The following is a 72,089-nucleotide window of genomic DNA, read 5'->3' as shown; positions in this document are numbered from 1 at the left end:
GAACTTAACGGCGACTTAACGACCGTTACAAAAAAGGGTATTTGGTGAATGTTTTCAGAAACTCAGGAGTATATGGTGAATATCTAAAATATTGAGGGTATATGGTGATCAATTTCGTAATTTGTCGGGGGTATATGGTGAAAAAACCGTTAAAATAATAAACTCATCTTTACTAACTTTAAGGGAAAAAAAATAAGGCCAACATACATGAGAGTTCTAGATATAGTCAGGCAATTTAACTTTTTGTATTGTTTCGCGCTATCTCGTGCATATAAGACTACAAAACGTCTTGGGTGGATCGGGTTTACAATAATTTATTGTGCATTTATATTGACTTTATCACACAAAAAATGACTATATTAGGAAAAAGGATTTTTCACTAGGTACTCCTAAGGTTTTATGAAATTCATGAGGTACCCCTGCGATTTCAAAAATTTATTGGGTATTAAATTTGCATATAATGTATCATACACCCTCAATAGCTTACTAGTGTTTGTTTTGTCAACTTAAATGACCTGAAATCACATAAACTCCAACCTAATTCCTATATTAACCCACACTGTGCCAAAAATGTCCTTCCATAGTGATATAAATCGCCTTTTTCTAGGTCAAAATAACTTTGATAAATACCGAATATCTCTTAGACAATTTTGTCTGCTTTTAAAATACTTCGTTGGGCATATTGTGAAATAATAGGGGAATTATGATAAGGGATCAACTGACTTTGGGTTCATTTAAGATAATAAAATCAACACTAAAAAGTTATTAAGGGTGTTTGCTACATTATATGCAAATTTAAGAGGTATCCAATGAAATTTTGAAACCACAAGGGTATCTCGTGAATTTCATAAAATCTTAGGAGCATCTGGTGAAAAAATTGTAGAAAAATACAAACCATATCATACAAAATATGACTATATAAAAACTGAATGGTTGTTTGGTATATATGAAAATTTAATTCCTATGAGAAGTGTTATTTCCTAGGAAGTTATTTCTTTTATGGAATTCCGAAGAAATTGACTAATGTGTTTGGTTGACATCAAGAACTTTGTATTTCCATGAATTGATGTGGGAATTTTGAATAACCAAGGGGGGACTAGGTGAATAAATCTCGCCTTCTATGAGAATTTTAATTTCTTAGGAGTTCTCATTGCCTCTATTTTCCCCACTTCTTGTCAACCAAACAACTATTCAGTTCAGAAAATCATTGAAATTTTTATTGCCTACATAATTTTCTTTTATACCACACAACTACTGATTATATTAAACGAAAACTGACTATATTGAATGAAAATTAATTATATTAGGAAAAATTAATTATAATAATCCAACCTTTAGGTCGTTCGCTCAAATTTCCAACCTTTTGATTAATATTTAATAATCCTACCTTTTATCTGTACTTGCTCATATTGAACTTTGAAATCGATAATCTATTATAGTTGTAAAATAATTTTTTTCCCATATTTCTCTCCTCTTCTCTAACCTGTCCCTCCATGTCTATCTTCCTCCCCCTCACCACCCCTCAGTTTCACCAGTCACCAATAACCCCACCACCCTCTTCCCACCCTCTGTGAACAACCCCCAATCCCTCAACCTGAGAGCATCCCACCCCACCCCATTTGAGCAATCCGTACAATGCCGTTTGCGAGCACCCCTCCCTTTCCCTACCCCATGTGAGCACCCGATCTGATGCCAGTGATAATACAAACATCAACCTTGATCCCACCTTACCTGAATCTCACCTTGATCACATCTCCTTTTCTATCGCCGTTTCTAAGCTTTATGTTTGGTGAATGGGTTGTGGAGAATAATGTTTTTGTTATGTTTTTGAGTTTTGAATTAATGATGGTTGGTTAAATTGAACGTGAGTCTGATTTGGTGTTGGTTTTGAAGATTGAAATGATGAATTTAAGGAAATTAGTCATTTGGGTTATTGCTAAAACTTGAAAATGATAAGAAATGATTTGAGCTGACATTTGTGGTTGGATGTTGATAATACTTAATGTATAGGTTAAGGTATGATTTGGGCCATAAAAAAGATTTGAACTCGGCGTTAAATTTTGAGGTTTTTGTGATCTTTAGCTCTCGAGTACTTTTGTAGTTTAAGATAGTGGATTTGGTACAATTTCGAACTATGATCTTGAAATTTTCTTACTCGAATGAGGCAAATGTAGGATTAGAGAGAAAATGAGAGAAACGGGAAGGGGTGGCAAGGCGTTGTGCAGGGGGGACGTGGTTGTTTACATGTGGGAGGGGGTGATAAGACATTGCCCACATGGGATGGGAGAGGGAGTCATAGGATGTTGTGCGCATAGGGTTAGGGGAGGGGTTGCAGGGTATTGTGCACAATGGGGTCGCGGATGGGGTGATATGGGGTTTCTTGGTATAATGAGAATGTGGGGGGGGGGGTTGGAGTCAGAGATGGTGGAACTGATGGTGGACATGTGTTGTTGTTTATAGTAGGGGTGTTCATGGGTGGTCAACCATCCGGAAACAATATTTTTAACCGGAAGTTTCGGTTCGCTCTTTTTGCGAATCGTAACCGTTTACACCAGTTACCGCCTAAGCGGTTAACTGTTTTTCGGTACGATTTTTCGGTTAACCATTAACCGTTATTTAAGTTATATTATTATATTTTACTTAATGTACATATATATTTTCATTTTTTTTGTGCATATATTTCAATATTATATATACTCTAATATAAAATGTATTATAAAGTGGATAATAAATCAATTGAAAAACATAACTAACACTAAGAATTCACTTCATTTCCTAACTATAATGTTTATGTTAGTACTGGAGTTTCCATATAATTACATACTTCCTCTAATTGTTGTAACTTAGCAACAAATATTAGAATTAATGTAATTGTTTGAAAATATTTCACAACAATTAAATAGAGAAAAAAAAATATTTCGTTTAACCGTTCACTCAAAAATCATAACCTTAACCGTACCGTTTAACCGTTAATTTTACTGGTTCGATAACCATACCGTTAAAACGTTTTTTTGTCATTATGGTAACCACCCATTTAGACCGATTTTCGGTATTTTGGTACGGTATTTCGGTTTCATTTTTCATGAACACCCCTAGTTTATAGTGGGGGTGGTGGTGTTGGCCATGGTGGTGTTTTTGGTGGTGGTGGTATGGTTGGTGGTTAAATTTGTTTTAGTTAGGTTAATTAGAATATGAATTGATTATTCAAATTAGAATGAATTAGAATTTAACACGTGTGCAATTAACCTTTGTCACTAACCTTTTTCAACAGCTTACACCACAATATGAATAGACTCATAGTAGTAAAAATTTGGTAATTGTATTCAGAGGGGTGAATTAGTGAAAAGTAGGAGAGAGAATAAAGGGGGATCATTCACTAGTGGAAAAATAAGGAAGGGCTGCGCTAAAAAAGGCCCTCAGGGCTGCGCTTTTTGACAGCAACCCTTTCAATAGCAGCCCTTCACTTTTTAAGTAGGGTTGCGCTTGAAAAAAAAAATGACATTTTTTTACTCATATATATTAATCTCACATTTTCTGAGTTTTAACATTTGCTAAACTTTAAAGTAAACCATCCAAATCCAGAAGAGAAGAAATTACAGAAGAGAAGAAATTATAGATCTACAATGCAACTAAACCCAAATATACAGAAGAGAAGAAATTATAGATCTACAATGCAACTAAATCCAAAACAAAAAAAAAGAACGAAACGAAAATGAAAAAAAAGGAACAAAAACTAATAAACAGAAGAGAAGAAATTATAAATCTGAAAATACAAGAACATTAATCAAAACAAAGATAAAGAAATTATAGATCTGAAAAGTCAAAAATTGCCTCCAAACATTGACCTGATAATGTTTAAATACATAAAACAAAACCCTAATACATAATTAAGGAAATAATAAAATTCGGAAATACTTAAAACCACTATTTCGAGCCTTAAACGAACTCGGATGACTTAAAAAGCCTATACGTCACAGCATAGCGGTGTGTTTGACTCGTTGGCCCGTTCCGCTTCCGAAAAGGTATCACAATAGGCAATCGAATTCCGTCGGCATGATTAGTGCAAATCATTTCAGTCTTTTTGTCGCGTTTCTGAGAGTTTTTGAGAGAGAAGAGAGGTTGAGAGAGAAGAGAGGATGAGAGAGAAGGAGGAAAGGGAGGAGGGACGTGAGAGAGGAGAGAGAAGGAGGAAAAGGGAGGAGGGACGTGAGAGAGGAGAGAGAATGAGGGGTATAATATATTTGAAGCCCGCTTAATATTTGAAACCCGCGAATTTTTTAGGGAAATTCTACATGGCGGCCTTGTACTTTGAGTTTTTCTACTTGGTGGTAGGCCAAAATTTTTTTTACATCAAGCGACCTTCAACTTTAACTAATTATATTCAGTGACCTTAATTAACTTAAAACCTATCTAACCATATATTTTAAGTAAATTTACTAACTTACCCTCTAGTTAATTATCCTAAGACCCAAAAAAAAAACCTCTCCCATTGATTGAAAAATCACGTTTTCATTCTCAAACTGAAAATCTCTCTCTCCTCCACTCTTCTCCCTACCAATCCATCCTCTACCTAAAAATCACGTCTGATGGCTTGCAGCATGATCGTGTTTCAAGAGATTGGAATTATTATCTTCAATTTGTCCTTAATTTATCTAATTGAACAATTTAAAAAGAATCCCCAAATTTAACCTAGAATTTCCAATTCTCACATAACAGCGTCTTACACAAAAATTGTGTTTTACGATTGAGTCGAAGGTGAAGGGAAATGGAAAAGGTGAAGAGAAATTGGGTCGATTCTTCCACAAAAATCGTGCTTTTCAGGTTCTGAATTTCATTTTTTTTCACTCATTTCAGCTATATTTTTAGTATCATAATCATTTAGGTAGATGTAAGTGTTTATTTTTTAGACTGTCAATTAGTTTTTGGCTGATAAAATGGATGATTGTTTGGATTTGGAATGTGGTCTGAATTAACAATATGGATGATTATTTGGATTTGGAATGTAGTTTGGATTTGGAATGTAGTTTGGATTTGGAATGTGGTCTGAATTAACAATATGCTCTGTCTCTCCTCAATTTTTTTTGATAAGGGAAAAGCACGTCTACAAGCTGAATTTGGCTTGTTAATGGGTATAGATTAGATTCTGTTGAGAAAGAGAATATTTTGTTGAAGTATGAGATCCAAGTGATAGAGAAGCAAACAAAGCTTAGCTAACTGTTTAAGGAGGAACGAAAATGTATTTTGCTGAATTCTGTAAGTTAACAATATACTCTTTTGCAGTCAGGTTCTCCATCACAGCTCATCTTCCTAATTACAGCTCTCTTACCCTTTATGAACTCTTACTTCACTAGCACAGTAGCACTTACTTCCTTGCCAATCTTAGGAATGACTAGAGCCATTTCGTAATGCTTGACCTGAGTGCCCCGAAATGCATTGACAAAAGTCTAGCTTTTCATAAACCAGACAAAAGTCTAGCTTCTAAAATAACAGAATTGATGCCTGCCATGTACCCAGATTTCTTGAGCTCAATGTTTCAATAGGCTTGTCCTTTGTTCTTTTAGAAGCTAATCTGTTTTATAGACTACCTATTTAGTGGCCAAATCGTATGGGCTCATAGACAAAATACAATTGGATAGTGAACTTCTACAATTGCATAGAAGATGTTTTTATTAGATCTTCGACTTAAAAGTTAAAACGCATTGACTAACCACCTTCTTTGCAACAAACTACTTTGACGCTTTTTTTGATCCATTATACCCAAATGTGAGAACTCCGATACTAGTAGTGATGCTGCACTGAAAAAGGCGAGATATAGCAAATATGAACACTGACTTCAAGAGACATTCTGCTAGTCTCTTAACTGAAAGAACCAGTTCACAAAAAAAATCAACTGTAGAAGAAGTGAAATCCTGAATATCTTTATTTCTATGCATTACGATAGATAACATAGTTTATATGTAGAAATCACGGGATATGGACCTCACTATTGGGATTTCATTATTTTTCTTCTAGTACATCTTAAAAACCTGTTGTACATGCCTAAACTCTCCTGATAGATAATAAATATAGTGCTATTAAAGAAAGACTCTGAAGTGTCATCATCACCACATTATTTACTGTCAGTATTGATTCTTTTTTGTTGTTTTTTGCTTTTCAATAATTCTTCTATGTACTGAGTTAACCTTGTTTGAAAATTGTAAATTCAGACTCTTCAGATCACATGTGTATTGAGAATTGTAACATAAGTATGTAAACTACTGGCTGCATCAATAGCAGGAGCAGTTGTCATTTTTGCCCTGGTGTTGTTTTGTTCTCTGATGAGAGGCCACAGTGGCTTTGCGGATATGCAGAGAGATGACAAGCCTCTTCTGACAATGAGTGGAAGTGGCTTTTCTGCTAGTAATCACAGTTAGTGTTACTCTTTTCACTCTTTCAATGATACTTTTTTAATTGATCTGAAAGGAAGTACATATTACTGATCTCTCAAAAAATACAATCTGTTAGGTTCTTCAAGTAGTGCTGATATTAGGGATGTTAGAAGAAATACAGCTTCCAACAACTCAGCTCAAGTTCATGAGGGACACGGCAGTTCTTTGGTTTTTATTTCAGAACATGGTCCTGATGCTGGAAATGCTGAAGGACTGCATGCTGAGAAACTTACTGCTGGAAAGTCAAATACCCAACACATTTCTGTATGTATACAATACACAACATATTTCTTGGAAAACACACAAAATAAAAATATTTCCTTGATTGCCATACACTTACCCAAATGTTAACTAATGATAGGTTCTGACTACACTTACCCAAATGTTGCTACAATGTTTATATATGCCTATTAGCTCAATATGGGAGAGCATTGCGTGGCAACACGCAAAGATGTAGGTTCAACTCCTACATAGGCAAATTTCAGGCATGACTATAATCTAACCATCTTGTAGACAAGATACAGACTAACAACACATCACCACCAGCAACCAAAATTCTTCAACTTGCTACATCCACATATTCAAAATTGAAACTGTTGAACTAAACCAATATGTGGGTGCAAACAAAAAGAGCAGCAACTTCAACTCATCAGATTAAGTCATCATTCATCGATAACTAAAGACCCACATTATTCATCGACAACTAAAGACAAACATTATTTCCAAGAAAATAAAAGTTAATCATTCATCATTCTAATTCAATATTAGCAACTACAAATTAAGTCTTGTTGATTTTCTCACTGGTTGTGATGATGATGCTTGTTGTTTCTTCTTGCTCATAGTGTTTGTTCCTTGTGATTGCACTGATTCAGGGGTAGGTTGAGTTGCAGATTGTGTCACCTTCTTCTTCTTAGTACCAGATGTGGAAGCATCTCCCTGTAAAGCAATCCTCTTTTTCTCCTTGGCAGTAAGTCCTCCTTTGCATGTCAACCTGTTGTGACCAAACTCATGACAGTTGGTGCATCTAATAGTTGTGGACCTTTTTTCCTTTTCTTCCTCACCAATTTCCCTTCTCCTGTTTCTTGGGGGCCTACCTACACCCCTTCTCAATGTTGGTGGCAAAATCTTTGGCTCGTCACTCTCTGGCCAATTATCTTGATCTGGAATTGACTTAATGGTCTGACCATAAGTCTACTTGTAGACTCCCCCATAGTACCAGGTGCTAGTGTACATGTATGGATCTTCTTGAGCATATAATAATGCTCTTATTGCATGCTTACAAGGCAAGCCTGATATTTGCCACAAACCACAAATGCAAGTTCTCTTGTTCAAACTCACTGGCAACATGGACTTCCCATCTCCGATCTCAAACTCCCCTGGACCACTCTCATATGCTTTGCACATTCTTGAGTCTAACACCAACTTCTGGATTCTTCTAACTATGTTCGGGCAAGGTTCATTGTCGTTCCAATCACCCCTTTTGCAAGATTGCAGTACTCTCTTCAAATGCCAAACAAAGAATCTCCAACTCTCCTTATCTTCAGCACTGACTATGGCCCAAGCAAAAGGGAAAAGCTCATTATTGGCATCAATGGCAACTGCAGATAGCAAGACTCCCCCGAAGTTACCCTTCAAATGAGCTCCATCCACTCCAACCAAGCTCCTACACCCTGTAGCCAATCCATCAATTGCTCCCTTCAAGCTAATGAATATACTAGAGAATATTAGAGCCCTAAGTGGTCCTTGTCTAGTTTTCCATGCACAGTTGGCTATAAAACCAGGGTTTGTGCTCCTAACCACCTCACAGTACTTGGGCAACCAAGCATAAGACTCATCATGGCCACCATTAATTTCCCTCAAAGCCATAGTTCTCATCTTGTAGAGTGTGCTAGTAGCCATTTGAACTCCATACCTCTGCCAAAGAAGCTCATTCAAAGTCCTCCCAGGAATGTCATTATTTGCCCTAATGTCATCCATTAACTTCTCAGCTGCCCAAGCCACATTGACCAATGGATTCCTATCATCTAAGCCACTGCAGGTGTGCTCACAGTTCTTGATACTCTTGATGGCCCAAGTCTTACCATCAGGGAGTATGCTACTATGCAGCCTCCAATAGCAGTTGAAGTCCTGACAAGTTACAGTTAATCTCCTAGGTGTTGACCTCTCAACAACTATCCCGAACCCACATTGAATGCAGTAGTCCCTTAATACCCCCTTAAAATGTTGTTTGTCACTAAACAACATCCAAGCTTTCAATACAATGTTGCCCCATTCTTCATCCTCTAAAATACTCTCCATTCTCGTAAATTCTCTTGAAGTATGACTCGTCATTGTCCACATCATTTTGCCAGAATTCATCTTCATACGGATCATAGCTATCATCAATTATTATATGTTCATCATCACCATAATTCTCCTCATCATCTGTCTCTAGAGAGTCATGCTCATAATCATCTAAAGGGTCTCCTTTTCCTTTCTTCTTATTCCTGCCACCATCAGTCATCACCAAGGTCTGATCATCATTATCATTTTCCAAATCATCTAAACTTTCCGCTTCATGGGGTTCTGTGAGGTGAGGAGTAGGTTGGATGACAATTCCCTTCCTAATAGCTGTCGTTTTAGGTATCTTTTTCAAAAAAAATGGTTGAAGTATTGGACTTATTTGACTGTGGAGGGATGATAGGTCGAAGGATAAGTGGCGCATTTGAGAAAGATGTTATTTGAGATATCACATGTGGTTCTGATTGACCAACAGTTTGTCTTGTACTGGTTTGCTTATTCCTCCAAGGTTGAAGTTTCTTTGTTTTTTTGCTCAAAGCTTTTTTTAGTTTAGGGTGTTCATCCAAATAATTTTGGATATCTTCCCAAGTTTCATCAGTGGCATGGTTTATCCTGTCCATATCATCATTGTTCACAATAGGCAAGGGATTAGAGGAAGGAATTGGATCAGGGGAAGGAACTGGATTACTATGATCAGTGTTTGTTTCCCGAAGACATTCTTACCCTTTCCTAACCCTTGATCAAACTTCAATTTCCTAGCAGCTTGAACACAATCACTTAGCTTATCTAGGTAATCAACATATATATATATATATATATATATATATATATATATATATATTATATAATAATATATATATATATATATATATATATATATATCACTTTACTTTTACTAAATCTCTGCAACATTGTCATCAAATCATTATCATTATGAATTTTGACCCCGTCTTGCTTATAATAGTAGTAAAAGGTAGGAAATTCAGGCATCTTATAGTTTTTCTTCCTAAACTCATCCTCATAATCATTTATTAGATCAATCCACATCACTTTATCAATATCGTCAATCATCAAATCAACCGTGTTACCCATACAACCTAATTTCAGCATAATTTCATCCATTCTGCAAAACACAATAGCAACATTAGCAAATAGCATATTTATTTTAATTACACCAGAAATTAGTTTTTTTTTTTTTTTTTTTTTTCAAGTGTATTGTAGCATCTCCAAGATGAAATTGTTGAAACTAAAAAGTAAAAACAACAAATAACGTAATTGAGAGAAACCAAATAACAACTTGCTTACATTCATACTCTCATAAGTTTTTCTTATATAACTGCAACCTTAAATAGAAAAATATATAACTAAAAAGGCTAAGAATCAGGAACACAATACCCCATGATCTTAACAACTAAGTCTAACCCATTACTACATGACTCCTACTATATCCCACGAAAGACTTCAAAAACTAACAAACTACAAAGTCTCCGGCCAACTACCCTAAATTATAGCAACTACATTATAAAATCAGCCTAGCAAACGTTTGAATCATTAACTAACAGAAATTATTATCCAGCATCACTTTTTATTAGCAGCATGCACAATCATCCAGCATTCACAATCACCTTTGCTATGTAGCACAAAAACGGAAAAATATCCAAAACAGGGGAACCCAATATTGTATCGAAAGATAACAAAAAACTCAATTGAACTTCAAGGATTGATTGATAATGATGCTATAGAGTTAGTAGCAGGCAGTACCGAATTTAATGATTGATTGATAATGATGCAATAGAGTTAGTAGCAGGCAATAACGAATTGATAATGATTCAAGTAGCAGGCAGTACCGAATTTACGACAACAAGGCGCAAAACGTTAGTAGCAGGCAATACCGAATTTACGACAACAAAGAATTTCATATTGATATAGTAGCAGGCAGCGAGTTTACCTCAATTGTAACCTAGGATTGATTGATAATGATGCTATAGAGTTTGCATTAAAAAAAAAAAAAAGGAGAGAACAGAGGGATCACGGCAAAGAGAGAATTTCAGTTTGAGAATGAAAACGTGATTTTTTAATCAATGGGAGAGGGTTTTTTTTGGGTCTTAGGATAATTAACTAGAGGCTAAGTTAGTAAATTTACTTAAAATATATGGTTAGCTAGGTTTTAAGTTAATTAAGGTCACTGAATATAATTAGTTAAAGTTGAAGGTCACTTGATATAAAATTTTTTTTGGCCTACCACCAAATAGAAAAACTCAAAATACAAGGCCGCCACGTAAAATTTCCCAATTTTTTATTTCAAATTTTTTTAAGAAGGGCTGCGCTTTTCTTCAAAAGCGCAGCCCTACATAACAGAAGGGTTGCGCCTTTGAAGAAAAGCGCAGCCCTTCTGTTATGTAGGGCTGCGCTTTTGGAAAAAAGCGCAGCCCTTCACTAGTAGGTCCGCACTTATAGATAAAGCGCAGCCCTTCTTTTTCTTTCCCCTAGTGATTTTTTGTGAGGGGTTTATAGGCGCCACTTTCGTGCGATATTTTTTTTGCCTTTGAGGAGAGAGAATGAATAGGGCCCACCTTTTTGCACTTTCCATCTGATAACTAAGCATACAATGATCATCTCATCTTACAACACAAATTTTAAACTTTTAGTCATCGATTAAAATTTCAAAGTTTCCCATCATTTCAAAGTTAATCACATCTACTTTTTACACCTCCCTCTATATATATAAGGAGAGGAATCCACAAGAAATTTATTGTTTCAATGCACAAAAATATCAGCCCACAGGCTTAAGTTAAATATGAAATTAATCATCAGCACCCATTGTACACAGTTCATCTTCTTGCAACCCAAAAAAAATACAGCAACAATAGTAGCATCCTCATCCGAGCAAAAACTAGCCAAAAGATGAAGCAGATGCATTCTTTGCAATAGATCAACTACTTGATGAAGAGGGCCGGGGTTAGTAGCACCTACAACTACTGAAGAAGAAATGTGGGTCAATACATTTGTTAGAAAAAAATTTGGAAATCTAAAAAACAATCAAAGAGGTTACATCAGTTTTCAGCTTCTTGGCATGATGGAAAATGCTGGGAAGTTACCATAGGGGAAATTTTGAATGAGTTGATTGAGCAAGTTAACCTATCATTTATAAACTTTGATTCCCAATTTCATTAGGTACACATGGATTCATTTACAACATGTAATGGTATAAGCTCTCAAGGTCAAAGGAGGGAACAACTACAAGAATCCATATGTGGGGAAGGCTAGGTTGGAAAGGTTGGGGTTACTAAAGGAGAATGTTGAAGTTGATCAAGAAATCATTAATGGGGCTATTGCATATCTTAATGTAGTCACAACTGATTTTTCAGAAGTAATGGAAGAATACATAGAAGTTGATGCAGATTAAAAGAAGCATGAAGATCACTCCCTCTTTTAACCACTTTTGATTAAGGTTAAGCTAAATTGTGTAAACCTGTTTTTGTTCAGTTACCTAGATTTTAAGCCTTCAAGTTAAACATTCCTTTTTGTTAGGTTAACTATAGTGGTTAGAAGGTCCTTTTTATAGTTATGTGATGACAATCACTAGTTACATTCATTTCGTTGATCCTAATTGTAAAAATGAACTTAATGGAAGGTATCTTATGTGTATGTTTGTCAATTATTAATGAGACTCAATGGTTGGGAAAAAAATGTTGTGTTATTATCCTATTGAATGCATGCTTAATAGAAGGTCCTTTATGATGTTTGTTACCTCAAAGTTGACAACAAGGAGTAATGTTAATGGTGTAGCACCAACATAGGTCCATTGTTGCAAACACAACAATTCAAACATCAAAATCAATTATATGTTGAGTCCTTTCATCACTTGGACATCACCACATACAGGATTCAAACCAAAAAAAAGGGATAGAGACACCCATGTTTGTTACTTCTCCCTATGGTCATTGAGGTTTTATTCTTACATGCACGCACACACACACACAACATTATCCAGGAATGGCTTCTCAAGCTCAAAGGGACTCATACATATCCAACACATACAAGTCAAGGACATATGCAAAAGTAATAGCAAGAAATCAAACCTCAGGCATATCAAACCCCAACATCACATATGATGAACAATATCAATCCTTCAATCCAATCCAACCCAACAGTCACAACATCCAACCCAACAGTCACAACATCCAATCCAACAGCAACAAAAAATAATCCAACAACAACCCAAATGAATCTAATATCCAACAAATTTCATCCTCTAATCCAATCCAACAATCACACAAAATAATCAAACACCATCTAAAAATCCAACAGCCACACAAAAATCCAACATCATCACAAATAATAATCCAACAACAACAAAAATGTATCCAATACCATCACAAATAACCAACAGCCACACAAAATAATCCAACATCATCACAAATAATAATAAAACAGCAACAACCAGCCATCCATCAACAACAAAAAAATTATCCAACAGCAACTCAAACGAATCCCACATTCAATACAATCCATCCTCCAATCTAATCCAACAACCATAACAAAAATCATAATCATAAACCATCAAAATGTATAATCCCAGAGCAACATAAACATAATCCCACATACAAATTCAACAAAATGCGACCCATCATACACACCCACATAAACATAATTCCCACAACAACAAAAAAATGAATACCCCACATGCAAATGTTAAAAAGAACAATTCACAAGGAAAACGAAAAAAAAGATATGCGAAAGTTAGAGATTAACCTTAAAATTATTTGGGTTCCTCTGCCAAAGTAAATCAGATAGTCTCTGATTTGTTGGGGACTCATCATCAGATGTTAAAATAAAAACATGATCATGACCTCCATAAGCATCAGAATCAGAATTAGGCATATATCCCAAAATTTGAATGGAGGAATCCTCACTTGAAGGAGAAATTTTCACTTCTTCCTTCTCCTTAACTGGTGAAGAAGGTTCAACAATTTTCACCTCAACCCCTCTTGTTTTGCACAAGTACGAACACTTAGAAAACCGACATGCGTCAATTTTTGGGACTCAAGTTTCAGTTCCTTGGCTTTCCCCCCCAGATCTACGCTCCCTAAACTCAAACTTCAACTAACCCACCGCAGGCAAACCACATACCACAGTCCACTCAAACTTCTTGGCCTCATTGATGTTGTCAATGGCTACCCCTAAATCCACAACCGCTTCGAGACTCAACCATTGTGTAGCCTCGCCACTTTCGTACAAGCAAGTGAAGTGTGCGAAATGCGATGCTTCAAAAAGTTGAAAACACAGATTCATGAAAATTTTCCTATCCAGATCTTTTTCCATTGCAAGAAGTTCTAAGGGGCTCAAGGTTAACCATTTTGACCGGAGAATTATGAGAAACAAGGACAATGTGATATGGAGAGAGAGAATTCACCGCTTGAGGGAGAAGAGAAGAGTACAGTAGATTTAGGGTTTGACATTTTCGGGAAATTGGGGATAATTTAAGGGGGGGGGGGGGGAATTTAGGGTTCTGATATGAGAAGTTGGGGGAAGTTATTGCAGATCATAAATGGGGGTGTTTGAAGCTTTTTAATTTTGAATTTTGGGAAGGGGGATAGATTAGATGTTTAATTTTGGTGGGAATTATTAAGGGGTTGGTTCATTTAGGTTAGTAATGTAATGTGGGTTAGGGAGTGGTAGTGATATTTTAGGGTTTTTTTGTAATGACATTGTTGTAATTATGTTGAAATTTCATAACTAAAATTAGTAAGTTTTAAAATGTTGCATTTTTTGTGTTACGTCCCAAAATGACAAATGTTGCATTTTTTTTGTTATGGAGGAAGTTAGGGTTGTGAAAAACTGACACAACCCGTATACTGAACTCGAACCTGACCTGAAATAAGCGGATTTGGATTGAGATTTTGACCCATTTAAGTAAATCGGTTGACACGACTTACCCATTTAATTAAATGGGTTAGGTTAAGGTTGACATTTTCAACCCGAAATTAACCTGCTTTGACCTGTTTAACTCATTAAAATATAAATTTCCTAAAAAGTAGTGTTAAAGTTGGTGAAAATTTTAAAAATACTAATCATAAGACACAAATACCGAAAAAAAAATCTAATCATGCATACTTTTATGTGAATTTATGGTTGAAAACTAATAAATTTTAATAAAAATTTAATAGTAATAGATATGTAAATGGATTAAACGGGTTATATGGGGCAAAAAAATGTTGAGCTTTTCAACTCATTTAATAAACGGGTTGAGTTTGAATTGAGACATATTCAACCCATTTATTATTAATCCGAATACGATCTGACCTAATATGTTAATCAGCCATAAAAGATGTACATATCGTTGTTTTAGGTAAGACTAGTAGACTAGTAGACTAGTAGTAAGTCTAGTAATTAGGCAAAGCGCAAAGCTCATACTCAGCCCTCAAGTGATCAAGTCAGGTGTTCGCAACTCGCAAGTAATTGGAGTCCACTCGGCCACTCCTCAACCTCAATACCTCATCAATTGATCATCTAGTCCAGTAAACTTTGGTATCAAAACGAAGACAAAATCGATAACCTTTAAATCAAAAATCGGCAGAAACAAAATCAGGCGCAAGAAATCAATTAAGGTGGAAGATGCGCCGAAAATGTTGTGGAAAGAGATTACGAGTAGAGATGAAGGTAGATTACGACCTAATTCTTTCTCCCGTCGCCTTCGATCTCGTCGTATTTCCTCTCTTCAGCTTTCCAACTTCAAAGAATTCGTTTCTCCGCATCGCGGCGCCATTAATTCTCTCCAGGTCCCTCTCAATTTACTTTTTCAATTCTTAATTTTTCGAGCTATGTGTATTTTACTTTTAGTCGGATTATTATTCGCTAAACTAGACTTGTAATGCCGTAATCTACGAATATGTGTATTAAAGATGAAATTTACAATTTTTCTACTTGTTATTGATCTTCAAAACCTTAAAATTGTTCGTAATTTGGGAAGAAAATAAGTGTTTAGTGTTCATCTTATCGTTGTTCTTGTTTGTCCATCATTTGGTAGGATGTTGTCTGACAATCCGACATTGTACGGTGCATTTTGAGTTCATATTAGTTTCAATATTAAAGGTCTAATGAGTTTCGTTAAATAAGCTCATAAGTTTCATTAAGTTTGATAGAATTTTTGAGGCGCATGCGGAATCCTACTGTACTCACAAATATAATTTTACCATTTCATAAATTGCAAAGTATTTGATTACATCAAAAGAAAGCTGTAGAACAATATATGTTACTTAAATAAGCTCATAAGTTTCAACAAGTTTGATAGAATTTTCGAGGCGCATGCGGAATCCTACTGTACTCACAAATATAATTTTAATTTTACCATTTCACAAATGGCAAAGTATCTATATACATATATTAAAAGGCATGCATAAACAAGAAACTGTGCCACGTAGTGCTCTCCCTAGGGAGTTTTAGTTCATGTAATGTAATCCATGTACAATAAATTTTTTTATAAATTGCATAGTATAAGGGTTTGATCCCGAGACTTCAAGTACATATACTAAAGTCTTAACCACTAGATTAAATTGTATTTAGTGTTATTATCATAAAGTATTATTAATAAATGAAATTTTTTCTTATCCGGGACATACCCCGGGCCTAATAAGTAGTTTGATTACATCAAAAGGTCTAGAACAATATAATTTACTTAAGTAAGCTCATAAGTTGCTATAATTGTAGTGTACTCAGAAATATAATTTTACCATTTCAGAAATTGCAAAGTATTTGATTACATCAAAAGGTTTGGAACAATATATTTTACTTAAATAAGTTCGTAAGTTTCTATAAGTTTGATAGAATTTTTGGGGCATATATGGAATCGTAGTGTACTCACAAATGTAGTTTTACCATTTCAGAAATTGCAAAGTATTTGATTACATTAAAAGGTCTAGAACAATATATCTTACTGGGAGATTTATTCCTCACCTACACAACTTATACTTTGTGTGGGCACTCTTATTGAGGAACACTTAGCTCCACTCGTGTATTTACAGGAGCTCTTAGCTCTATACAACCCTAATTTTGGTGTGAGCTCTTGGCTCACTTCTCTAAATTTGGTCAAGTTTTGTGTAGGAGTTCTCCATGCTCGAGAACAAATGTTTTCACTCAATTTATACTATTCCAAGCTTTATTTAAGCTTTGTTTTCTCCAAACTTCTAGAATAGTCCATTACTATTCTGCCATGGATATTATACAACAAATTCTAAAATTTTTCTTTATACTTGAAGATCTATACTAATAATTTATCTTCTCAATATTTTACTTCCCTTCAAGTTTGTTCTAGATTATTCTAAAAATATCATTAGTCTAAAATGCTTCAACAATGTTCTCACCCTTTATAAAATTACTTCAAAATGTTAATATATGTTAAGATAAGTTTGGTTCAAATAAGTTTGGATAAGTTGAGGAAACAAGGTGGAGAAAATGCAACCATAGTTTGATATGCTATTAACTTTGTAAGCTGCTATTAGATTAACTCTGGGAATATTCATATTTTTTCTTTGCTTAATAGGATCAAATATGACTATGGATTTTTCTTTTTTCAATAATCTTTTTACCCTAAAAAAAACTTTATATGAAAGTCTCATATTCATACTTGTTTTTCCTTATTTGAAGTTATTGAACCTTAGTTGGACTAACATAAGTTTTGAATCTAACTTGGATAGCCCTTTGCTAAACTTATTGTCTCGTATCAGAGCTTATATATCCTTATTTGAACTTATTATCATGAAATCCGAATTGTTAAGGTGAAAAGAACAAAGCCTACATGTATTATGTCCCCCATTTTCCGTTGTTTGTCCTGCTTCACTTTTCACGGATATTAGGTTAATTTAATAGGCAGTGCATAATTTTCATAAAGATATAATTGATAATCAGAGCATTCATTTTGAAACATCCTAAAAAGTCAAAGCAGAATGAATGTTATGAAATGAACAGGAGCATGTTTTCTTACTTCACACAAGGAAGAATTTTGTTTGGATATTGATCTTGCCTTATTGAGAGAGCTTTGTGTCACATGTTTTCATAGAAAATCAGGTTGATTTAACAGAGGGGCGATATTTGCTTTCCGGTGCTTCAGATGCATCTGCTGCTGTTTTCGACGTTCAACGTGTCTCAGGGTTTGAGGATGGAGGCCTCGTTGCAAAGCACAAGTGCCTTTTTGTTATTGATAAACAGCACCAACAAGGACACAAATATGCCATATCCTCAGCCACATGGTATCCAATTGACACTGGGCTGTTTGTTACTGGTTCCTATGATCATCACATCAATGTTTGGGATACGAACACTACTCAGGTACTTGTCTTTGGTACACTTTCCTACCCAGTTGTTTAGTTTTTTCATTTATGCTATAGTAATTGAAGATTACTAATTTAGACTGTTGCCAGATAGGTGGTTATGAATTTTAAGATGCCTGGAAAAGTTTACAAGACTGCCATGAGTCCTATTGCTACCTCCCATATGTTGATAGCGTCTGGAACTGAAGATGTTCAAGTTCGTCTTTGTGATATTGCTTCAGGGGCATTTTCTCATACGTTGTCTGGCCATCGTGGTATGCTTATAACTCACAAGAATCAAATATATGTCTGAATTATTGAGTATTATTATGTGGTGTCGAGCATAATACATCATCTAGTCATCATGGTCCAAGGAAAGGTGTCTTTCTGTTTTCTGGTTGTCCTTCCATGGACTGGATAAATATGCATAGATGAGTTTTTCTGTGTATAGTGTATACAGCCAAAGATCCATATATTTTGGACTTTAACACTGAAAGGGGGGGGGGGGAACTAGTTTTTGCCCAGATGGAGATCTGTTTTCAGTTTGAGATTAACAAAACGATAAAAATTAGTTCTTGTGAAGTACCATACAAATGGTAAACACTCTAAGCTTCGGTTATTGATGTCATGTTGGCTGAACTTTAAGAGGTTTAACCACAAAAGTCAAATGTGGCATATATAGCAATTATTATGTCTTGCAGTGGAAGATATAATCTTGCACACTGATAAATGAAATGTAATTTAGCTCATTATTCTGAGTCTGCTTCTCTATTTTGGGTTAGTTAATTGACCATATTTGGAGGAAAGTTGCCTTTATAGAGATCTCATTTGGAATCATCACTCTGATGGCAGATGGTGTAATGGCAGTTGAATGGTCTACATCAAGCGAGTGGGTTTTGATGACAGGTGGCTGTGATGGTGCCATACGTTACTGGGATATCAGACGTGCTGGATGTTTTCTGGTTTTGGATCAGTCCAAATCTCAACTTGGCAGACGCCCACCGTTGTTAGAACGTTCAGTTGCTGACAAGGTTTCATTTATACCATTTTCTGCCTTTTCTTTAGCCCTGGATTATGTAAATATCATCCTTAAAAGTTCTTTTGTGTCAGACTCGAGACAAAAGGTGCTTGACAGTCTTTATGGGTGATAATTGCTTTTAAGTTCTACAGTCTTTATGGATAATTGCCTTTAAGTTCTTATTCAGTGTGCTGAGGATGGCATCAAGCATGTCAAGAAGTATCAGTTTGTAGATGATGCAGACTAGACAGCTGAGGCTGTCAGTAACAATGCTACATTCTGAATTCATATCAATATGATTTATTGTCCTGCTTCAGGACACTCGAAGTCATATCACTAGTATAGCGCAGGGACACTGGAACTGATGATGTCTAGGATGGGGGGATAAATCATTTTTTTTCTTTCATAATTTTTTGAACCAGGATGTCTTTGTTAATCGTAAATCTAAATCATGTGTTACATTTCACCTGTTGTCTAAACTCTAAACACAATTGTGTCAACTCTAGGCAGCAACATCTAAGGCAACAGGGCAGAGTTCATCTGCAAAGAATAGGGGACAGCAGAAGAAAGTTTCTCTTGGTAATGATACAAAGCTTTTTGCTGTGTCTAGAATGCCTTCTCAACTAAAGGGGGGATATTCAAAGCAAAGGCGCCATCCTGGCATGATGTCAAGTCAAGATCATGCAACTGCGCACTATGGTGCTGTCACAGGCTTAAAAGCAACTGAAGATGGCATGTACCTTCTCAGTGCAGGTAGTAATGCTCTGTGTTTGAGGGAACAACTTGTGATTGTTTATCGTTCCACTGGAAGAAAATGTGTCCTAGATGCAAGAAAAGTCAGTGGTTAAGAACATAGTTTAAAATTTTGTCATTTATAATTTCATTTTCAGGTTCTGATTCAAGATTAAGATTGTGGGATATTGAATCTGGCTGTAACACACTAGTGAATTTTGAAACTGTGCGATTGCAAAACAGCAAAGGGATACAGATGGCTGTGGCTCAGGATTCGTCTCTTGTGTTTGTTCCTTGCATGACATCTGTGAAAGTAAGGTTTCTCTTGTGTATTCGATAGACCTCCCCATCAAGGTTAAGATTTGCAGTCTTACGATTTTGTGTATCTTCAGGCATTCGATCTTTGGTCTGGCAATACATCTCTGACTTTTCGTGCCCACTATGAATGTGTAAATTGTTGCTGGTTTAATGATCAAGATCAGGTAAGACACTGTTTCTTTATTATGCTGGCAAAACTCTTCATATATGATGCCTTCTGCCTAGTTGATGCAGTGAAGCTGAGAGTAGATAGAAATAAGGCCTATGTGATGTCACATGATCAATCTCGAGATGCTCTGATGTTTCATGGAGGATGTTGTATTATGGAGAATACTTGGTGGAAATGAACTCTAATACTAGAATATACTCCCTCCTCCATAGTATAGTGCTTGCATTCCTTTTGGGTGTCCCAAAATATTGTGCCTATTTTTTTTTTATCATTTTATTTGGACTAAATTACCTTTCATTTCTACATAAACTTTTCAAAATACCCGTACTTTTCTTTCAAATTATGTGCCCCTATTTATTGTTTTACTCCATTCTAAGGAACATTTATTGCTTTTTGATTTTATTTAAAGGAAAAAGAAAATAAAATACTAGTTCCAAGACAAAAGTGCCAAAAGTCCACTTCCTTAATATATTTTTTTGAAAATCCTACTACCACTTCAATTTTCCTTAATTCCCGTGAAAAATCACAAGTGAGCACTATATTATTGGACGGAGGGAGTATTTGTTTGGCCCGAGCCTTCCTTTTTCATATTTGCGTGATACCTTTCAATTTATTCAATTTTTTGTGGTGAACTTATGTGAAGGAAAATAGATTGTAGCATCTGAAATCTCAGCTAGTTTTTTATTCCAATTCAGAAATTACGAATTTTTTTTGGGGTTGGTACGCAACAGGTCTCTTGTTGGGGTCTTATGACTCTTATATCAGGAATGTCAGCGAGGGTTTTAACTTTTAAGCACGGAGTTGGGGGGTACGCTAGGGATTGAGGACTGAGGAATCGAACATGGGTGGTGAGTGTGAAGGCAAATGCTCTACCACCTCAACCAACCCAACTCAAAAGATTAGCAATTCAAATTTCGGGTTTCATATTACTTGTCATTTCAAAATACCAACTTGTTGCTTTACAAGAATAATGGCAATCAATATTTTTAATTGATCACTCTAATTATCAAATTCTCAGTTTATGTGCATTAAACAAAGGGATTAGGTGATGTATTATACATAATTTTGTTCCTTCTATTTAAATATTATGATTTTCTTATACATGTTGTATTCAGGAGTTGTATACAGGTGGAAATGATAGGCAGATTCTTGTCTGGTCTTCATCTGAATTATGTCCTGATGATATGGTAATCTTGTGGTCACTTTTTTTTCCATCTATGGCAATTATTTATGATTTGGGATTGTTCTACTTCAAAAGACAGATTTTATGTCAAAATAACAAACAAAGAAGCAAGTTGGTGTGCTCCGGCTGCCGCATGTTCAAGAAACATTAACTGGAGATTTTTTTTTTTTTTTTTTTAAAAAGAAACTCTAATAGTAGTTGAGTTGTAGAACTGTCCCTCCAACAACTCTTTAGGCTTTCTTTGCACTTGAAACAGTCAATGAGTTGGAAAATCAGGAAGTAGTAACGCTGGTTATTGTAATCCAACAGGATAATAGGACCGCGAAAGGAAAACTTCCCCTTAAAGATGAAGATAATTGGAGTGATTAAACGATCATTTGCGACGAAGAGGTTATTTATTTTCCCTTCCTAATACGATGTTTTCAGATAGTCTCCTGGCATTGGGCTACAGATGATATTTCTGAGTTGGTCGCTACTAGCCCTTAAGATTTGTTATTTCATGATATTCCGTTGTGTCTTAATGGACTCCAGGAATTATTCTTCAAAGGTGTGGTAAACTACAAATGTATCTCAAGTTTGACATCTCGCATCTGTGTTATGTAGTATCACATTTGTTGCTGGACTGATATACTTGATGTCATGACAAAATTATAGGCTGATGAATCATTGATCTCGAGTGTTGATAATTCAAATGTAATGGTCATTGGCATATAATTTAATGTATCTACATAAGGTGAAAATAAATCCTGGTCATCTTAGGAAATTTCTGGTCATGTATTCAAATAATGTGTGATAATTCAAAGTCATGTGATCAACCCTTTTCAAATTCCTGGATTCGACATTGTAGGATCATGATATGGTCACTCATGATTGATCATTGTTCATTCCTAGGAATTCTAAAAAGGACCATGAAAAACATAGAGTGAATGAGATTAAAATGGTGATTTTCATGGTATTTTTGGTATGTATATCATTCTAAAAAAAATAGGGATAAACAACATGAGATAAAACTTAAAAGGAGTATTTGAATATATAGGCTTTGTTTTGTTTAACTTATTTTAATTTATTTCAGAAAAGATAAGATAAGATAAAATAATTGATTAACTTATTTTTACTTATTTCATATAATATAAGATAAAATAAAATAAGTTGAATCAAACGGATCTCGAGTTCTCGACGTCAACTCAAAGAATAATGATTCTGATACTCTAACGAAAAATACACCGTCAACTCAAAGAATAATGATTCTGATACTCTAATGAAAAATACGCCGTTATCTCAAAGGATAATGATTTATGATTCTAACACTCCAACAAAAAATAATGTTAGATTGGTGGTTGAGCGATTTGGTTTAACAATAATCTTGCTAGGTAGAGAGATTGGAGTGGAAATTAAATGATTGAGACTTTGAGCGACAAGAGGTAAAGGGTAGGTAAGAGAAGATAAGCTTTATCAATTAATGCTTGCTAAAAGAGGGAGTTTTTAGAGAATTTTCTTACTTTCTAAAATAAACTTGTTTATATAGCACCTAAAACTTAAGACGGGAGGGATTACGACCTCATTGATGCTAATATGCTATCATGCGAGTGATTTTGACTATTTCCTTACATTTTCACAAAAAATATCTACTAATTTGTCACTATACTATGCAAACAATCTATATTACAATAGTAGTTTGTGACTTTTAGCAATTATTTTTCCATTTTTACACAATCATGCTTAATAATCTTGACATGTAATACTTCCTCTCTTTTCTAAATATTTGCAACCTTGACTTCCACCCTTTTCTAAATATTTGCAACCTTGACTCTCATAACTTTTCTTTTCTTTTTTCTAATACTTGCAATCTTGACATGTCATACTAATCTTGGTAAATTGTTTTTGCAAATATAGTGAAGAACAAATATAATCATGTAATGTGTTATTAGATTAGCTTCGCTGTATTTTTTCACTCAAGTTTTATCATAACGTTATACACATAAATTTCCTTTGTGTTTTTCTTTAATTTGGCAGCAAAGATGTAGAAAGTAAGTAATTCTTCTGTTGTAAATTAAGGCTCCGTTTGGTAGGTAGTAAAACGTTTTTCCGAAAAACTGTTTTTCTCCATTTTTAGGTTTACATTGTTTGGTTGGCAAAAGAGTGTAAAATCATTTTTCCTTTGGGTAAAATTACTCTCCCAATGATGGAAAACCATTTTCCTTTCAAAATGAATGGAAAATTGTTTTCCTTATCTCTCTTGTACACTTTTCTCACTACCTCCTTAATTTCCCTTTCACTTTCCTTTCATTTCATCATTTTCCTTACCTGAAACCAAACAACGGAAAACTAATTTTGAAATGGTGTTTTCCATTGTAAATTGTTTTCCATGAAAATCATTTTACATTGAAAATGTTTTACGCCCTATCAAACGTAGCCTAAGTGAAAACACTCCTCTCTTTTACGTGAGAGTTTTTTTAAAGAAGGGCTTCACTTCTCTTAAAACAGATAAGATCGAATAAGATAAGATAAGATCAGATCAAATTAGATAAGATAAAATAAATTGAAGCAAACCGAATCTTAACATGGATAGACATGAGACAAACCATTAATTCAAATATCTAGTTAGAGAAGTCCATCTACTAAATTTCTTTCCTATGGGCTATGGGCATATCTGCAACTATTCCTGCCGTACTCCGACTGGCAGCTCTAGCTAACAGATACGCCTACTAAATCTCAAACTTCAACTCTTATTCAACGTTTATATTTTCAATACTCTTTACCTCTTTTTAGAACTATATTATTTTACTCCATCTCAATTGTCTCCTTCTTCATCTATCACCTAAAATTTCCCAGAAACAACACAAATAAATGGCTAAAATTTCCCCAGATTTGGATCCCTCAATATGGAGCAAATTACCAGATGAACTCTTAGATTATATCCTTTGTTTTCTCTCTCTAAAATCCATCCTTAATCTCAGATCAACATGTAAACGCTTCAAATCTCTTCTCTTTAATCCTTCTTTTCTTTCCAAATTATACCCATCTTTTTCTTCATCTTCTTCTTCTCCATTTTCTTCTTTTCTTTTGTTATCTCATCCTCATTTTAACCACCATTTTCCTCTTTACAATTCTGTTTCTGCAACTTGGAGAGAATCCTCTTCATCACCTTCACTACTTAACCCATGTCCTTCATCTTCATCATCTCTTTTATCTTCTTCTAATGGTTTACTTTGTTTTCATCTTCAAAATTCATCAACTTTTTTAGTTTCTAATCTCTTATCTCGTTCTTCGACTCTTATCAAATCTCCTAGATTATCCTTCACGTTTGAGTTGCTTACTCTAGTTTCTTCACCAAATGGGTTCAAGATCTTTGTATATTCATCAGAGTCTGTGTTCCTCTACGACTCTACGATCCGATCCTGGCGAAACTTTGGCGGGTTTGATTCAATATTGAATGATAATATTCACCAAGAAGGTGTTTACAGAGATGGGTATCTGTATTTTATAACTTCTTATCCTTATTCTATTGTCTCCTTTGATTTGGAAAAGGGTGTTTGGGGTTATCCTTTCGCCGAAATGCCGACAAATGAGCTCATTTTTGCTAGGATTGTGATTAGTGATGATTGTGAAGATGGTGCAGGGGGGAAGAATAAAATGTATGTGATTGGTGGGGTGGGAGGGAATGGGATTTCAAGGTGTTTGAAGGTGTGGGGATTTGGAGGGAAAAATGATGATAATAATAATTGGGTGGAAGTGGAAAGTTTGCCAGATTTGATGTACAGAAAATTGGTATCAGTTTGTTATCACAATTATGAGCATATCTATTGTTTTTGGCACAATGGTATGATATGCATATGTTGCTATAGTTGGCCTGAGATTTTGTATTATAGGGTTTCTAGGAGGACTTGGCATTGGTTGCCTAAATGCCCTGCTTTGCCTAACAAATGGAGTTGTGGGTTTCGTTGGTTTTCTTTTGTACCTAAGTTACATGCTTCTATTTGAGTTCATGTTTGATTATTGTTGTTGCTGAAAAAAAATTATGATATACCTGGGTGTATGATGAATGAACTCGTGGTTGTGGTTGTGGTTGTGAATTTAATTGCTCACTTTTGTTGTTGTGAGCTGACATTTGATGTTTAGATGTGTTATAATTCTATTAAATAGGTGTTAATGTCACGTTTTCTTGCTTCCCTTTTTCTGCATTTGTATGTCACTTCATTTACTTTGTCATTGGTTTTTGTTTGCTAAGGATGTAGTATTAAATGGATTATATGGTTAACTTAACTTTACAGAAATCCTAAAATATGGTGGATTTTTGAGTTTGATAATAATGGTGATGTGCGAGCTTGCTAACATAAGGGAGAAATGGTCCATGCTTAGCTCTATGATTCTGACTTTCAGCAGCATCAAAGTGCCAACAACGCCATGAAACTTTTCTTCCTGGTCTCGAGTGTATTAGAATATTGAGGTTTTACCAATTTTTGCATATAAACTACCGTTCAAAATGTCTTAAAGGAGGGAGTGATGCACTAGAAAAGTCCAAGTTTATCTTTTTGTTTTTGATAAAACTAGAGCCCAATCATTATTTACTGTCCGTATTTACTAAAATCACCCGTATTTTTTCCTTAAAATCCCCCCATACCCCTCCCCTTTCACCCCACTCTTATTCCATCACCTCTCATTCAACTTCACCTACTCCGTCTCTCTGACCTCCACAACCAGTGTACCACCACCATCGACAGACCACCACTACTGCTAGACCACCTCCACTGGCGAACAACCACCACTGGAGGCACACTCGTGCATAACCACCACCGTAGACCACTACCACCGCGGACCACCACCTCACTGTCGACGGAATGTGGTTAGTCTTTTAAAAAAAATCTGCCACCAACGCACAGTACCAAACTGTTTTTTCGTTTCCTCCACCGAGGAAAAGAAACAAAATTCCATTTCCTCCATGAAATGAAATTTTGTTTCCTTGGTAACATTGTAGATTTTTGTTACCATGGAAACGAAATGAAATTTTGTTTCCGTGCTAACGTGTAGATTTTTCGTTCCCTCCATGGAGGAAATGAAGATCTATTTCGTTTTGTTTCGTTTCCTCGATGGAGGAAACGAAAAAAAATTCGGCGGAGGAAACCAAACAAAATTTTCCAGCGTGTTACGTACTAACAACGAGGATGGTGGGTTTTTCCGGCGAAAAAATAACAAAAACTCGTGCTTTTTCCGACGTGCTGTGATGGTGGGTCTCATGGTGGTGTTGATGTTGCCTCTATCGTGATGGTTGATGCGGTGGTGGTCGTGATCGCCGATGTGGTGGTGTTTGCTATGGTTGTTGGGGTGGTGGTTGGGTGAGGTGAGAGAAAGTGAGAATGAGAGTAAGAGTAGGAGAGAGAGAGAGTGAGTGAGTATACATAGAAGTAGTTTAGGGAAATCTTGAAAAATGTACGGGCGATTTTAATGCGGGCTATTTTAATTATTATTAATGACAAAGCAACAGTCAATAGCAATTAGATTATCTTTAATAGCCCAAGGGTAAACTCCCACCCATACTCTAGTGGTAATTAAGATTGATGGGCCAATTTTTTAAGGCTTCTTGCTTCATAGTATTCGTTACTACCATTTTTACATCATAGTTAGCATTTATTATGATCCATTGAATCAAGCTCGAAAGGGTTTAATGATCATGTAAATGAAGGCCCAGTTATGTAAAGAAGCCCACAAGAAATAGTCAACAAAAGTCAATAGACAATGATCCATGAAAGAAAAACCCAATCGCCAGCAATAATCAAGAGATAATGGTTGAAAGTCAAGCAATGCTAAAGATGATGACGTAGCTAGAAGTTAATCTAATTATAAAGGCATGCAAGAACATGTGTAATGGAACGTGATTATCATGACGCCAGAAAATGGCAGTTGTGATTTGAATCATGAATCACTTCCCTCCAAGGAGCAGGGAAGTTCTACATGTCTTCGCAGTATAAATACAAGAAGGAACATCAGAATACGACCACAAACATATACACAACAAATGTGCAATTTACTTTCTTCTAACGTAGCTTTACCTAGATTAACCAACCCCCTTATGGGGTTATAGTTAGCCTCTAGCCTAGAATTAGAGCATGTATTGAGTTATCAAGTTTGTTCAATCTTCAATTCAAGTCGAAATCCATGGAGGTATTCATCTTCATGTTTGTCCTTTAATTGTCCAGTCTGGTCTATCTTTATGTGTGTTATAGAATCTTTCTAGAAGTTTGTGATGTAAGTGGGAATATTCAGCTTTAATTAATAGATTAAATATTGCATTGATCACCTTATTTAATACACGTCGCCTAAATTTATTAAGCGTTATAGCCTAATTACATTAGGCTATAACAAAGTACGTTAGCACGGTTTTATCAATTAAAACTAGTAACCCCTAGGGACTAAGACTCCCGTGACATTCAGTATCTAACTATTGTGTGTGCATTGACTTGTTTGCAAAGTCATCCGACTGAATTTGCACCAACAGTATCCAAGCCTTTTTAGTTCTTAGAGCAACAAAGAGGGATTATTCGAGTTCTAAGAATTCGAAAATTTTGATTCTTTTGCCGGAAGTATTTAATTTCTTTGTTAACTGATTTAGAGTGCTGAATAATTGTCTTCTTTTTAGTTTTGTAATTTGTGGTTTAAAAATATTTCATATATATGGTTCGGATATCAAATACTCAAATCTAACCCGGAAATTTTGGATCGGAATCGAATGATATTTGATAATGCATAATCCTACTTGAAGGGTGAGGAATTGATCTTCCTCTATCTAGGAGGCATTGGATTCAATTGGGCTTAAATTTATCCAATGCAAACCAAAATGTGACTCAAGAAAAAACAAAACATATAATAACTCCGCAGATCCACAGCATACATAGAAGATCAAACACATCTAACGTAGGCCATACAGTGAAATTTGCATAAAAACTTTAGTCTACTCCCTGCCACCTTGAAAAACCAAAGAAAACATTCTAGCACATGGTGCAACCTTTCATGTTTGAGATAAGCAGGCCAATAATAAAACATGAAAACTAAAGGCAAAAGTTGCAGCACCTCTTCAGTATATTCAGCAGTTTTGAGCACATGTACATGTACTGTGATGTACAGAAAAGCATAATTTGTTTCTGTTCGGCAATTTAAGTTCCAAACGAAGAAAGAGGAATATATCAGTAGAACTTTCAGCAACAGAATTAATGGTGTCGGCTCATTAGCACGAATTATGACCAGTTTTTTTAATAATGTTTGTCTATTATAGATTACTCTAGAATAAATTTAATTATGAGGTTTTTTTTTTCAAAATCATCTAATTGTCCGAGTGATGATAAGTTTAGTAGAATTTTTTGGCTCCCTTTTGGAAACATGTGGTAAGATGAATTTTCTATGAACTATCCTCGCACAGGGCCACTCATCCAGAGGCCCAACAAGCTCCAAACTCCCCCCCCCAACCAACATCATTGAAACGGTTTTTCATCAGATACTCTTGAGGTTTCTTAATATTCACAATATTTCACATGGTACCCTCGCGTTCTCCAAAATTCACCAAGTACACCTGTGGTTTGGAAAAATACCTGACGTGACCATATCGTTAACTTTCTGTTAAATATAACTGTAATAGCCCTGTTTTTAATAACGTTTATTTAAACGTTAAACATATTCATTAAGTTAATTATGTTTCGAAAATTATTATTTTATTTGAGTTGAGAAGTATGAATTTTATTGTGGTATTTGTAATATATTTATTGTTGTAATTTTATGAAAATATTATTATTAAAATTATTTTGGGTCTTATTGGCGACTAAATTGTGCGGTATTTGGTCAAAATGAAGTCAAAGTCGATTTTCCCTTCAATTCTTTTCCCCTTTGTCGGTTTGTTTATGTGGAGCAAAACCTCAACTTTTCCTTCATTATCCTCGTGACTCTCGAAGGAACCACCGAAACCCCAAATCAGATTTTCTCTCTCTCCTCCCCGTGAACCCTTCGTTTCTCTCACGCTCGCCTGCGTCGCGCCTCGCCGACGTTTTTCAAGGCTGCCGGAAATCTGCATCACTCTGTTCTCCTCTGTTTCGTTGCTGCTAGTGTTGTTCGTGGGTGTTCCCCTGTGTTACTGCTCCTCGTGCGTCGCATCGCACCACGATCGCAGCTTCGCCGGAGCTTCCCTCCTCGGCTGGCGCTGCTGTTGTTGGTCGTTGTTGCTGCCGTTACTCTGGTTTGGCCACCACGATTCAGTAGCTCGCCGGATCAACCTCTTCCTTGCTCGCCTCTCGATGTGGGCACGACTTAGTGGTACTAATCCTCCTTTTCTTCTCTTACTATTCTTCATATGTTAGAAGTTATCATTGAGATTATGAATTCTGAAATTTGGAGTATTAATTGTTGATGCTTGAATTTGATTTCTTGAGTTATTCTAAGTATTACAAGTGTGCTAATTTTTAGTATTATTTGAATTAATCTGGAAGACTTGGTTAATGTTAACCTTGAGGAAATCAGAGTTGGATGTGAATTCTTATTGTCAATCGATTTGTTTGTGTTAGGTGATTTCATAAGTGTTGTATTATTGGATTGTTAGTCATTGTTGTAAACTTACTTTGGAAAGGTTTCTTAAATCAAGTGATAAATTAAGTTGGAGTATTGTTAGTTTTGGAAATTATTTATGATTATAAGTTCTGAAATTTGTTTAGTAAATTGTGTTATTTTAGTTTGATTAATGGAAGTCTAGTTCTAGTTATATCGAATTATAAGTTATCTGATGGAGTTATGTATTCGTTAAGAGGTTGTCATCTAGATTGTAAGGATTTTTTATATTAAGAGTAATAAGAAATGATAATTGATATTACTTGAATTAGTTTACTTCATTAGTTAATTATTGAGAAGAGATAATTGTTATTACTTGAATTAGTTTAAAGTAAGTTAGATGAGAAATACTTATTATTAGTTAGCAATTAAAGAATTAAAATGTTATGAGTTCAGTGGCGATTTATCTTTTGTGAATCTAATGTTAATAGGAAGTTGTTAAACCTTAAATGATAATCATGTTACACTAGTGGAAAAATGAAGAAGGGCTGCGCTAAAAAAGGCATGTAGGGCTGCGCTTTTTGACAGCAGCCCTTTCAGTAGTAGCCCTTCACTTTTTAAGTAGGGTTGCGCTAGAAAAGCGCAGCCCTTAAGCTAGAAGGGATGCGCTAGTTAGGAAAAAGCGCAGCCCTTCTAGCCAAGAAGGGCTGCGCTAGTTAGGAAAAAGCACAGCCCTTCTGGGCTAGAAGGGCTGCGCTTTTTCCTAACTAGCGCAGCCCTTCCTACCAAAAAAAAAAAAAAAAAAAAATTTTTTGTCATTTTTTTACTCATAATCTCACATTTTCTGAAATTAAACAGAAGAGAAGAGAACAAAACGAAAATACTAAACCCAAAACAATAAAAGAATGAAACGAAAATGAAAAAAGGAACAAAAACTAATATACAAAGAGAAGTATACAATAAGTATACAAGATATATACAAGAACATTAATCAAAACAAAGATGAAAATACAAGAAATTATATACAAAGAGAAGTATACAAGAACATTAATCAAAATAAAAAAGAGAAGTATACAAGAATAACATTAATCAAATAAACAAGAGAAGTATACAAGAACATTAATCAAACAAAGAAAGTATACAAGAACATTAATCAAAATATATAAACAAAGAGAAGTATACAAGAACATTATAGATCTGAAAATACAAAAACTACAACCTAATAATGTTTAAATACATAAAACAAAACCCAAATACATAATTTAAGTGAAAAAAAAAATTTCGGAAAAACTTAAAATGGCTATTTGGAGGCTTAAACGAACTCGGATGGCTTAAAAAGCCTAAATGTCACGGCTTAGCGGTGAGTTTGACTTGTTGGCTCGTTCCGCTTCCGAAAAGGTATCACAATAGGCAATCGGACTCCGTCGCCATGTTTAGTGCAAATCATTTCAAGGTTTTTGTCGCAAATGTTTATGGGAGTTTTTGAGAGAGATAGTAGATTCTTATCTAATTTTTGGTAGAAGCTTCAAGAAGCCTTAGGGACACAGTTGAAAATGAGTACATCATTTCATCCTGCTACTGATGGTCAGACAGCGCACAATCCAAACACTCGAGGACATGTTGAGGGCATGTGCCTTAGAATTTCAAGGCTCGTGGGAAGATAGACTGGACTTGATAGAATTCTCGTATAATAATAGCTATCATTCTTCAGTAGGAATGGCCCATATGAAGCCTTGTATGGCCGCAAGTGTCGTAGTCCTCTTTGTTGGAGTGATATTGGTGAATCTTGTGTTCTTGGTCCTGAAATGATCCAAGAAACTGTAGAACAAGTAAAACTGATACAACAGAAAATGAAAGCGGCACAAGATAGACAGAAAAGTTATGCTGATAAATACAGACGACATGCAGAGTTTGAAGTCGGTGAAAAAGTACTCTTGAAAGTTTCTCCTATAAAGGGAGTAATGCGATTCGGATGAAGGGAAAGTTAAGCCCTAAATTCATCGGACCGTATGAGATCCTAGAAAGGATAGGTGAAGTTGCCTATAGATTGGCATTACCTCCAGAGATAGCTCGAGTTCACAACGTTTTCCATATTTCTCAACTTCGTCGCTACATTAGTGATCCCTCGCATGTACTCACACCTGATGAATTGCAACTAGAAGATAACCTTTCATATGTTGAGGTCCCTATGAAAATTCTTGATAGTAAAGTTCGAGCAACTCGGAATGGAGAAGTTAAACTGGTGAAAGTATTGTGGTCGAACCACAAGGACGATGAACTTAGTTGGGAATCCGAGGATGCGATGCGAGCTCAATATCCCCACCTATTTCAATATGTACGCTTATAGTTACGAGGACGTAACTAATTTTTTAGGGAGGGTGGAATTAGTATGATTTCATTTCAATTCTTAGTATTTAAAGATAATTTTGACTTGTATTAAGTGTTTGATTCTACCTGAAAGTTAATGGCATGTTGAGGGTATGCTAGTGAGATAGTTTATGTGCAAGTTTGATACTATATAGTTATTATCTTTCGTACTTTAATAATAGATAGTTGGCTAAACATGTAAAGTTAATAATGAGTTAAAGTAAGTGATAGGATTTTCGCTACGAGTTTAAGAATTTTTTCCAAGTTTCGAGGACGAAACTTATTTTAAGAGGGGTAGATTGTAACACCCCGATTTTTGAAACAATTTATTATTTATTTTATTAACTATATTATATATTTTAGTTTATTTAATAATTAAATTCATTTATCTTTAGGAATTATTTTGTAAATAATTTATATGTTTATAGTGGGACAAGTTTAGTAAGTAATTTAACTAATAATAGTAATAAAAGGAAATATACTAAGAAAGGGGAAAAGGGAAAAATAAAACAAGAAAAGAAAAAGGAAAGAAAAAAAAAATTTAACATCACGTACAAAAGAAGGACATCAAAACGGTGCTTCACCATCTTCACCCTCTTCACCATTTTCTTCTCTCAAAATTCTTCCTTCATCACACAATCACCATCATTGCCGACGACACAACCACACCGCCACTAGAGGTGACACCATAGAAGTAGGTGTCGCAAGGAAGAAAAAGGAGGGTCGTTGTTGCTGTAATTTGGAGCATTTGGTGCTCGAATTAGGGGCGTTTGCAAGTTATCTCTCATCCCCAATCATCTATATTAGTGGGTAAGATGAATTCCTCAACTAATTTAAGTTTTCTTTTAAAAATTATGAAGTTAGGGTTTTTAGATTGAAATTGAATTGGGGTTTTTGATTTTAGAGTTTGGGTGTGGAATTTATTGAGTTGAATGTTCATTCATGAGTTCAATAGTTAGTTTAGAATAGTAGGAAGCTTGTTAACGTTCAAGTGAATTGAATATAGTGTGATGTAATTCGTAGAATTACCAGTTCAGGTTCGTATTTTGCGTTTTTAGGCAGTTTACGGACATTTTTAGCAAAAATACTATTTCACAAAAGTTGTTCGTATTGAAATTTTACTCAAGATAGGCTCAAGAAACGCTTGATTTGGACTTCGTAGGAGAAAGTTATACTCATATTAAGTTTCTGTTCAAATTTCATATTTTATATAGTTGATTTAAAACTCTACTTTTCATATAATTGCTTCATAATGAACTTTTGAGTTACCATATGAACATATGATTCTTTAATGTTGACTTATATAAGTAAGATGATTTTGATAAATTTGGTAAGGATTTTAGTTAGACGGTTTAAGTTAAACGTTTGACTTAGACATTAGAACATGATATGTTTGTTTGATGTTTTATGTGAAATTAGAAAAGGTTGATGGCTTTGTGAACTAGAGTTAGTTGTATCCAAGTCTTTTACTTACGAAGTACACACATTTATATTGTAGATTCCGATTTCATTGAGGAGCCGTATTGACTGAGCTAGTTGGTTTGATATAGTTTAAAAGGTAAGATTCCTTACTTAAATCTTTAATAGTTACAAGAAAGGTCTACAAAAGTTAAGATTTCAACTAAAACTTTCATATTTACGAGAAACGATTATAAAGGTATGTATCTCTCTTGAGTTAAGATTGGTTTGAATAGGAGGATGTTCCTCCTAATACGGATAGTTTGTTTTCAAACCTTGAATTATAAAATAGTTACAGAAAAGATTTATGGATAGTTTTATGTTTTCAAACCGGTTGGGATTGCCTTTATGGTGTCTCAAGGAATTGGAACTTTGTCGGGATCGTCTCGACATTACAGAATAGTTGGGGGGTACGTTGATCAGTACCTCAGACTTAGATCTTCTGCTACGGTTTGACCGTTTGTGGGGTGTGCACACTAGGGGTCTTTGTCTAATAGTTACCCTGAGGGCCTAGCTAGCCCAATGGGAAATAAAATTCGTTCCATTCCATAGATTTATGATTCTAAGATTCTGAAGGAAACTGTTTTAGCAAAGAAAATAGAAGAGTATTTGGTTTGGAAAAGAAATGAAGAAAAATATTTTACAATGTTTTATTTAGTATTGGGATTGCAAAAGTGAATGATTTGTAGGATATAATTAATGCATCCTATATGCATATGTATTTGGCTTTACAGTATTGAATATTGCTCAGCCTGTTTGGCTGATACTACATGCTTGATGTAACACCCCCACGACTCCTCCTTTTATAAACTAGGAGAAATTGCGGGAGTTGTTATGCCACGCATGATAATACGTAAGGCTAATCAGATAATACAGCGGAAGTCTTTTAAAATAAACTGAAAATACTTTAATACAACGGAAATAAGAAAGTATGTAAATGAATTACAAACTCCGAGACTATCCCATACTAGTCCCATCTTCAAAAGTCAAACCTTGACCCCATTGGTCAAGTAAAGTCAAATATAAAATTCAAGATAACTTAAATAATAAAGTACTCGTGTACGGAAAACTCCCATCCGGATGCTTATGATTTCCATGCACATCAAGAACTTGTACCTGCAACTTCTTCTCTAAACTCTGCTCACCAAATGGATCATCACAGGGTTGTTGAGGAAAAACAACAACCAAAAGAAACAAAGAAACACATACATCAGCAACGCTGAGTACATAACACAACTAACTAATCCGAATAATAATGCATGCAATCCTCAATCACTTCGGCTTGCTCTTCTTACGACTCTACATGCGACAAGCACATAACTGAACTTACTAAATACTTTCTTTTATTATTTTGGCAATGAACGGGCACCGTCCTCCTCTGGAGTCATACGGGCTACTATTCCTTGTGTAAGAGATCCCACACCTCTTACTAAAGTTCCATGAACTTTAAATAACTTGACTCGAGAATTTAAGCTTGTTAGTAATGAAAGAGGGTGAGAGGAGCCTCTAGACTCAACATCTCAGAGATAAAGAATACGAGTGACACCTAGTCCACTCAAAGATCTTGATAATTGGAATTCCATAAACTTACTTGATAAAATAAAAGCATTAACATCGTCATGCTAAGCTATATGCAGGAGTATAGTTTCACACTAACTCCCCCCTTATGTTCAATACTCATGGGGGATCCATTCCAAGAGTTTTATTGCCAAAGCCCATTATGTGAGACACCATCACAATAATACATCTAGCAAAAAATCAATTTCTTATCTTTCTTTTAACAAGTGAATGCAACAAACACCATAATTAACTCAATTCTAAATTCTTTGAGACCTTGCTCATCTTATTACTTTAATGACTCCATGAGTCCTTTTCTTACTTTCTTAAGGATCCATGATCCAATCAATTGAGTCATTGCTCAATGATTCAACTACTTGTGAGTCCTTGCTCAATAACTTTAACTTGTGACACCTTGCTCAATAACTTGAACTTGTGAGACCTTGCTCAACAAAATATAATTTCATGAGACCTTGCTCAATAATATATAAACTTCTAATGAGACCATGCTCAATAAAATATAACTTCTCATGAGACCTTGCTCAATAAATATATAAACTCTAATGAGACCATGCTCAATAAAATATATAACCTCAAATGAGACCATGCTCAATAAATGTTCATAGGCAAGCCATAACTTCAAGAGTAACTTTAATAACTTTAATCATGCTCAAAAGCAATAATCATCAATCACATGCTTTTCAAATATAGGAATAACTCAAAAGTTCCATTCCTAATCTCCTTTCTAAGTTATCAACATATACTCAAACAATTTCAAGGCATAAGCCTCTCCTTACTCCTCATGCTCAATAAAATATATATATCCTTTGAAACTACTAAAGTCAAGGTCAAAGTGTATGTACCTTGATTACACAAAAATCAACAGTCAAAAGTTTGACTGACTTTAATTATTCTTGAAACCTACCAACAATAAAGTACTATCAATTAGTACTTTCCAACAACAATTTAAAGCTACTTAATAATTAAAATCAGCATTTTAAATATACTAATAAAGCTGATTTTTCTTACAAATGCTTTAAAAACTTTTAAAGTCATAACTTGAAAACCTTTACTAGTAGGCAAAACCCACTAAAACTAGTACTTAAAACTTCATAAAAATAATTATTTAACAATTAACTGCTGTAATTAAATTAAATAATAACAGATTTTTTTTTTTTTTTTTTTTTACATGTGGTTCGAAAACCACCAATCTGAAAAACTAACCCAACCGGCGCCACCACAAGCACCACCCACACCACCACTGAAGCGACGGTGGCAGCGGCGCTCGTGCCCAGTCGCCGGTCACTTACTGCTGGCCGGCAGTGGCCGCTACTCCCGACGGAGCTCGCCGGCGAAGCACCACCGTGGTGGCCGGAATTCGCAAGCAAAGAGAGGGGCGAGAAGAGAGAGAAAAATATGGAAGAAAACCCCAAAAATTTCAGAAAAATAATTACCTTTTTACTTCCCTTTGATAATTGCAAGATCTTCCTACAATTTTCAAAAATAAAAACTAGATTAGAACTTGAATCTTTGAAGAAATTGCTTAAAGAAACTTACTTGAGGAAGAAAGAGTTTGAGAGAAAAACCCATCTTACTCTTTCTTTTGAAAAGGTGGCTAGTGAAAATGATGGAGAAAGATGGAAAACTTAGGGTTTTCCCCTTTTTATAGTGGTAGTCAATTTGGGTAAAAGACGAAAATGCCCTTACTCATCAAATTGCTAAAATACATTTGATGATCAATTTCCAAAATAATCTTCCTACTAATATCAATAAAATACTTTCTTGAAAATACTAAAATACTTCTTTGTGGAAATACTCAAATACTATTTTGGTAAAATGACCAAAATACCCTTCTGCTCTTAAATACCGAAATTAAATAGCTTTAATAATTAACAATGATTAAAACTATTTAATTTAATATCTTAAAAATATGGGGGATTACACTTGATATATGCAGGTACATGAAGGCTTAGAGTCGGGGTATGGGCGGAGAGCAACGTCCACTAGTTTTGCGTAAATATAATTATAATAGTTCTGTTCTGGTGCATTCTTATATATATAATCATATTTTGAGACTTAGGGTTGTAAATATTAATCCACCTAAATCTGTATTCGGCTGGGTTGTAATAGTTTAAAATAAGCTTTAATTTAGTTTTGGTGCTGGTAGTTCTTCCTTAGCGATTATTCTCGTAATAATCGTAGAATAACACGTTTGGATTTCGAGTAGTTATACTGGAATTTTGTTGGTATTTGAATGAGTGGAGTTGTTGGGAATTTGGAATTTGGATTGCTGATTTGTTGAAACAGGTTTAAAATTCGGACGCGAGTCCTAAATTAAATTTTAGGCAGTCCATTTTTCAAATGGAACTTTGCCGAATTTTCTATAGAATTTTAATATTATTTAATTGAATTAATCACTCGAAATTCAGGGGTGTTATACATGAACAGTGCCCCATGGACTGTGAACCTTGGGGGCCCCGCAGGGAAACCTGCCCATTGCTCTGTGGGGCGATAATCGGGCGTTATATCAGGTAATGTGAAACCTGTGATGGCTGATGAAATCAGCGGAAAAATGTACTCCGGACTAGTCGCGGTTATTGGCCAAAAGTAAAGCGAATGGTTGGGTGACGACCCCCACTGTCGGAGTGTAAGCTTTGTCTCCTCCGCCGCGTTCTCTTTCCCCCTGGTTAAAAAGAATGTTATTTCAAAGTATGAAAGTTATATCGATAGACGATTCCCGATAAAGAATCGTATCGTGGTAAGTTGTTTCGATATCGGATTCCCGATAAGGAATCATATCAGGTAAGTAATGAATGTTTATTCAGTATATGAATAGAATATCGATATTGGTTTCCTGATAAGGAGGCATATCATGGTAAGTGATACTAACGTTAGATTCCCGATAAGGAATCATATCTTGTTATGTGGATTCCCGATAAGGAATCATATCTCGTTATTGGATTCCCGATAGGGAATCGTTATGATGAAAGTTGTTATGTCATTTATTGCCTGATAAGGGTTTATGTACGACAGTATAAGGGAATGATTGATAGAGTATGAAAACATAAGTTTGGATCTCTGATAAGAAATCAATTAAAGGAAGTAAAGTATATTACTTATATCAAAGTTGGTGACCTCATATTCCTACTATGGAATCGTGGTAAGTTAAAAGGTTGATTAAATGAGAATATATGAAACGTATCATCGTTAGGAGTCACCTTAGCGTGTTTGCTACTATGTGATTAATGATGTATTATGAAATGTGGAACTAGAAATATAATTTGTATGTTCAACAAGATTATTGCTGCTAAGCATGCTATGATGGATGTGATTATTGAACTTATGTTGACTGCTGAGTCGTTTTCAAGTAAAAGCCACCAAAGCATGTGTTACTTTTATTTACGGGTTTAGTACTCAGCTTTGCTGATGTGTGTATGTTTTTTGTCATTTATGTGGCCTGTCACTTGGTGGGTGGCAGTATTTTATATGTTTCAGGTTGAAGCCGTGAGTTATTCTTTTGCAAGTTGAAGGGGATACGAGATGGTGCAGTATTATAAATATTATTGAAGTGAGGACGCTCCACTTGTAATAGTTAATCGTTTATTTTCTATAATTTATTTCTTCATTTAAGAATCGTTAGCTAGTGCTCCTGATTCTCTGTTGGTTGTTGCTCCGCGAAAGCGTTGAGGTTGTTCAGCTTTGGGATTTGGAAATATTTTATAAATTGAAATTGTAACAGGTTCATATTATTTTTCGCTTTAGCGTTGTCCTATTTTCAAAGGAAATTTTGCCGGATTTTCTGTAGAAATTTATGGGAATAGAATCTGAGAATCAGAGCGTAGTTGCAATAGTTAATTAATTTGAATAGAGTTGGGAATTGAGTTCCACACACTCCGATGTAGTTCGGTGAGTGTGATGGTAATAGTTCGGGTTGTCTCGACAAGAGTCTCTTTCGCTGTGCTTAATCCTCTGTAAGCTCGTCGAGAGAATTCAGGCTGTTACAAGTGGTATCAGAGCTTGAGTAGTTTTTGGACACGCTGTGATTTTCATATCATAGTGTAAGGGTTGAAAATAGGTCTAATGGATTGACTAAACAGTTCGGTATAAATGAATCAAGCCGTATGAGTGTTTGCGCTTATGCGTATACTATATGGATGCATTTATATGCATATGTATTACGTGTGTGTATATTTCCTATGTGTCAAGCATTATCTTGTTATGACTTAATTGTTTATGATATTATTTATTTCGAATGCGTATTTCGAGAAAACTTATATAATTTGATTAAGTAAATAAATTTCAAACGAGATCTCTGCAAATGAGATGATTGAAATCCAATGCTAAAACAAGTTTGCCCATTTAGTTCTTTGCTCCTTGATATTGCAAGTCAAGTCGAAGTAGAGATTTTCTTTGCTCCTTGATTTCGCGAATCAAGTTGAAGTAGAGAATCAGAAGATGATGGTAGAATGGAGGCTGGACGTATAATGTCTTTGGAGCTTGAGATTTTGGTTTTTCGAGAATAATTGTTTGCAAGTTTCGAGGACGAAACTTTTGATAAGGATGGTAGTATGTAATAGCCCTGTTTTTAAGAGCGTTTATTTAAACGTTAAACATATTCATTAAGTTAATTATGTTTCGAAAATTATTATTTTATTTGAGTTGAGAAGTATGAATTTTATTGTGGTATTTGTAATATATTTATTGTTGTAATTTTATGAAAATATTATTATTAAAATTATTTTGGGTCTTATTGGCGACTAAATTGTGCGGTATTTGGTCAAATATGAAGTCAAAGTCGATTTTCCCTTCAATTCTTTTCCCCTTTGTCGGTTTGTTTATGTGGAGCAAAACCTCAGCTCTTCCTTCATTATCCTCGTGACTCTCGAAGGAACCACCGAAACCCCAAATCAGATTTTCTCTCTCTCCTCCCCGTGAACCCTTCGTTTCCCTCACGCTCGCCTGCGTCGCGCCTCGCCGGCGTTTTTCAAGGCTGCCGGAAATCTGCATCACTCTGTTCTCCTCTATTTCGTTGCTGCTAGTGTTGTTCGTGGGTGTTCCCCTGCGTTGCTGCTCCTCGTGCGTCGCGTCGCACCACGATCGCAGCTTCGCCGGAGCTTCCCTCCTCGGCTGGCGCTGCTGCTGTTGGTCGTTGTTGCTGCCGTTACTTTGGTTTGGCCACCACGATTCAGTAGCTCGCCGGATCAACCTCTTCCTTGCTCGCCTCTCTATGTGGGCACGACTTAGTGGTACTATATCCTCCTTTTCTTCTCTTACTATTCTTCATATGTTAGAAGTTATCATTGAGATTCTAAATTCTGAAATTTGGAGTATTAATTGTTGATGCTTGAATTTGATTTCTTGAGTTATTCTAAGTATTACAAGTGTGCTAATTTTTAGTATTATTTGAATTAATCTGAAAGACTTGGTTAATGTTAATCCTTGAGGAAATCAGAGTTGGATGTGAATTCTTATTGTCAATCGATTGTGTTTGTGTTAGGTGATTTCATAAGTGTTGTATTATTGGATTGTTAGTCATTGTTGGTAAACTTAGTTTGGAAAGGTTTCTTAAATCAAGTGATAAATTAAGTTGGAGTATTGTTAGTTTTGGAAATTATTTATGATTATAAGTTCTGAAATTTGTTTAGTAAATTGTGTTATTTTAGTTTGATTAATGGAAGCCTAGTTCTAGTTATATCGAATTATAAGTTATCTGATGGAGTTATGTATTCGTTAAGAGGTTGTCATCTAGATTGTAAGGATGTTTTATATTAAGAGTAATAAGAAATGATAATTGATATTACTTGAATTAGTTTACTTGATTAGTTAATTATTGAGAAGAGATAATTGTTATTACTTGAATTAGTTTAAAGTAAGTTAGATGAGAAATACTTATTATTAGTTAGCAATTAAAGAATTAAAATGTTATGAGTTCAGAGGCGATTTATCTTTTGTGAATCTAATGTTAATAGGAAGTTGTTAAACCTTAAATGATAATCATGTTATCAATCAGAATAGTTGTTCGAGTTCATTGTTAATTACGTTATAGAAGTCCTGGTTTTTGGCTTAAATGATCTTTGTTAGTGTTTAAAGGCGACTTGAGTAACATATTGATATAGTAATGAAATTATGTTATTGATTTTGTTTATGCGATACGTGAAAGTTGTTTTTACGTTGTTGATGGAAGTTCACTGAATTGTGGAAGTGGCATACCTAATATATAATTAGAATTCTAATTGTACGTTATCATTTTGTTAAAGTATATACTATATTAATAAGTTGATTGATGTGGTAAGTGTGTGATAGTGTTCTACTTATAGCTAAATGTTCTAGCATTGGTTGGGTGTAAGTCTATAAATAAAAGATTAGTTATATGAAAATCTAACTAGAGTTATCAATGATACTATGGGGAAGAATAGTTTGAGTAGACTGTTTAAATCGGTAACCTAATTAATTATAACCTCACATGAAGTCAAAGAAGGGATTAACTAATTACTATAATAATATGAAGAGTATGAGAGTTAGATTACCTAACTATGGAGTAGATCGGTGAAGATGTGTTTGATAAAGTATTTTAGTTGGATAGCTATAAATAGAATAATATAATGAAGTGATGTTGATTGATTAGAATTCGGAAGACTAAGTTGGTTTATGAGATTACTTAAGTAAATGTAAGTTTGTGCATTACTTTAAAGTACTTTGAGTTATACAATCAAATGACTTCTAATTAGAAGGGAGGTTGACTCGCTGTACTAAGTAAGAATATGATCCATTAATGGTTGGTATTTATAATAGTATTAGAATCGAACTTACGAGATAACATGGACCATAATTGATTAGGTTTAATCAACCTTTGTTTCATGAATCTCGAGTTGTGGAACCTACGCTAACTCTCCTTAGTTAATTCTAAGAGAGAGACTTATTGTAATTGTTGATGGTGTTTGATAACGGTTATTATCATTATTGAGATGAGTCTACATAGATATCGGTGAAATGACAAAGAATATGAAATATCTATATGTAAAAGTATGTGATTTGTGGAATCGAGTTAGTAACTCTCGCTAGTTAAATCTAGCTGAGAGACCTATTGTCACTATGGTTGGGTATTTTACAGAATATGATTGGTTACTTGTGTGGTAAGTATATTTTATAATTGTAATTGAGTTGAATCGAAATGCATAATTTAATTGGCCTCGAAATACTTAAGCGATTATAACTATCTAAGAAGAAGCCTTACTTGTTGTTCAATGATTGTCAAGGATTACTATAACTATCGAATAGTTCTAAGAATGGTGATTGAGTTATGAACGATAATCGAAAGAATCTAAAAGGGGAAAGTAGCCTCGTCTGAGTCGACGGATGAGCTGACATGAACAGTGCCCCATGGACTGTGAACCTTGGGGGCCCCGCAGGGAAACCTGCCCATTGCTCTGTGGGGCGATAATCGGGCGTTATATCAGGTAATGTGAAACCTGTGGATGGCTGATGAAATCAGCGGAAAAATGTACTCCAGATTAGTCGCGGTTATTGGCCAAAAGTAAAGCGAATGGTTGGGTGACGACCCCCACTGTCGGAGTGTAAGCTTTGTCTCCTCCGCCGCGTTCTCTTTTCCCCTGGTTAAAAAGAATGTTATTTCAAAGTATGAAAGTTATATCGATAGAGGATTCCCGATAAAGAATCGTATCGTGGTAAGTTATTTCGATATCGGATTCCCGATAAGGAATCATATCAGGTAAGTAATGAATGTTTATTCAGTATATGAATAGAATATCGATATTGGTTTCCTGATAAGGAGGCATATCATGGTAAGTGATACTAACGTTAGATTCCCGATAAGGAATCATATCTTGTTATGTGGATTCCCGATAAGGAATCATATCTCATTATTGGATTCCCGATAGGGAATCGTTATGATGAAAGTTGTTATGTCATTTATTGCCTGATAAGGGTTTATGTACGACAGTATAAGGGAATGATTGATAGAGTATGAAAACATAAGTTTGGATCTCTGATAAGAAATCAATTAAAGGAAGTAAAGTATATTATATCAAAGTTGGTGACCTCATATTCCTACTATGGAATCTGGTAAGTTAAAAGGTTGATTAAATGAGAATATATGAAACGTATCATCTTAGGAGTCACCTTAGCGGTTTGACTATGTGATTAATGATGTATATGAAATGTGGAACTAGAAATATAATTGTATGTTCAACAAGTATTGCTGCTAAGCATGCTATGATGATTGATTATTGAACTTATGTTGACTGCTGAGTCATTTTCAAGTAAATGCCACCAAAACATGTGTTACTCTTATTTACGGTTTAGTACTCAGCTTTGCTGATGTGTTATGGTTTTGTCATTTATGTGGCCTGTCACTTGGTGGGTGGCAGTATTTTATATGTTTCAGGTTGAACCGTGAGTTATTCTTTTGCAAGTTGAAGGGGTACGAGATGGTGCAGTATTATAAATGTTATTGAAGTGAGGATGCTCCACTTGTAATAGTTAATCGTTTATTTTCTATAATTTATTTCTTCATTTAAGAATCGTTAGCTAGTGCTCCTGATTCTCTGTTGTTGTTGCTCCGCGAAAGCGTTGAGGTTGTTCAGCTTTGGGATTTGGAAATATTTATAATTGAAATTGTAACAGGTTCATATTATTTTTCGCTTTAGCGTTGTTCTATTTCAAAGGAAATTTTGCCGGATTTTCTGTAAAATTATGGGAATAGAATATGAGAATCATAGCTAGTTGCAATAGTTATTAATTTGAATAGAGTTGGGAATTGAGTTCCACACACTCCGATGTAGTTCGGTGAGTGTGATGTAATAGTTCGGGTTGTCTCGACAAGAGTCTCTTTCGCTGTGCTTAATCCTCTGTAAGCTCGTCGAGAGAATTCGGGCTGTTACAATAACCCGAAAAAACATAATTAACCTTAATTTCTAACCCTAACCTAACCCTAACCCCTAACCCTCCCACCACTCCTGCCCCTCCCCACCACAGCCCCTCCCTAACCCCAACCCTCACGCAGCGATTCTCCCTCCCCGTCGCGCAGCGATTCCCCCCAACCCCACCCCGTCGCGAAATTTGGGTGGGGGGCTGCGCGAAATTCAGGTGCGGGGCTATGCGAAAAATTGACTCGCTGCGTGGAATTCAAGTGGGAGGTGGAGGGAGGGGAGCGCGGAATTCAGGTGGGGAGGTGGGGGAGTTGAGCGCATAATTCAGGGGGGGAGGGTCTGAAAAAGTTGGACACAGACCCTTAAATTAGGGTCGGGTCCAACAGGGTCCGGGTAGGGTCTTGGACCCATGCCCATCCCTATGCGGTGGGGAGGGGTTGCGGTGGTGGGAGGGTTAAGGGTGGTGGGGTGATGGGGTTTGGATGGTTAGGATCAGGTGGGTCAGGTGGCGGGGTTGGGGTGGTTAGAGTGAGGTGTGTCAGGTGGTGGGGTTTGGATGGTTAGAATGAGGCGGGGTCAGGTCGGGGGTAGGAAGAGTGGTAGGCTAATTAGGTTTTAAAAATATTAATTAAGTTTAATTAGAGTTAATTAGGATTAATTAGTATTAATTAGGGATTAATTTGGTTGGTTTAACCCTAATAACTAACGGAGTTGACGATCTTTAGTCATTAAGGGTATTCTAAATATTTTTCAAAACCACAGGGATACTTGGTGAATTTTGGAAAATGCGAGGGTACCAGGTGAATATTAAGAAACCTCAGAGGTACCTGGTGAAAAAACCGTTATTGAAATTTAACTTCCACCAAGATTTGAACTTTGGTCTCCCATTTGGAAGATAAGAAGCGATACCATTGGACTCAAGAGTCCTTGGTTAAATATAGACGTGTCAAAACTCAAAATAGCTGAGCAGTATGGGAGGAAAGAGAGAGAAGAAGGAATAATAGATATGTAAAATCTTGTATCCTTTATCAATCGATGTATTTGGTCATGAAGTATACAATATTTCGATAACTTGTTTTGACCGTATTTTTTTTATTAATATCTAAAAACAAAGTTAGTAACTTAGGGCATATTCTTTTCGACATAAAACAATTAAACTGAATTGAATTAAATTGAACTGAATTGAATTGAATTGAACTGATTGCAACTTAAGTTAACTGAATTGAACTGAATTTATTGCAACTGTACTGAACTAAACTGAATTGAACTGAAATGAATTAAATTGTAACTAATAGAAATGATAGTGGGAGCTGAATTGAACTGAACTGAAATGAATTAAATTATAACTAATAGAAATGATAGTGGGAGCTGAATTGAACTGAACTAATTGTAATTGAACTGGACTGGACTGAACTGAACTGAAAATAAGATGTGGATAACATACCTTAATATATAAGATGTTGACCTTGTGTCAATATATAAATTCAATAATATAAACTTTTTTGAAATTTTTACTAATTAAATATTAAAATTATCAATGATCAAAATCGCATATTAACAAATAAATACATAACAATTTAAAATAATATATATTTTTATTGATGGGGATCCTTTTAAAAAGTACTTATATTGGAAAAGTACTATTCAGAAAATCAGAGACATGGGGTTATGTTATGTACCCACACCAATTGAAGTGGCAAAAGTATCATCCACAAATTATAGGCAAAAGTCAAAAACTATTATTCAGCCTTGCTTTTTTGAAATTTGGAGGTGGAGACATGGGCATCAATCAAAGGAAATCAGCGTATCCTTGTCTTTATAATTAGAAGCCTTTTAAAAGCTTTGTTTTTGCGGCAATTAAAGGTTGACATTTTCTTCCTCAATTTTCCTTTAACATGTTTGTCTAAGATGTTACTAGTATTAGGCTTTGCGTTAGAGAGCGGTGCTCAAAGTAAAAAATAAAAGGTAAGAAGAAAAAGGATTATGAAGTCTTATGCACGAGGGGAATTCCTAAAGCATTATTTACAAGGATAGTATGGGTGAAAATTGTAGACGCCCCAACCTATGGTTAAGCGCTTGTGATTTACGCCTAACGATAGGTTTAGCAGTAGATATAGGGGCTTGTGAATTTTTCGGCAAGATGTTGTCCAAGTACTTCAACAGGTTTAGAAAAATAAGAAGAAAAAAATCAACCTTACTTGGTTGTGTATCCTTTTCTGTCAATGGTGTGGTGTCCTTTTCTAAGTTTTTATCCTTTCCGGCAATGTACTTTACGTGATGTGGTGTGGCTGGATGGTGTCCTTAAATGGTGCGAAGATGAATGTAAGAGGGTAATGGAAATTGAGAGGGAAAGGATAGAAAGAGAGTATGAAAGGGAATGAGATTTTGTCGGATAAGTCGTTGGAGAAGTGACCGGAGATGTTAATGTCGCCAAATTATGTGAAACTCTCTTGAATGGCAGCCAATGGGGAAAGTGAGAGTGTGAGAGCTAGTGTAGTGAAATGAATGAATGAGCTTCTAGAACTCAAGGTCATTTTATACAGTGTCAGCAACCATTACAAGAGGGTTTCATAACTGGTTTGTGACTAACTTATAACTAACATTCTCTAACAAACTTCTCTCAACAAACTAAGAAGCTTCCGACATATGATGAAGTTAGTTTTACAGCAGGAGAATGTGTAGCATCAGTAGCAATGTGATCATGATCACCAACACCCTCCCTCATGCTAGGGAGTGGATGATGAGAAGACGTCCCTAGCTTGGATAGTAGTCGTGAATGCTGAGTAGAAGGCAAAGCTTATCAGCTAACTACTCAGAAGTAGGCACATGATGAAGTTCAATAAGGCCAACTAGGACCTTCTCCCTTATAAAATGACAATGTTTTGCTATATGCTTTGTGAATTCATGGAAGATTGGGTTCTTCCCTATATAAATGACACTCAGACTGTCACAATAAAAAAAAAAACCCATAGGTTGAAGTTGGGAAACACCTAACTCTTGTAGCAACCAAATAAGCCATGTAGTCTCTGAAGCAGTGACTGCCATAGCCTTGTATTCACTGGATTTTCGAGAAACGGTTAATTGTTTATTGGACTTATAGGATATTGGAGAATTACCAAGCAAAAGAACATAGCCTGTGATAGATCTTCAAGTACTGGGACAAAAAGCCCAGCTAGAATCAAAATATGCTTGCAATGTCAACTGATAAGTGCTTTAAGAACAATACCCTATCCTTAAATATGAGATAGATAACTTAAGACATGTGTTAAGGCTTTAACATGACAAAGAATAGGATGATGCATAAATTGGCATAATAAAGCTTGCACAACATAGGACAGATGAGGTCTTGTATGAGACAAGAAGTTTAATTTTCCAACAAGGCATCTATAGAGTTCATGATCATGACAAGGATCACCAACATCTACGTGGAGCTTCAAAGTACTATAAAGAGATGTTTTTGTAGTTTTGGAAAGATCTAAGTTGCAATCTTGAAGAGTTGAAGTAGCTTCTTGGTAAACTTCTTCTGAGTCATCAGTATACCATGAGGAAGATGACTTACTTCTACGCCTAAGAAGTAATTAAGTAAACCAAAACCCTCGATGCTAAAGATGAAATGCGCTGCAAACGCTGCTTGAAATAAGTGATAATATGCTCATCTGAACCAGTGACAACAATGTAATCTACATATACTACAACAATGACAATATGATCATTACTCTTTTTATGAGTAAAGAATAGTCATTCTTTTATTAACCATAACCAAGAAGTTGTATTTCCTTATATTACTAAGTCTAACAAATCATTGTCTTGAGGCCTGCTTTAACACATATAAGGATTTTAGCAATTTGCAAACCAAGTTACCAAGGTTAGGAAGGCATTCTGGGGATTATATAAAAACCTCTTCATCAAACTTTCCATGAAGGAAAGCATTGTTACTAATCAGCTGATGTAATGGATAATGACGATGTGCAACAATTGATAGCAAGCACCTAACTGTAGCCATTTTGACAACAGGAGAAAAAGTCTCCAAATAGTTTATACCATACTTGTGTTTAAACCCTTTAGCAACCAACCTTGCCTTAACATTGCTACTGAACCATATTCCTTGAGTTTCACCTTATAATCCCACTGTTATATAATATGAGCACTATAAGAGGTGCGGGTGAATTATAGTGAGAGAATATGCTATAATTTTTGCGGAATTAAAAGATAGCTAGGGAACCACAATGAGAACACGAGAGATTTTAGCGAGGAAAAACTTCCTAGGCCCAATACGAAGAAACGACTTCGACCACAAGGGATTTTGACTCAATACTTTCCACTATGATAGGCCAAACAACTCTGTTTACAAACCTATTACTTTTCTCTGAAGCCACAACTTAAGTTCCTAATTAAACTCAAGTTCCCAACAACAGTTCCCAAACTATTGCTCCTCTCGAACTTCCCTCGAAGTTGCTTTCTCTATCTCTTTCTCACGCTTCACTCAAAGCTTCTCACACTTACAAGAGTTCAATAAAACCCTTACCCAAAAAAAATTTGTAAGACAATGGAAGAGTAAAAAACTCGAATAAAGTAAGTATGAATCCTCTTAGGAACGACACTGACTCTTAAGACAACTAAGAATATTTAGCTAAGTCAGACACACATTGGTGTGACTACTAAAAGTCAGACACAAAAATAATCTAAGATTTAGGCGCCTAATTATAGAGTACTTAGGCAAGACATAAACTGACCACTACTTAAGTCCATTATCCCATGATGTCCATAACTTAATTAATTAATTAGTTTTTATAAAATATTTCTTGAGAAATAATTAACCCACTCATCACTCCACTACATAGCTTAAAAATAAGAAGCAGTAAACATTACATGATTGTGAATACTTGGGGAATAATTAATCTAATTAAATTAATTTAGGCTTGGGAAGAAATTAATCAAGCCCACTAACCACTAATTATAAACGTGTAGCAGTAGTGTGTTTAGACGTGATATATGTTTATTTGGGGAGTAATTAAAATATTCACTTTAAATAGTTTTTAGGAAAGTATATTTATTAATTAAAACCGAAAATCATATTTGAATTTTAAAAAGAAAATATTTTTATAACCGAAAATTATACTCCCTCCGTCCCATAATATAGTGCCTATTTCATTTTTGGTGGGTCAAACTTTAAAATCTTTGACCAAATATTCTCATTTGTATATATAAAAAAACATATTCATGTGGGATCTTGTTAGATTCGTCTAAATGTGTAGTTTCATAATATAACCTTTTTATATTTTTTATTAATATGGAATTGAAGATATTAAAGGTCAAAGTTACGTCTTGGAGACCGTGTAAAAAAGAAACAAGCACTATATTATGGGACGGAGGGAGTATTTGATTTTGAAAACAAAATCTTTTAGTTTAATTAAAATATAAAAGATAAGATTTAAAAGGTTTGATATTATCCTAATTAAATCAGACAACCATTTTAAATCTTTTCCTAACAAACTAATAACAAACTCCCCAAAATAGTGGATCTAGTCAAAACTAACTTAGGACTCCTAACTAACTAGTTGGGTGCACAAATAATGTTAGGCGCACCACTTAGGAAATATTAAGGGTTCCTTAAGTCATTTCTAAGTCTGTTCCTTAACCTTGTTCCTAATTGTGTTAGTGTCTGTTCCTTTCATGGGAACGGAACCAAATTCCGTTTGAGAATTTAACACAAACTAAATTGAACGTTCACTCATCCTTAACAAGAAGATATTAAATACATCCTAACGTATTCTAATCTTCACTCCAAGCTTGATACTTTATCATTCGAACATCTTCACTTCGATCTTTGATTAGTTCTCCATTTTCATCTTCGATCAAGTATTCTCTTTGTTCGAGAATGAATTACCTAGCAACATCATAAATAAAATACAATATGTCTTTTGTGGTTAAGTAATCTTCAAAACTCAAGGGTCAACAATTTCTCCCTTTTTGAAGATGGCAACAAAAGGGATATACAATATAATATGTAATTTAAATAAGTCATATTGAACTCTTTTAACAAAGTAATTCAACTTAGTTAAATTCTATAGACTTTTTATTTTATTTTTTAACTAAGAAAATAACACGATTTTAAATAAACTTGGGAACATGAAACTTGGCTAGAGAAAAATATTTACTCTTATTGCCTTTCTCTTTCCCCCTTTGACATCTTCAAAAACATTATTCCGCGATTTCGAAAAGATAAAATTTATATATCAAAACACATCACCACCAAACTTTAATAGAAAAAAATTGGTTACTATAAGCGAAGAAAGCATTCAACTTTCAAAAACCGCAATCCAAGAATATTAGCCATTCAAGAGACGTACACATGCAAAAAGATTCAACTTAGAATTAGCAAATTAACATTGCTCCATTGTAGCATGCGAAAGAAGGAAAGAAAGAAAATACACAAAAAAAATTCTTCCCATAATATATTAAGAAAGAAAAATAAACTAGGAAGAATGTTTAAGGCTTAGGAGAGGAGGGTTGTTCGACCACTTCTTCCACCACATCATCCAACTTGACCATCACTTCCTTATGGTTGCTTTCAACGGTGTTAGCAAGCTTGAACACGATATCCTCCAAAGTCGTCAAATTCTTGTTCATCTTTTGGAGGGTCGTGGTCATATCTCCAAGTTGTTCCATAATCATCGTTTGACCCGCTAAAGCTTTGTCAACCTTCTCCGTCAACCCTTGCACTAGCCCATTCACTCCATGTGCTTCATGAGCGAACTCCATCATTGCTTCCGATTGACCCATAACCAATGTAAACAAATAATCTAACCTTTGTGCATGAGCAAAGGCAGTAGTGCCAATGGTAGGGTTTTGGGATGAGGAAGATGAGGGGTTATGTGGGTTGGATTCGACAGTGGGTTCCTTAGGATAGGAACAGCAGTTTGTTCCTTTGTGATGGGAACAGCTACAAGTTCCTTTCCCTTGGGAACAGGAGATGTAGGTTGTTTGAAAGGAGGAGGAATTGGGGAGTTTTGTGGTTTAGGATGAGGTGGAGATGCAGTTTTAGGTGGAGTGGTGTCCATGGGAACAGGGGATTGTTCCCTAGATTGAGGAACGCAAGCCACATAGGCTTCTTTGGCAATCCCCTTACATCATCATCATCAATACAAGCACTCTCATCAAGCACAACCGAAGGAGAATTTAACACTTTCATATTTCGAACTCGCTGACTAGTTCGTGAAGCTCTCAAAGCTGGTTTCTCCTTCTCTAATTCTTCCATTTCAACTACCTTCTTCCCTTTTCCTTTTCTTTTTCTTCTCTTTGTTTTTCTTTTTTGATTTTTTTTTTATTTTCTCATTTTTCTTTTTAGATTTTTTCAGTTTTCTATTCTCTTTCTTTTTCTTTTATTCTCTACCTCAAATTCGGTTTCATCATCCTTTTCTCCATCACATTCATCTTCTTCCTCATCATCATCCACATTTGCTCTGCCTTTAATTACATAGCCATCAATAACACGCACATTCAAATTATTCAAGGCCTTGACAGTAAGCAAATTTCCCGTGTCGGGCCAATAGTAGGGACTCCATTAAGCTTCACATTAAACTTAATTAGAATTACCGTAATAAGAGCTCCATAGCCAAAAATAAACCCGTTTTCAATACAATGACTCATGTGTTGAATCATTAAAGATGGAAAATTTATTGGTTTATGGGAAGCTAGGCAATGAATATAAATTAAATCTAACATGCTAACTTGAGCACGTTTAGAAAGGCGAGGCAAAATGGCTTTCTTGAGAATGTGGAAAAGTATTTTGTGGTATTTGGATAAGAGATCGTGATTAAGAGAAGTAGCACCTCGTTTACCACCATATTTCACAATAAGTTCATCTAAAGAGATATCAGAAAAAGGGTAAGAACCTCGTTGTTTCTGAAGTAAACATTGGTTCCTGTCACAAAAACATTTCCAAAAATTCAGCATGAAAGTCAATTTGGGTTCCCCTAACAAGAGTAGAACAATTCCCTTCTTCATCTATAGAATAGTTATCACAGAATTCGTCCATAAGTTTGGGAACTAGACATTGGCCATAGCAATTTTCAAAGAGGTGTTCCCAACCTTGAACTTTTACCAAATCAAGCAATTGTCTAAAATTTACCCTTTTACACCAATTAAAATCAACACATAAACCAAGAACATACCAGGATGCGACTGATTTCCTTTTCGTGATCTTGGTTGTTCCTCTCATAGGTACAACAGGTTCCTCCTCAATCTTTGCATGCGATTCTTCAACTTCCATCTCCATAGTTTCTTCACTTTGTTTTCTTTTCCTGAAGATTCGTTTGGATGGATTTGTTGAGATGCCCATCACGGGAGTTAGAGATTCGGTGTGTGTAGAAGAGGGAGAGGGTTTTTCGATTTTTTGTTGAGTAAGAGAGTGAGGAGTTTTTGTGAGGTTCATGTTTGTGAAGGAGGGACGATTTTATTGAGATGAAGAGATGCAACTTTTAACTTAGTGGCAAAGCTTGAGATTAATTAATGGAGGTAATTAATTTAGAGTTTAATGGAGAAGATGGAAAGTTAAAAAAAATTAACTTAAACGTATATTGTACACGATTTTAGGAGATAGAAGAAAATAAAGAAAATTAAAGATAATTACAAGATAATATTTCCCAACTAATTTGAGAGATATTAGGAAAGAATAAAGGGAGTAAAGTCAGATTTTTAGGAAAAAATCTGAACATAATTGTTTTTGGAATTTTTTTTAAAAATTGAATTTCGAAAATTGAAAGAAATCCTAAATCTAGTACTCTGGGAATAGCGTTTGGGAACAACGAATGGGAACAACGAATTTTGCTACTTTGGAACGCAATTAATCCTTTAATCCTTATTAACTCTTAAGGCATAGAATTGTCTAAAGAACACTAAGGGTAATATTATTGGACATTGGTGAGCAGTTTTCAGACATTTTCACTTATACATATGAAATAATCATATAACAGTTATGATGCATTTAAACAAATAAAAATATCAAATTTATTCACACATACATAATGCTAAAGAGTCAAACCAATAGGGAGAAAGATTATAGCAATTATTTCAACTTAATTAAGTCAAGTTCAAGTCTCAGTTTTTTAAATCTATCTCTATTTAAGGGCTTAGTCAGAATTTCAGCAATCTGACGTTCAGTTTCACGAAATTCCATTTTATAAGGCCCTTTTCAACATTGTCCTTAAGAAAATGATGCCTAATATGAATATGCTTAACTCTAGAATGATGCACATAATCTTTAGAAATACTAATAGCACTAGTATTATCACAAAAGATAGGAACACAATAAAAGTAAAATCCATAGTCACTAAGTTGTTGTTTTATCCAAAGCATTTGGGAACAACATGCTGCTGCTGCAACATATTCAACCCTCGACTGTAGATAAAGCAACTGCGTTTTGCTTCTTGGTACTCCAAGAAACTAAACTATGAGTAAGGAACTAAATCATACCTGATGTACTTTTTCTATTGACTATAGTCAGCATCTGCAAATTCTTTCAATTCAAAGGTATCACTTCTCTAATAGAACAAGCTCAAATCATTTGTTCCTTTGAGGTATCTTAGGATTCCCTTCACCGCTATGAGATGAGATTCCTTTGGATTGGCTTGAAACCTCGCACATAGACCTACATTAAAAGCAATATCGGGACGACTTGCAGTTAGATATAATAATGAGTCAATCATACCTCGATACTTGGTTTGATCCACACTCGTTCCTATAGCATCCTCATCCAACCTAGTTGAAGTTCCCATAGGTGTTAGATTTAGTTTAGAAACCTCCAAACCATACTTTTTCAGCAGTTCCTTAATATACTTTTGTTGATGGATGTAGATTCCTTCTTTTGTTTTTTTGATTTGCAGTCCCAAGAAGAAATTGAGCTCACCCATCATACTCATTTCGAATTCTTTACTCATGAGATTAGCAAAATCCTTGCACAAAGATTCATTAGTGGCACCAAATATAATGTCATCAACATATATTTGAACTACAAATAAATGTTTCCCTTTTGATTTTAAAAACAAGGTTCTATCTAATTTTCCTCTTTTAAACTCATTTTCAAGAAGAAACTTTGAAAGTCTTTCATACCATGCTCTTGGAGTTTGCTTTAAACCATTAAGAGCTTTTTCAAGCTTAAAGACATGATTTGAAAAATCTTTATTTTCAAAACCCGAAGGTTGTTCCACAAAAACCTTTTCATTAAGATAACCATTTAAAAACGCATATTTCACATCCATTTGATACAATTTGAAACCCATGAAAGTCGCAAATTCAATAAAAATTTTAATAGCTTCTAATCTAGCAACAGGAGCAAAAGTTTCTTTGTAATCAATACATTCCTGTTGATCGTATCCTTTCACAACCAAACAATCCTTGTTCCTTGTTATGGTTCCGAACTCATCCAACTTGTTCCTAAACACCCATTTAAAACCAATAACCTTATTGTGTTTAGGTTTAAGTTCAAGGTGCCAAACCTTGTTCCTTTCAAATTAATGGAGTTTATCTTGCATAGCTACAATCCAATCAGCATCAATGAGAACTTCTTCATGGTTCCTGTGTTCTATCATAGAAAATAAAGCATGAAAAGCACAAAAATTTCTAATTTGAGATCTCGTTCGAGTTCCCTTGTTTATGTCACTGATTATGAGTTCCACAGGATGGGAACGCTGAAGTTTCTAAGGCTTAGGTTGGAAATCCTAGATGGGAAATTGATTTCCTTGTAGAGTTCCTTGGTCATATTCACTTCCTTGTTCTTGGGAACCAGGTTCAACAATTCATTCACTTATGTATCCTCACCTAGTTCATCTTCAATGTTGGGAACAGGAACATGATGTTGTTCCTTAGCCTTCGTTTCCATGACTTCTTCTTCCAAAATCTCATCAGTGAGAATTTAGTCTTTTACCAAACCTATCTCGAAGTCATCATCAACTTGTGAACTTGGAACAAATGTATCTGTTCCATCAAAAATAATATGTACACTTTCTTCTACACACATGATCCTCTTATTATAAACTCTATAGGCTTTGCTGCTTGAAGAATATCCTATAAAATACCGCTTCATCACTCCTAGCATCAAATTTTCCTAAGTTTTGTTTCCCATTATTATGAATAAAACATCTACATCCAAATGTCCTGAAATATCTAATATTGGGTTTTTACCAAAATATAGCCCATAAGGGGTCTTGTTCACCAAAGGTCTCAACATGGCACGATTTATAATATGACAAGCAGTGTTCACGGCTTTGGCCCAAAAGTTCCTAGGAAGTCCACTAGCTACCAACATAGTTCTAGCCATTTCCTCTAAGGTTATATTCTTCCTTTTAACAACACCATTTTGTTGAGGTGTCCTGGGGGCGGAGAAATTATGGTCCAAGCCATGTTCTCTACTAAAGTCATTAGATTTAAAGTTCTCAAATTCCTTGCCATGATTGGATCTAAGGTGTAACAGTTTTTGACCACTCAAATTTTAAACTTTCTTTACAAATACTAAGAACTCATCATAAGTCTCATCCTTGCTAGAAAGAAAAATAACCCAAGTATATCTAGAGCAGTCATCAACAATAACCAACACATACTTCTTGCCACTCCTACTTTAAATCTTCATTGGTCCACACAAATCCATATGAATCAACTCTAAAGGTCTTGTGGTACTCACCACATTCTTAGACTTAAAGGAGGATCTAACATGCTTCCCTTTAGCACACGCATCACAAACACGGTCTACATGAAACTTAATTGAAAATAGACCTAAGACTAGTTCTTTCGATCGAAGTTTGTCAAGCAAAGAAAAACTAGCATGTCCAAGACGCATATGCCATAAAAGAGGATCATCGTCAATAACACTAAGGCATGTAAACTTATTTTTGGGAATAAAGCTAAGATCCACAGCATATATGTTCCCTTTCCTTGTTCCTTCTAAAATGACATCCCTTGTGCTTTTGTTGACGATAAAACATTTTTCACTATTAAATTTCACAAAGTTCCCTTTATCACTAAAGTGAGAAATACTCAACAAATTACGCTTCAAACCATCAATTAGAAAAACATTATCTATGGAATGTGACGATAACTTACCAACTTTGCCCATGGCAACTATGTTGCCTTTCATGTTGTCACCAAAAGTCACACTTCCACCATCATAGGTAGAGAGTGAGAGAAATCTTGATCTATCTTCAGTCATATGCTTAGAACAACCACTGTCTAGGTACCATGTGTTGTTCCCCTTCACTCTAGCCTGCAAGAAAACTAATTGTTAGAGTTAGGAACCCAATCTTTCTTGGGTTCCTTTCCTTCAAGAACAATAGGTTTCCTTTTCCAAGTTAATTTACTTGTTCCCAAGTTCTTGTTAAAGCGACCAAGTCTAATAGGGCATGAGTTCCTATAATGACCAGTGTTCCCACAAAACATACAAACTTTATCACTTGGTAAATCCTCTCTCTTTCTAGGTTTTTCAAATTTCTTTTTAAAACCAAGACCTTCATTTCGTTTGGTTTAAGGGTTCTTAATCCAATTAGGAATAGGGAGGTATTTTTTCTTGTTCCTACTAAAGTTCAATTCCCCTTCAAGTTCCTCGTTTTCTTTTTCCAGAAACGATGATTTTTCAATTCATTTACTTAAGATTTAAAACTTTGTAAGGGAACTGACTTAATGTCAAAGGAACTCACTTCAGGAATAAATTCCTTTAACTGAGATGACTCAAGACTTGACAAGTAGTTCTCATTTTTAAGATTTTTGAAATCCTCTTTCAATTTTAGATTTTTATCAAACAACTCAAAAAATCTTTGTTCAATATCAGTTCGAATACTTTTAAGCCAAGAAGTGTGTTTCTTTGCAACTACTAAAGCATGTTGATTTTGTTTCAACTTAGTAGACTCATCTTTGCAATCATTTACAGCATCAACAAACTCAAATAATTGCACTTTACTTAAAGAATTAAGACGAGTTTTGATAGTGTCTAAACTTGCCTCAAGAGATTCAATCTCTTCATCAGATTTAGTATCGTCAAGAGCCATGAGACAAAAGTTTGTTGTTTCCTTATTAGGTTGAGGTTCATCTTCTTCCTCGGAGTCAGAATCTCCCCATGCAGCAATCATAGCTTCCTTCATATCAGATATGGTATAGGAACTCTTGTATTCCTTGTTCCTATCTTTGCTTTGTTCCCTTCATTTGCCTTTGTCTTGTTCCCATTGGGGACACTCCTTGATAAAGTGATCGGAATTGCCACATTTATGACAAACAGGTTTGTTAGAATATATCTTATTTTTACCTTTGTAGTCTCCATTCTTCATGTTCCTAAACATCCGTTTGAAATTTCGGACCATGAGAGCGTATTCTTCATTGTCAGTTTCCGAGTCATCACTTTCGTCGGCTTTCAAGGCAATTGACTTATGTTTGGACATATCTCCATTCTCATTGTCCATTTGTAGCTCGTGAGTCATAAGGGAACGAGCAAGTTGTTCCAGATTGAACTTCGTAAAGTCCTTAGTTTCTTGTAAGGCCGTAACCTTAGCCATCAATCGATCTCTATGAAGGCTCCTTAGGACTTTTCGTACTTGTTCCTCAGAAGTAATTACTTTTCTAAGAGAGGTTAACTCATCAATAATATTCACTAGTGGAAAAATGAAGAAGGGCTGTGCTGAAAAAGGCCTATAGGGCTGCGCTTTTTGACAACAACCCTTTCAATAGCAGCCCTTCACTTTTTAAGTAGGCTTGCGCTACACAAGCGCAACCCTTCACAAGGAAGGGCTGCGCTTTTTAGGTAAAAGTGCAGTCCTTCTAAGCTAGAAGGGTTGCGCTTGTACCTAAAAAGCGCAGCCCTTCCTACCAAAAAATTACATTTTTTTACTCATATATTAATCTCACATTTTCTGAAATTTAACATTTGCATTAAACTTTAAAGTAAACCATCCAAATCCAGAAGAGAAGAAATTATAGATCTACAATGCAACTAAACCCAAATATACAGAAGAGAAGAAATTATAGATCTACAATGCAACTAAACCCAAAACAAACAAAAAAAGAACGAAACGAAAAGGAACAAAAACTAATATACAGAAAAGAAGAAATTATAGATCTGAAAATACAAGAACATTAATCAAAACAAAGATTAAGAAATTATAGATCTGAAAATACAAGAACATTAATCAAAAATTGCCTCCAAACATTGACCTAATAATGTTTACATACGTAAAACAAAACCCTAATACATAATTAAGGAAATAATTAAACTCGGAAATACTTATAATGCTTATTTGGAGCCTTAAACGAACTCGGATGGCTTAAAAAGCCTATACATCACGTCGTAGCGATGAGTTTGACTCGTTGGCCCGTTTCGCCTCCGAAAAGGTATCACAATAGGCAATCGGACTCCGTCGGCATGATTAGTGCAAATCATTTCAAGCTTTTTGTCGCGTTTCTGGGAGTTTTTGAGAGAGAAGAGAGGATGATAGAGAAGGAGGAAAGGGAGGAGGGACGTGAGAGAGGAGAGAGAAGGAGGGATAATATATTTGACGAAGTCCGCTTAATATTTGAAGCCCGCGAATTTTTTATTTCAAATTTTTTTAAGAAGGGCTGCGCTTTTCTTCAAAAGCGCAACCTTATATAACAGAAGGGCTGCGCCTTTGAAGAAAAGCGCAACCCTTCACTTAGTAGGGTTGCGCTTGTAGAAAAGCGCAACCCTTATGAGTGTGAGAAGGGCTGCGCTTTTCCTAAAAGCGCAGCCTTACTAAGTGAAGGGCTGCGCTTTTTTAAAAAAGCGCAGCCCTTCTGTTTTGTAGGGATGCGCTTTTAAAAAAAAGTACAGCCCTTCACTAGTAGGGCTACGCTTTTAGGAAAAGCGCAGCCCTTCCTGCGCAGCCTTCCTTTTTTTTCCCTAGTGATTTGTAAAGCATGTAAACATCTCTTGAATAGATTCTTTTGGTTTCATTTGAAAGAGTTCATATTGATTCATCAAAAGATCTATTTTCGATCTCTTAACCTCACTCGTATTCATGAGCGACTTCAAGAAGATCCCAAATTTGTTTTGCGGTTTTGCATCCTATGACACGATTGTGTTCATGAGGCCCAAGACCACAATGAAGTAGTTTAATAGCAAGAGCATGAATTTCCATTTTTCAAAATATCAGCTTTATCGAAATCAAAAATGGATTTAGGAATTACCTTGTTCTTGTCATTAGTGGTAGTGACTTCAAAACCGCCTACCTTTGTGACTCTCCATACCTGATAATTGTCGGCTTTGATGAAGATCTTCATTTCCTTCTTCCAGTAGGTGTAAAACTTGCCATTAAACATCGGTGGCCTCTAAGTAGAGTACCCTTCTTCCAGTTTCTCTCTAGTATTCATATTTTCCAAGATCTTGAACTCTAAAGGATTTCCTATGTTTTTAGAGTTAGCTCTGATACCAATTGTTATATAATGTGAGCAGTATAAGATGGGGGTGAATTATAGTGAGAGAATATACTATACTTTTTGCGAAACTAAAAGATAGCTAGGGAACACACAATGAGAACAAGAGAGATTTTAGCGAGGAAAAACTTCCTAGGCCCAATAGGAAGAAACAACCTCGACCGCAAGTGATTTTGACTCAATACTTTCCACTATGATAGGCCAAACGACTCTGTTTACAAACCTATTACTTTTCTCTAAAGCCACAACTTAAGTTCCTAGTTAAACTCAAGTTCCCAACAACAATTCCCACAACTGTTGCTCCTCTCGAACTTCCCTCGAACTTCCTTTCTCTATCTCTTTCTCACGCTTCACTAAAGCTTCTTACACTTACAAGAGTTCAATCAAACCCTTACCAAAAAATACAATTTGTAAGACAATGGAAGAGTAAAAACTCGAATAAATTAAGTATGAATCCTCTTAGGAGCAACACAGACTCTTAAGACAACTGAGAATATTTAGCTAAGTTAGACACACATTGGTGTGACTACTGAAAGTCAGACACAAAAATAATTTACGGTTTAGGCGCCTATTTATAGAGTACTTAGGCAAGATATAAACTGACCACTACTTAAGTCCATTATCCCGTGATGTCCATAACTTAATTAATTAAATAGTTTTTATAAAATATTCCTTGAGAAATAATTAACCCATTCATCACTCCACTACATAGCTTAAAAATAAGAAGCAGTAAACATTACGTGACTGTAAATACTTGGGGAATAATTAGTCTAATTAAATTAATTTAGGCTTGGAAAGAAATTAATCAAGCCCACTAACCACTAACTATAAATATGTAGCAGTAGTGTGTTTAGGTGTAATATCTGTTTACTTAGGGAGTAATTAAAATATTTACTTTAAATAGTTTTTAGGAAAATATATTAATTAATGAAAATCGAAAATCATATTTGAATTTTAAAAAGAAAATCTTTTTATAACCGAAAATTATATTTGATTTTGAAAACAAAATCTTTTAGTTTAACTAAAATATAAAAGACAGGATTTAAAAGGTTTGATATTATCTAATTAAATCAAACAATAATCATTTTAAATCTTTTCCTAACAAACTAACAACAAACTAATAACAAACTCCCTAAAATAGTAGATCTAGTCAAAACTAACTTAGGACTCCTAACTAACTAGTTGGGCGCACAAATAATGTTAGGCGCATCACCTAGGAAATATTAGGGGTTCCTTAAGTCATTTCTAAGTTTGTTCCTTAACCTTATTCCTAATTGTGCCAGTGTCTGTTCTTTTCATGGGAACAGAACCAAGTTCTGTTTGAAAATAACACAAACTAAATTGAGCATTCACTCGACCTTAACAAGAAGATATTAAATACATCCTAATGTATTCTAATCTTCACTCCAAGCTTGATACTTTATCATTCGAACATCTTCACTTCGATCTTTGATTAGTTCTCCATTTAATCTTCGATCAAGTATTCTCTTTGTTCGAGAATGAATTACCTAGCAACATCATAAATAAAATAACATATGTCTTTTGTGGTTAAGTCATATTCAAAACTCAAGGGTCAACACCCACTTACAACCAATAGTCTTCTTGCCTTTAGGAAGAGTCACCATATCCCAAGTTTAGTTAGCCATTAAAGCATCTAACTCCTTTTCAGTAGTTCAAGCAAACCAGGGTGTTGTAAAGCTTCAAAATAGCTAGCAGGTTCAGTAAACTGAGAAATATATGGTTGATGGGAGCCTTCAGCGTAGTGGAAGATCATGAAAATGCAAAATGCACCAGACATGCATAATTTTTCAAGATAAGTTGGCCTTGTATGGATTCAGGCAGATTTTCTAGGTGGATGAGGTAAAGGATTGACGATAGAAAATGTGGGAGAGTTTGTAGAAGGTATGTAGAGATGTATTTTGGTGGGATAAAGGTTTAAAGAGGAAGTTGTGTTAGGGGTGGTGGTATTTGTGATACTGAGTAAGAAATCTGAGTCAATAATTAAGGGCTCAGGAACATCAAAGATGGTATCCATGTTAAAAGGAGTGTCAATAGTGTTATGGTTGGGGCTAGGGTTAAGGAGAGAAAGGGGGTTAATTAGCATTTAAAAAATAAGGTTAATGACTAATAGAGTAGGTTAATTGCGGTTAGTCATTAAGGACATTTAGATGTATCTCCATAAAACAAAGGTGGTAGCTAGTGAATTTTGAAAAGTGTAAGGATATCTGGTGAATTTTTGAAAACTCAAGATACTCGCGTAAATTTTTTTTTTGGTCTATGAACCTAGATTCACACAAATCACAAACATCTCTAGATCATATTCTACTTCCAAGCTCTACGTATTATTAAGTGGCTAAGTTTCAATTGAATATCCAAAGGAGTGCGAAAAGATGATATAGAATTATCTGGCCTAGATATTAGTCTTTCGAGTGATTGAATAAACAAACCTTTGATTGTAATGTAGCAATTTGGTTAAGCGGTATCGATCACTGAAATATGCTCTTTCTAAAGAAAACTTAGTTGTTGAAACTTGAAATGGAATTATTTACCCTAGATTTTAGTCTTTCGAGTGATTGAGTAAACAAACCTTTAATTGTTATTTAGCAATTTGGTTATGTGGAATCGATCACTGAAATATGTTGTTTCTAGGGAAACCTTAATTATTCAATACATCTTGAAGAAACCTAGAAGGCTTGTTAAGTGTTTTCCTCAAATCAAACAGCATTATAGATGTTTCTCACTTCTTCGTAATGATAATATTCCGACCAAGAAGAAAATGTTGTATTATCAAAAAGAAGAAAATGTTGTATTATCAAAAAGAAGAAAATGTTGTTGCTCAGTATTGTCCTCCATTTTTGCCTTACATTTTACAAACACTTGAGAGGCCAAATTGACCATTGAATGGTCATGTTCTCCAAGTACGTAAGCCTTAAACGACTCACATCCAACGAGTTCACTCATGGTACACCCGGGTGTACCATGAGCATGGTACACCCAGGTATTTTTGTAATAAACTACAACTTCAGGGGCACGTTAGTAATTTCGCCTACTCTTTCTCCTGTTCCTCTTCCCCATGTTTTCCTCTTCCGTGTGCTTTCACTGCCATTTTTCCCGATGATGCTGCTGCTGCTCATTTCTATTCCTCTATCTCTCACCGCCAGCAAAAAGTAAAGAAAAACAAAACCCACAAAAATGGAGATGTCAGCCATGGAAGAAAACTCGAGGAAGCAGCCACAATTTCGACGATGCCATTGTTGCTCGTTTGTTCTATTCTTGTTATTTTGCTCATTGTTGTTCATTTGTTTAATTGTTCAGTTGTTGTTGTTGTTGTTGTTGTTGTTTCAATTCTCTCCTCCTTCTAAACATTCCAAACACAACAATGGAGATCTAAAATTCGCGAAAAAAAAAGAAATTTCCAGATCTGAAATTGAGGAAGATGATGATGAGCAAATGACAGAGTTTTGGTAAAAGTGTGCTCATTTTCTTAAATGAGTAAATGCTTGTTCATTTTGCTCATTTGCTCATTTTACCCATTTGTCCATTTTACTCATTTGCTCATTTTGCTCTTTGCTGATTTTGCTCATTTGTTGAAAATAGCCTCGGGTGTACCATGAGCATGGTACACCCAGGTCTATTATGAAGATTCTCCACATCCAATTAGTAAGTGATTTTGTTTGGTGTTAGATAACGACTTAGCGCATCAATATAGACGAGATTCGATCTTAATTTTCGGGTATCATTTTTATAAGATCAGTGGGTGATTTTATATACATATATATATATATATATATATATATATATATATATATATATATATATATATATATATATATATATATATATATATATATATATATATATATATATATATATATATATATATATATATATATATATATATATACATATAGATACATACATATATAAAAAAATCTCTAGAGTTGTAAATTAACTCTACAAGGTAGAGTTTGAGCAATATCAACCATTGAATAAAAAAAATCAATGGCTCATATATTCTCTTTCCGAAATTCCCCATATATTTTATCTCATCAAAATTCAACCCTAAATCTTGCACTTCCACCAATATGAGCCATTGATTTTAAAATGCATGGCTCAGATACAACTCTATCTTGTAGAGTTTCACTAAAACTCTAGAGGATCTGAACTCATGTATATTTATACATAAATGACTACTAAAGATAAAATTTAACTCATACAACCTACCTTTATTTGAGATTTAAGAGTTTGACATCATAATTGTTGTAATATAGATGCAACTTCATACTAAAAATCAATACAAATTTTATCACACGCTTGGATGTATCGTGAACATGGTATATCCAAGGCTATTTTTTTTTTTGCTCATTACTCATTTGAAATAATTCAAAGGAGCAAAATTTACTAAAAATGATAGTTCAAATGAGCAAAAATTATCTTGAAAATACCGTGCACATGGTACACCCTGATGTATGATGAATAAGCTCAAAGATCAATGTTAGTGTCAATTTTTTTATTTATAAAAAACCGATTAGCTTTACTCTTCTATTTTGATGCCCCACAAGGCCACAACCGTATATTCAAGACTTCAAGAGTCCATTGAGTAATCACGTTCATTTCCGAAATTTACTCAACATAAAAAAAGTTTTTTCTATGGAGTACTCTTGTGTTTTTCAAAATTTTGCGCAACACCCATTACATTAGTAAGTATATTCAAAATTCAAATTTAATATTTATACCCAACAATTACAATATTTTATTCTACGACCAAATATTAATAGCTATTGAAAAATCAAATCATATATTTATAGATACGGAAAATAACAACTATATAAAAGTAGTACTTCCTCCAATTCTGAATACATGCAACATTTCTTACCTACACGCTTTTGGGCGCATTGCTTTGTTTTTCAATATCCTTAATTATGTATATGAAAAAATTATAAATAGTTGATACTCCATCCATTCCATAATAGTCTGAACATTTTCTATTTATATTTGTCCTAAATAATTTGAACACTTTCATTTTTGATATGGTCCCACTATTTATATTATTTCTTTTACACTTCTTTGTCCCACACTCTACCTTTTATTAATAAAAAGTTACCCAACTTTTTCTCTCCTCTAATAGAAAATACCCTACCAAATCTTATCACATCTACTTTTTAAATAAATAACATTTGATAATCATACTATAACAGTACAACTTATCACCTTAAAATAGGTATCTCAACAAGTGTTCAAATCTTTCTAGGACGGATATAGTATTAAGAAAGTATGTATTAGAACGAATCAAATAAAAATCGTACTTGACTATATTTTTTCTTTGACATTTGTGAATGCATATGAGATAAAGTTGGTAGCTAAATAAGACTTCCTCTATTTTATTTTTAATTTGCCATTTTGACTTTTGACACAATTTACAAATTTGACTTTGATCATCTTATGTTATTTATATATTTCCTCCATTATTTTTCTATTGTAACAATATTACTTTGGGTAGTTTCACATCTATTGCAATACTTCCACTTTAGGTAAAAAAAAAAAAAGCAACTCTAGTTGACAATATTGCCTTCTTAGCTTACTAAAACCATCAATAAACCGCTATGTTTGAGAAGGAAGTCCAAAGAGCACAGACTAGCCATGGAGCTTGGATACGGTTTCCCGATCGGAGATCCATGGATCATAAATAATATCTCTCCGTGGCCTTCCGTATCTGAAAGCGTCCTTTCTTCTCAAGCCCAAGCATCCATCCCATGCATTATTTTCGATCTGGTACGAAAGTACACTGAAGACCAACTCACTTTGTTTTATAAAGTTGCTTATACTTTATTAAGGATTTATTTTTCTCTTGCTCTAGTTAATTAAAGATGTATCTTTATGCTAAACTACACAACCTTTTCACTCCATTAAAAAATGTGCCCAAACTCATTGTTGCAATAGAAATATAATGGATGAAGTATAAGAAAAAATATAATTATCTTGTTGGATTCACTTGATATATAGTTTCAAATATTAACTTTTTTTAATTTTATATTTAGTTAAAGATATAGTTGTTCAAAATTGCATGTTGATAAACGCACAGATTAAATGATATGACGATCTTAGAATTTTCAATTAATAAAAGTAAAAGACAATGAAGAAAGTAGCAGTTACTAACTAATGAGTTAATGTGCAAATGTTGCATGTACTCATTCCAAAACGAAGGAAATATTTTAATTACTTTCTTCGTAACATAAAAAAAGTAACAATTGAATATTTCTTCGAGAATTTTGTGGTAAGAAGAATTTTATGTAGGCTGCTCTCGCACATGGTTACTCATCTAGAGGCCCAATTCTTATCTAGAATTTTTTAATTTTACCATTTTGACTTTTATTACAATTCACAAATCTGACTTTGATTATCTTATACTTCCTCCGTTTCATAATAGATGTCATATTGTACAATGTTTTTTTTCTTTATTTGGTAACTTTTGCCTTATACTTTTACCATTTTACCCTCACTAACTTGTTTTAAGTACATTAATCTACTTCACTTTATATGTGGTCCCCACCGTTTTTAATCACTTTATATGTACTTCACTTTAAGTACATGGGGACCACTACAATTAATCTACTTCACTTTATACTACTTAAACATGCTTTGGAAATTTTACCTAAGAGTCCATTTTAACAATAATGTGGCATCTATTATGAAACGGAGGAAGTATTATTTATATACTTCCTCCATTCTTTTATAAAGAATGCAACAATTGAATATTTATTTGAAAATCCTATAATAAGAAAAATTTTCTCTAAACTACTCTCGCACATGATCACCCACCCAGAAGTCCAACAAACCCAATCTTCTCCATTACCTCTAATATTATTGAAATTTTTACTTTCACCAAAATTTAAACCTTAGCATTCTTTCTCTTAGCCATATCATACTTGTATTCTATCAGTTTGATTTACAATAAAATAAAGGATTATCTCCAAGTTGAACCTTTAACTTCCCCCACAAAGTCCAGGTTCTCTTCCCCAAACTCTTTTCTCTCTGTCCCAAACTCTCTCTCTCCCCCTTATATCTTCCTACCAAACCCAACTCAAAACCAGCCTCTACTTCTCTTAACCTCCATAACTGCCAAAAACAACTACTAAAACTCACACAATTCCACTCCATGGACTCCAAATAACAAACACACCCAATTCACTCAAAACTTGGAAGAAACAGATTAAATTCTACGAGTAATAAACAATCTGTACAAAATAATCCTACAAAAAAACATGGAAACCAAAAACGGTTTCACTTATCTAGGCCGAAATTTCAGCGACCTCAACCTCAACGACAACTCTTCCTCCGCTTTTAGCGACTGTAACAGCGACAGGTCCGGCGAGTTTTCATGTGCGTCGTCGGAAAGTCGCCGGAAACTATGGTTATCTTGCGCCGGCGCAGCTGATGATTTCTCCGACGATCTCATCCGTCAATTAGTTTCCGGCTTAGAATCCTCCTCAATCGACGACCAGAAACAAGCCGCCATGGAAATACGACTTCTAGCTAAAAACAAGCCTGAAAATCGGCTTAAAATCGCCTTAGCCGGCGCAATTAAACCACTTATCTCGCTTGTTAACTCAGCCGATCTTCAGCTTCAAGAATACGGCGTCACTGCAATTCTTAATCTCTCTCTTTGCGACGAGAATAAGGATCATATTACAACTTCCGGCGCAATTAAGCCTTTGGTTCGAGCCTTGAAAACGGGCACTTCAACTGCTAGAGAAAATGCTGCCTGTGCTCTCCTTAGGATTTCACAGGTACATTCAGTAGCGGATCTTGAAACTTTTTATTATCGTGTTTAAGAGTTGAATTCTTAACCATTATGCTACGATTGCAAGGACCGAAACATATATACTTATATATAAATATGATATAACGCAGGTGGATGAGCACAAGGCATTGATAGGAAGATCAGGAGCAATCCCAGCTTTAGTAGATCTATTAGAGAACGGAGGATTTAGAGGGAAAAAAGATGCATCTACTGCGCTTTACTCTTTATGTTCGATTAAAGAAAACAAGATGAGAGCTGTTGAATCAGGGATTATGAAGCCTTTGATTGAATTAATGGCGGATTTTGGTTCACATATGGTAGATAAATCGGCGTATGTGTTGAGCTTATTGGTGGCGTTGCCGGAAGCTAGAGCAGGATTGGTTGAGGAAGGTGGTATTCCGGTGTTGGTTGAGATTGTGGAGGTTGGTTCACACCGACAAAAGGAAATTGCTGCGGCGATATTGCTACAATTGTGTGAAGATAGTGTTGTTTATCGGACTATGGTGGCGCGTGAAGGTGCTATTCCACCGTTGGTTGCGTTGTCTCAGTCGGGTACTAGCCGGGCCAAGAGAAAGGTTCGTTTTCTTTGTTATTGCTTTTTTTACTATTCTTTATCAACACATTTTCTATATTTTACGCTTCTTGTATGACGGTCACCTCTTTCTCTTTCGAGAGTTTGTCTGAGACCGTCTACTTTTAAATTAAAATTAGGTGTTAAAAAGAGAAATAGTTCAATAGTGACCAGCTTAATTTTTTTTCAATGATGAGTTTAATCCATTTACTAACTAGGTCTACTTTTATATTAAAATTAAATGCTCTCTTTTAATAATTTTTGTTTTTACAATGCAACCCTCTCACAACAAAGAACAATATAAAAAAGTTGGAAATTGAAGTACTTAAAAAGGGATTTAAAATTTGTTTGACTAATATGAAATAAATGAGTTAGACTTGGCTATTTCTCGAGTGAGGAAAAGTTTTATTTAATTATACTTTAAGATGATAACTTGAAGTCGCCGAATCAAATCCTATACTTTTACAATTTTTAATTTTTTTTATTGATTCTGGTTTGTATAGAGTAAAATTCTTTTAAGGAGAAGGAGAGCGTCATGCAATACCATTCTTTATTTAATATATTAGTCTACATAATTTGTTACATTGATATAGTAGGATATACAACGGTTATATTCAAAATACTTTTGTCATCTTTCAAACTATTGTTATTTTTAGTTTGGTTTTGTTTTTTCGGTTGGTTGCTACAGAATACTTTAAATTGTTTAAATTGAAGTCCAATTATAAAATCGTTAAGAATGATGGATCTAAATAATGATAGTTTTGGCCGCCCATTGCTATAATTTTGTGTATTATTGACTTGAAACTTTGTTTTTATATCAATGTTGAGAAAATGAACTTTCATTTGGAGATGAATGGAATAAATATCTTTGAAATAGTCTAATTCGAGACGTGTCAATTGTCAATAGGAGCAATTTTCTAAGTTTTAAGGAACAAGAAAAGAGTATCTTAGTATATATGCTAAAGATATTTTTTTTGTGTGAATTTTGTTATGTTTGATATATTTGCACGTCCCTATTGGATGATTATGTTGCTAGTTGCATTGGTAGGTTTTTCAGTTACACTAAAGTTCAAATAGTTTAAAGTACATTACAAGTATTTCAAACTAATTAACAGGATTAGTTGGTGTACTTTGATATAAATGACTAATGAAACTAAAAGTCGAATGAATCAAGCCAAAGAGTGTATTAATTAACTTTGTGAGGTTTTTAGGTAAAATTTTCATTAAAACATGAGTATTTTGCGGGGATATACCAAGGTAATAGGGCATTTTGTGGGGATGTACCTCAGTAAAAAATTTTTTTGGGATATACCAACCTAAATTTAAGTTTTGTTAAAAGGTACCAAAAACACTATTTTCAGCAAAAAATTCAAATTTTCGACCTTTAACTTGATAGGAACTCGTGAGTGGGCCACAAAATAACAGTGAGGAAGTTGGAGGAAAATCAATATAATAGAAGCAATTGAATATCACACACTATACAAAGAGTAATTAAGCAAGTCAAAGGCTGGAAATTTGACTTTTTCGCCGAAAATAGTGTTTTTGATACCTTTTAACAAAACTTAAATTTAGGTTGGTATATCCCCACAAAACAAATTTAGTGAGGTATATTCCCACAGAATGCACTATTACCTTGGTATATCTCCGCAAAAAACTCTTAAAACATTAGCACACATTTTTTTTCAATTTCTTTTTGTAGCTTTTTTTGGTTTTTTTTTAAGATAACTCATTCCGGTTTAAATTAGTTTACTCGTTTTAAAGTGTGACACTATTCACATACATGACTTTGATTATTCTTTGATTCAACTTTTTAAAATTTTTGCTTATTCATAATTAGAGATATTAAGGTTCAAGTTAGTATTTCGGCAAACATGCTTAAAGAAATAGGTAAACTAATAAAAACAGGGTGGAGTATTTAGTAGATCATGACGCTTTGTGATACTTCTTCAGCCTCAAATATTTGTATTATATATGTAGCCGTTAGGGCTACATATAAGCATTAAATACATGTGGTAAAATGGAAATATTTTATGAATTCATGATAAAATTTCACATCATTTGAGATAATAAATGCTTGATTCAAATTTTTTATTTCTATTTTAACCTTCCTATACATAGTCCTAAGAATTATGTATATTATTTTCCTAGTTAAAAAGGGAGAGAGTAGAAGAAATTTGAGACATTCACGTACACTAACTTAGTGACAAAGATGAGAAGAAAGGAAAGGGACATATCTAATAAGTAGGAAGCCCCGAATCAGTAACGTGAATGGTGGAAAATTGAGGTGGATGGTAGAGGTTCACAACACCGTCATGTGTAAACTGATCACTGGGTCCAAATTGGAGAATGCTTGTCAGGTTATTAGTTTCACCAAATATCTACCATTCTTACTTTTTTTACCCAACCTCCAAAATCAGGCGGACGCCTATCTTATTAAGACTCTGTTCTTTTAAACTTATTTCTAGTTTAGTTTAATTAATTTAAGTTATAGTTTAATTTTTTTCAGTTAACTTAATTTAAGTTTAATTTAGTTAATTTCAATTCAGTTTCTATCGTTATAAATGAACGGAGTTTAAATCAAGCCAAATAACCTTTTGAAATATCCGGACTATATTTCAGGAGTATAGCTAAACTAGATTGAGGAAATAGATCGAGCTATATGCACGTGAAATTACCTAAATGAGCTATTTTTTTCTTGTTTTCTAATAAACAGTTTGCTAGTTACATTTTTTTTTTTATATTGTACGGAGGGTGAAATATTTTTAATAATCGGTATAAATTATGATAAATGGAGAGATTTTTTGTTTTGAGGTGAAGGAGTGTATAGTAGTTTAATTAAAAAGATGAGTTCATAATCATTTTGTAGTAAGGATGAGGAGTTAGCTCAAGTGGTAGAGCACTCCCCTCTGATCCTTGAGGTCAGGGGTTCGATCCTTACCCCCAACATTATGTTGGGGTATTTCCTTAGCATGCTTTGCATGCTTTACCAGCCAATGTGACTTAATTTCCCAATCAAAAAAAAAAAAAAAAAAAAATATAATCATTTTGTAGTATATCATTCATGGTCAATATGACTATCCTATAGAATCATCCTCTAAATGCTCTTGTCCTTTACTGAACCAAAGGTTTGATATCAAGTACTACTCCATGTGGAGGCACGTTTAGTGCCTTTTGAGCCTTATATATTGAATTTTAAGGCTAACTTTAGATGGTAATTATTCTCACAATTATATTAATTTAATATGTTAAAAACATTGGAACATTCTCAAAGGGTTATTCTCATGAAAAATATTTACCTTAAGATAAAATAATTTTAAAAGTAATTCTCTCTAAGGCTTCGTTTGATACGGCGTAAAATATTTTCAGTGTAAAATGATTTTCATGAAAAACAATTTACAATGAAAAACACAATTCCAAAATTAGTTTTTGTTGTTTGGTTCCATGTAAGAAAAATGATGAAATGAAAGGAAAATAAAAGAGAAGGTAAGGAGGTAGTGAGAGGAGCGTACAAGAGAGATAAAAAAACAATTTTTCCTTCATTTTAAAGAGAAAATGGTTTTCCATCATTAGGAGAGTAATTTTACTCAAAAGAAAAATGATTTTACACTATTTTGCCAACCAAACAATGTAAAACTGAAAATAGAGGAAAACAGTTTTTCAGAAAAACGTTTTACGTCCTACCAAACGGAGCCTAAATCTATTAGTAAAAGTTCTAATAAATAAATTTGCTATGCAATTACTGAATTTCAATTAATATAATATTTCTTTTTGGAGAGAAAACATTCAAATATATTGATCAAGCGATAAAACATCCGAGAATACATTAAAACAAATGATATTTATAAACTTATATTTATTGATCAAAATCTATTTGTGTTGATTTGTTTCTTTTTAAAGCTTTTTCTAGTATTGCTTAGCCAGTCAATGATATTTACCACGTGTTCTAACTTGTACGATTAGAAATTAGTGGTCTGTCGTTTTAGAAGTTAACAACGTCCACTAATTCGTTCAACCTTACTTAATCACACTTTAATGCATTTAGCTTTCTCACTTTACTGTTTA

The 72,089-nt window shown here is 34.7% G+C and overlaps 3 protein-coding genes and 2 long non-coding RNA genes across 9 annotated transcripts in view; 4 read left to right on the top strand and 1 right to left on the bottom strand.

Moving 5' to 3' along the window:
- The first annotated feature begins 15,191 nt into the window (after positions 1-15,191).
- LOC104902089 (WD repeat-containing protein ATCSA-1) lies at positions 15,192-22,062 on the top strand. Of its 4 annotated transcripts, none has more exons than XM_057393212.1 (9): positions 15,192-15,490; positions 17,775-18,035; positions 18,132-18,291; positions 18,869-19,047; positions 19,541-19,787; positions 19,925-20,079; positions 20,159-20,248; positions 21,382-21,440; positions 21,746-22,062. In XM_057393212.1, exons 1-9 carry the CDS (start codon positions 15,338-15,340, stop codon positions 21,846-21,848), a joined length of 1,407 nt encoding a protein of 468 aa, XP_057249195.1. In that variant the 5' UTR covers positions 15,192-15,337; the 3' UTR covers positions 21,849-22,062. The 4 variants fall into 4 exon arrangements, with proteins under 4 accessions (XP_057249195.1, XP_010688062.2, XP_057249205.1 ...); XM_010689760.4 differs by having other exon boundaries at positions 21,369-21,440; XM_057393222.1 differs by lacking the exons at positions 21,382-21,440; positions 21,746-22,062 and adding an exon at positions 20,985-21,354.
- Positions 22,063-24,135: 2,073 nt separating this feature from the next.
- LOC104902099 (F-box/kelch-repeat protein At5g43190) lies at positions 24,136-25,591 on the top strand. The gene has a single exon (XM_010689782.3). The coding sequence runs from the start codon at positions 24,284-24,286 to the stop codon at positions 25,415-25,417; it is 1,134 nt and encodes a 377-aa protein (XP_010688084.2). The 5' UTR covers positions 24,136-24,283; the 3' UTR covers positions 25,418-25,591.
- A 6,093-nt stretch (positions 25,592-31,684) lies between these two features.
- On the top strand, positions 31,685-39,102 carry LOC125491597 (uncharacterized). 2 transcript variants are annotated; one of them, XR_008968515.1, is made up of 3 exons: positions 31,685-33,136; positions 33,825-33,884; positions 38,820-39,102. It is a non-coding gene; the product is annotated as an uncharacterized LOC125491597 (long non-coding RNA). The 2 variants fall into 2 exon arrangements; XR_007276115.2 differs by lacking the exon at positions 38,820-39,102 and adding an exon at positions 37,299-37,387 and having other exon boundaries at positions 31,688-33,136.
- Positions 34,656-36,961, bottom strand: LOC104888663 (uncharacterized). Its single transcript, XR_789459.4, has 3 exons — positions 36,796-36,961; positions 36,205-36,262; positions 34,656-34,921 (listed from the first exon to the last, which is right to left on the bottom strand). It is a non-coding gene; the product is annotated as an uncharacterized LOC104888663 (long non-coding RNA).
- Positions 39,103-66,645: 27,543 nt separating the features above from the next.
- The window catches only part of LOC104902107 (U-box domain-containing protein 4), a 7,537-nt gene continuing 2,093 nt past the window's right edge, over positions 66,646-72,089 (top strand). Inside the window, exons 1-2 of the mRNA XM_010689791.4 lie at positions 66,646-67,442; positions 67,567-68,031. Of these exons, the coding sequence (XP_010688093.1) occupies positions 66,918-67,442; positions 67,567-68,031 (990 nt within the window). The 5' untranslated portion in view covers positions 66,646-66,917. The remainder of the gene's footprint in view (positions 67,443-67,566; positions 68,032-72,089) is intronic.

Source organism: Beta vulgaris, chromosome 1 (assembly GCF_026745355.1).
Source record: "Beta vulgaris subsp. vulgaris cultivar EL10 chromosome 1, EL10.2, whole genome shotgun sequence".
In the NCBI taxonomy this organism is placed as follows: domain Eukaryota; kingdom Viridiplantae; phylum Streptophyta; class Magnoliopsida; order Caryophyllales; family Amaranthaceae; genus Beta; species Beta vulgaris.
Note: the sequence above shows the minus strand (reverse complement) of the source record. Positions and strands in the feature narration are given on the sequence as shown.

Bases quoted from the DNA above. Each gene is read 5' to 3' on its own strand.
- LOC104902089 (XM_019249901.3), top strand. From the start codon at position 15,338: ATGTTGTGGAAAGAGATTACGAGTAGAGATGAAGGTAGATTACGACCT. The intron at 18,036-18,131 runs GTACTTGTCTTT...GTTGCCAGATAG, and splicing joins GGGATACGAACACTACTCAG to GTGGTTATGAATTTTAAGAT. The intron at 20,080-20,158 runs GTAAGGTTTCTC...GTGTATCTTCAG, and splicing joins CTTGCATGACATCTGTGAAA to GCATTCGATCTTTGGTCTGG.
- LOC104902099 (XM_010689782.3), top strand. From the start codon at position 24,284: ATGGCTAAAATTTCCCCAGATTTGGATCCCTCAATATGGAGCAAATTA.